Here is a 72,089-nt window from a genome sequence, read left to right on the forward strand (position 1 = left end):
ACCGTCCACTCCTCATGGACAGATTGTGCGCATGATTGCCAACTGCAGCTCCATGGTGCTTTCACCTTCTTAAGTTCTCTCATGATTGTGGCACGTTAAATAAAGTCCATTAACTCCTGGAAATAATGTTTTCTGAGTTTTTCCAATGTATCAAAACCATGTGTATGTGACCAGGTAGTCTGTTTAAACAGTGTCATGCAGCCAACCCCTGCCCCTGCATGCAAGGTTTTTTTGTTTTTCTCTGTCCCTGTGCACATCTTATGCAGCCATTCCTGTGTACTAGATATGCAGCACAATGCAACTCTACGCAAGCCCGGTGTGAGAGGGGCTTTAGAGTAAGGTTGTGATATCTTTGATTCTCGGTCCTTCCTGAGGATCCTTGGGTACAGGATAATTTGTAAGACTGAGATGAGGTATACTACTGGCATTGTGGGGGGAACATCAACTATGATATTCTAGCCATGAATTTTTTTCTGGGCATGATCCAAGGTTCTTAGTGTTGATGCCTCCAGTAGTTAGAGAAGGTCAAGGAGACACACAGACCTGTGGCAGATAGGTTGGAATGGACCAGTTGTCTCCTTTGGTGGTAACCATCCAAGACCCTAGGTGGTTACATGGTATGGCTGATGTAACGACACAATGATACCTGATGTGGTAGTCCTTCTGGCAGGGATATGTTTCTTAGATTTGGAGGTGGATACTGATAAACTTGAATTTTCTATAGAAATAATGTAAAGTGTCAAATACATAACCACAGTTTATGGTGACAAGAAGTAGCCTTCATCTGCCTTAACAGCCACTGGGGTACAAGCCATTACCTCCTCTGCCTGATCAGTCACTGAGGACATCATATTTTAACAGAGCCATCTCATGTTCATGGTTCCTCTTGGTTACCGTCTTTCATGGTTACCATAGTATCCATGGTGCACACTAAGATCCCACCATATTTCACCCCAACAGGCAATCTCCTTCCTGCTTGATCTGTTGTTCAGGTGTCAAAATGTGGATGAGGGGTTGGATCAGAATCTGCAGCTACTGTGTTTACCTGTCTCCTGGAGACAACTCCATTGTCTACCAGTCTCCAGGAGACAGTTGCTATGTTTACCTGTCTCCTTGAGATAGCTCATGTTATTAACCTGTGTCCTGGACACAGCTGCTGCAGCTACCTGTCTCCTGGAGACTGACACAGTCTGAAAATTCTGGACCTCAGTAATCATACTTCTGCAGAAATCAGAGTACTAATATTCACCTTTCATCAAGTATTTTTCCATTTTGGTGATGCTATTCAAGTGTTTTGATGAAATCCTGTTGTATTTTTGTACCATATTTGACAGAAGCAGGTTGCTGTCATGAGTGAATTTAGTGCAGACCAATACTTAGTCCATGAATTAACTGCTTTATTATCATGATGATTGCAGTAAGAGTACATTGATATTTAAGTTGTGTAAGTTATGTTTATGCACACCATTGCCCTCAGATGCTAAAATTCCCCTACTAAATCTCAAAAATAGTGATTTTTCTCAATTTTTTTATACCTTCAATAATTTCCCTATTGTTACAATTGTTGTCATTGCTCATATTATGTCATTTCCATGTGTTGTACAATATATTTAGAACAATCTCAGCTTTCTGATTGTGAAACATATATTTGTCTCGAACACTGTGTGAAAGATAAAAGATTATTTTAGATATTATGAGCACTTACTGGCATGTTTCACTGCAGATGCTACATACAGTATGTACGGATCCCATGTCAGGTGCACAGTGCACCACACCAGTGATGCACCTCTCGTCAGCTCCTCTGTGTTCCATGTGCTCATCACACCACCATCGCCGTGCTGCGTCTGTGAGCACAGTGCTGAAAGTCCATCATGTGTGGGATACACATGTTCATCCTGCTACAGCAAAGTCCTGCTTTGAGGTCAGTGTGCATGAGGGAGCGAGGGGATGAGCGAATCGGTATGAGTGGGTAAATGACAGCACTCGAGCGCACCCGTTCGCCAATATGAGTGCTTTATTTATGATTCTGGTACAGTCTGACAGCAGTCTGTGTCTCCGTACTGTTGTCTGCCAACGGCTGGGCTGTGGTTCTGCAGCTGTGCATGACTCAGTATGGACGGGCTCTAATCACATTCTACGTGGGCATCCGGCAGTCGTACACGGCTGTCCGACTGTCTGTCCCCCTGACTGGGCCTTGAGGTTTTTTTTTTCCTGTTCCGGCTGATTCTGCTTGATTCCTGAACATTCTTGCTATGTGTGACAGGGATCCAAAAGTCCATCCACATATTTGTTCCATCTTCCTAAATAAACCAGCTGTTTGTAATTAGTTCAACTCTTCAGGCAGGTGGATGAGCTAATTACTGTATTGAGAAGCAATACATGGTAGGGCTTTTAAGCTGCATTTACACATAACAATGACAAGTCACGAATGCCACAAAGTATACATTCTTGGCCGCTGCTCATGAATGTGATGATTTGAGGGAGAGGCGTCAGGTGTCCTCAGGAACTGCTGCAACCTCTTATGCCGCGTTCACACTGGGCGTGACGCGAGTGACAGCAGCGAGAGGTTGCCATGTAATCCCTATGGAACGACACATTTTGGTGCCAAGTCACACAGCGCAATGCGATGGACACAAATGAAGTGACGCGAGTGAAGCGATTTTGAGCGATTGGCGCGTTTGTGGTGCGATATTGTGTCGCATCACATCGCGTTGCCCTCCTCCCCAAGTTGAAAAATCTGAACTTTTTCATCTCATCGCGCCGCGATGACCAATCAGGGACTGAATATGTAGTGACGTGGAGATGTCTGGAGTTTGACTGAAGATGTGAACATGTCCTGTATCTGGTAGCAGCCTGTGAGCAGGACTTATGTCTCTTTTGTCCTTTATTTCACAATTATGACAGAGTTTTTGGAGTGAGCAGCAGCCCCGCAGCAGCGGGAGCAGTTTCTTTTTCTTTTTTTTTAAGTGTGCACGCGAGCAAATCGTTCATGGAGATTATTTTACTTATTAACTACACAGATGTATAATAAAGCAAATGGTGACTGGTTACTAAACACAACTATGACAGAGTTTTTTGGGGAAGAGCGAGCTGCAGCCCCACAGCAGGCAGCAGAGTTTCTTACATGTGCGCGCATGAACGGGACAGGAGGTCCTCAAACTGGGTCCCACAGAGGCGGAAGGACCGCTGAAAGCAGCCGTCATCCAGACACAGCTCCTGCAGCAAATAATGATACTCCCCGAACTGGGAATATCTCATGACGTTTGTCAGCTTTCCACAACAACTCGCTCCGTGTGATCAAGGTCAGTCATGTTAACTTGACTGACAACCGGAGCAGGCGAGCAGAATGTAAGCTCCTCCTATTTGATGATGCACCGGGGCGAATTTTCATAGCAAAAGCAGAGCGACACACCGGGTGGTGGCGATGCGTCTGTCGCCACACGACCCCTGCGAATTTGTAGCATCTGATCGCGCCCGGTGTGAATGCAGCATTACCATGCATCACGATTAATGGCACGTGTTGCTGGAGAATTATCAAGAACCATTACACACTGTCAAGAATAATGTTCCGCGCTATTGTGCGGAACAGCGCATCACTACATTCTGTCACGTTGTGAATGAGGCGAATTGTCTCCACACACGCACACACACACACACATTCATCCATCAGCTGCTGAACAGTTCAGATCACTCCAGTTTGCTCGTCAAAATCCACAGCAGAAGAACTTTGTGACTGCATGCTTAGTGGGGCTCTGTGCCATGGAGTGGCGCAGAGAGGAGGAGGAGACTGAGAGAGCCAGATGTGTGGCTCCACGCAGCTCTCATCTCGTGTGTTTTCCTAAACATCAGGCACAGCAGCAGCAGGTGGAACACCTGCAGGAGTGCACTGATGACCATTGGAACAAAACTTTTAGCCGACTTGGCATCACTGTCCTTCTCCAGCATACTGCAGCAATGAAACTGAATGCGGTGCAGCAGGGTTTAATTGTGCGCACGTCCGAGAAGAATGCTGTCATGCTCTATTCAGGATAACCACTCATCAAGACTGATCAACATGCTCAGTTGCGACCAGTGGTGTAGTCTACGTGGAACGCAGGTAGACGCCGTCTACTCACCTAAAAAGACCGGGAATTTCCATCTACACACTTCAAATTGCCCCGGGGAACGTGACGGTGTAAATAAAATGAGCGCTTATTGACTCTAATTTGATTTTCTCCCTTTAAAAGACAGCCATCAGGCGTCCATCAGTGCAGAGTACACCGTATGTGTCCCATCCCCATCCCCCCCCCCCCCCCCGCTCGCTCTGCTAGATAAGAGTTTTAATTGGCCCATAGATAAATGGGGGCTGGGCTACCAGCTAATCAGCGTGAAAGCCACACACAAACAAGAAGAATGCTAGAGAAAGTATCGATGGTGATTATTACCCGAAAAAATGAAAACAGGCCTTGGTTTTAGATTTTTTTTTTTCGAAAACGTCCACCTGCTTCTTCAGGGCAGATTGATGAAGTTTGCACCCTGAGTGGAGGAGATAAACCTGGCGCTGTCTGCATTGCTGGTAAGTGGGCTAGCCTATGACAGCTAGTTTTTTATTTGTTCACTAAGCTAATGGGCCTTTCACACTGAATACGTCAGACGCGTCAAAAAACGGTTTAAAAACCATTATTTTCAATGAGATGCATTGCTTTTTAGATGCGTCAGAAGCGTCACTTCAAAAGCCGAGCTAAACCAACGCTTCTGATGGGAGCGCGCATTGCCGCTTGTCGGCAGGCTGAAGTTCAATCCAATCCAACTTTCGACACTCTGAGCTGTAATGTACCTTTGCATTGTCCAATAGGAACGACGCGTCGGGCCAAAACATGGAAGACTAGTGGCAGAAACCACTGATCTCTACAAAATGGATCTGTGTAGAAACAAACCACTGATCTGTACAAAACGGATTGGTACAGAAACCACTGATCTGTACAAAACAAACGTGTCACAGGACTGCTCATTTATGGAGCAGTTTTCTGAAGAAAAATCCTTGGAAAATGGCTACAAAATCCTTTTGTTGTTGTTTGTTACCTCAGAATTTCTGATTACTGTTAAAAAAGGTTTAGAACACTTGTAATTAAAATAGCTAAATAAATCAATAAATGGTTCTTTAGAAACATTTCATCTGTAAATTAAAACCACCTGTTAACTCAGATTAGATAATTTCTTGTTTAACATAAGGAACCTCGAACATTTATTTTTAGACAAAATAACATGGAAATTTGTACATTTTTTTTTAAGTCTGGTAGATTATTTATATCTCATTTCAACCAGAAAAACAGACACTGTAAATAAATACAAATGTTTATTATAAATGCAACAGGAAATAATTTAACAATGACTGTAGTGATTGTAAAGTAGGATTTCTGTGACATAAACCTCATGATGAATTTTTTAATGGTCATTTGAACTTGTAATTTTGCCAAAATATGTAATTGCCTTTAATGTTGTTATCAGGACAAGACATGAATTTGAGCACAATAAGTGGAGAGCTTCTACCTGTGCAAATGTCTTTGGACTTTGATTTGTGGACATTTTTAATGATCCGTTCATTTATTGTTAAAATATAAAATGAAACAGCTTTTTAAAAAATAATAGAGTTTTGCCGGTAATGTACAGATGTCTCTTGAGCTTGAGTCCCGTTGGCTGTTGGATAGTGTAGTTTTAAAATGACTGGAACTGGTAAGTGGCAAACTCCCAGTCGTTGCATGGTTGTCTTAGTTAGTTAGTTGGTTGTCTTCATACTATACTTTTGTGCCACTGATTTGGCCTACAATGTTTTTGTCATGGGTTGAAAAGGTTTCTGCAAAGTAAAGCATCTACCATATTTTCATTGTTGTATGTGAATTTTCTGGGAGCGAGCTTCTGTCCTTCAGCCTAGCTGCTGTTTTAATGGAACTTAACGTATACTAATACTAGCTTCTTTATACTGGGTAGGTTTCCTTATGGACCACAAAGCCTACATGTTCCAGTCCCCCGTCTGGACCTGATGATGGACTGTCAACTTCAACAGAGATTGTGGTAGGAGGCGTGAGGCTCTGCAGCCAGTGCAGGCTCATGTGTTCTGTTTTGTTTATGCGTCTAAACTGTCCACAAACAACGTGGGGGCCATGCAGATTATATGAAGAGTGAATCTTGCAGCTGCTGAATTTGACAGTACAGGCTCATATCTGATACTAAATAGAGGGAGGAAAAGTGAACTCTTGCAATATACTTAGTTGGGAGGCAATAATCTGCTCCTTATTATTGTTAAGAGAACTTTTCTTTCTTAATAACAAGGAGTCACAGTCACTTTTTTTTTGAGTGACTGTGACTTAAAGTTGTCTTATTTACTGTTAAACAATGCACAGTAGCTTGCATATGATACTTTTGGCTGGATTTAAACATTGTTTATTCCTGGTTTATGACCTGATTAAATTTCTTTGTTAAATTAGGTTTTCAGATGACAAAAAATAAATGTATCTGATCTTTGTATTTTTTAATCACTCTTTTAGATTTAATGTTGTATACTGTATTTTGCTATTGGTGCAAATTACTTACTTACATTCTGACACATTTCTCACATTTATAGTGGCAAATATAGAATATAAATGATCAGATGGAAAGTATAGATCTATTTGTTGTTACAGTGTTAAAAAATGTTAATAACCGGGGTGCAATGCACGGGTTTGATGACGGGCAAAAAACACAGTCTACCCACTTCAAAAATGTAGACTACACCACTGGTTGTGACCTCCACGACATGAAGCGAAGTGAGGGTGGTGCGTGACATTCGTGGAAGATTTTTTGACAGCCAAAAACACGCTCCATGAAAATCACGAATATCACACACCAACACATACTATTAAAAACCTATTCAGATGCGTTAAGTCACATTAAGAATGTCAGGAATGTGTCAAGAATGATGCAAATATGACATTCGTAACACGTCCTGCCTATGTGTAAACGCACCATGACTTTCTGAAGCCACAGTTTTCCACCTCTGTTCATTTCATGTCCCATTCTCATTACGAATTTGTCAAATACAGGCCCTCAGCATCACTGTGCACACAAAAAGAAGATCTCTGGTGCCTGTATGATGATGAGCCCGGATCCGGCTTTTAGCATCATCAAAAATCCTTGTCAGAATTGTGAATGCCACTTAACCCTTGCAATAACACCTTCACAGCTCTCACAATTCCAGTACACACCCACACACACACACACACACACACACACACACACACACACACACACACACACACACACACACACACACACACACACACACACACACACACACACACACACACACACACACACACACACACACACACATGTTCTGTAGTATCTGTGCTTGCTGTTAGACTATAGAATTTATTCTACTTGGCTTCTGCCTCATACAATCAAAGGAGGACTGACTCCAATACGGGTCCAATGACATATCGATGCCCATTGTGTCATCTGTTGCCACGGTGATTAACAGCCCAGAGTTGTTTAGACCAGCAGCCAGAAAGTGTCTCACTCACTTCTCAAAGATGAATCATTAATCTAATGCAGCTCTCAAGCAAAACGCCATCACACTCATTTCTCTGTGATTCAATTGCATCTCTCTCTCTCTCTCTCTCTCTCTCTCTCTCTCTCTCTCTCTCTCTCTCTCTCTCTCTCTCTCTCTCTCTCTCTCTCTCTCTCTCTCTCTCCCTGCTTTTCTTTTCATCCTAACTTCACATTCTTTTACTTACATATTCTATTCATTCAAATGCAGAAGATGTTTAGGAGCAAAGTGAGAAAAAGTTGCTTTTTTTGGATGAGGAAACTAAACAGCATTAAACAGTAAATGCTGCTGACTTGTGGTTTGGTAATGACTGTGTCTGACAGATGAGCAGCTTCTTGGTGAAAATCAATTTAATACTGCACAAAGAAGCACACTGCAAATGTTCACTTTTAATAAATTAGTTATTGTTTTGCCCCATTTTCATCCATATGCTGAACAATTCCCATAAACATTTTGGGTAACTCTTAATGATGCCTGCTGTACCAGTTCATTTTGTTTTATTTTCATTTAGCTGAAGATTTAATCCAGTTCAGTCCTGAATATTTCTCATTTGATTATCATCACCAGGCTCATCAGACTAATATTATTTTCCTTTGAATGAGACAGTGGTCTCCAATTTACCTGCAAAACTCTTTGTCTAAAGCGAACAGTGTCAGAGCAAATACATGCTTTAGGGCTCCTTCACACATAACACGATTGAAGCTTAACTCGCGCACGAAGGAGGAATTGCATGACTTGTGAAAAATCGGAGTGCCTAAAACGCCTCGTACACCTGTCGCCACAACCATTCATGCACATCAGCAACTGAAATACAGCGAGTGTCCTGCAAGTACTCATTCAATCCCCCTCTCGGCAGGTGTTGGCCAAATTCCAGGTGTCACACACGAACATCTAACACCACTCGCTGGACACTTAGAAAAGGTGGGGCTAGTTGCGCTCCTTGTACGAGAGTAGACAGCAGCTGACCACATTCGAGCTGTCTGTGAAAACTGTCAAAGTGCCCCACGATTGTGGCGTAGCCAACCAACACACATGGTGTGCCAGAGTGTCAGCTCTCCCCTCAAGACATGTGGCCTGCATGTGTACCTGTGTGTTTTGCTGCTTGACATCCTTGCTGATCTATGATGGCCTTGCTGCTCATTGGGTGTATGATGTCAGGCTCTTCTTAAGGGCCCCTTCACACATAACATGAATGAAGCAGAATGGTGCACAAAGCAGCATTTGAGTGGAGACTCGTGAAAAATTGGGGCCTCATACAGCAGTCACCATAACCATTCAGGCACAGCATATGCACTCTACATTTGTCAGAGCAGCGCGTGCAGCTGGATGGTTGTCATGTCCATGAAGGAATAGTTGACAGCTGTGGAACACGATGGCATATCCAGCATGTGCCGCTGGAGGTGGATTCACCGGCCAGCAGCAATCCCACGCCACCACAACAGAGATAAAAATAAAACCCCAGCCCGGCTGCATGTCACAGCACCAGCATGCTGTCCGACCAGACAAGCACGTCACGTGACACGCGATCGCAATGTCCACATATTCCATTTATCATGTGACAGCCTCACAGAAAGATGAGCATGGGCAGCTCATTTTCCCCACAGCCTGGAGCTATGAGCACATTTATGTGAGTGCAGTGCTGCACTGAACAAGTGGGCATGTTGCTTGTCAATGATGTGATGTCCGTATTGACATGATCACATGTGCACACACCCACTACAGTTATGCATTTGTCAGAGGACCGTAGTTGACATGTAATCGCGTCATGGGTTAGATGTCATTCAAAATCAAGCAGGGATGGAGCTACCCACGGCCCATGGGCAGTACTGCGTTCCCGCAACTTGAACAGCTCCACATGGCAGGCGCTGCATCAGCGCAAGCTGGGGAACACATAGTCACATGTGCTCCAATCACCCATGTGTAAGACATGGTGCTGCACGCATGTCTGCAAACAATGACGACATGAGGAAAATAAAAACAAACTAGATTACCTTTGGATCACCTCCCAACCACGTCTGAGCACACACAGCGATGAACATTCAGTCAGAGTTCCACCTGACCGCTGCATCATCGCTACACGCAGCTAGTGAAAACATATCGTGCCACTGTGATGTGCGTGTATCGGCATGCTCTCCTCACATCGTACTAAATAAAAAACATAACCTTAGCAACGCATTCACCAGCACCTCAGTGCACACCGGACACCATAAGCCAGGCTGCCCCATGTGAATATATCCATGTCAAGCTTCTACTGAGAATTATGGGGCACCACTTTCATTGTCTTTTGGTGATGTGCCCTTTCCATGGCTTCCGTTTGTGCCGTTAGCTGATGGTGCTAGCACCAGTCAGTGCTATAGTAGACCCTGTGGACTCAGACGGAAGAGGGGGGTCAAGAGCTGGTTTCCAGGTGAGGGTGAGGGTGAGGCCTAACATTAACAATGCCTGACATTGTAAATGTTAGGCATATTTAAGATATTGAGAAGTTAATTATTGACTTTGTTCTTCTTTCTTGAAAGAAAATGTCTCCATGCAAAACAAGTGACCACACAGATATGCACATATCAGAGTCTGTGTAGGACACCATGGCAATATGCACAATATCAACAGCACTTGAACCCAGTTTTATGCTACCTGTTAGGGAAAAAAAACTGCTTTTAGAGACATTTTGGTGAAAAATGATGCTGGTTCTGCTAGTTTCCTATAATACCATGAAGGTAACAATAACTGGAGCACCACATTTGCAGAGTGCAAACATCCTTCAATACTACTTACGAATTCCACAACATTTTACTTTGGAAAAAATTTTCATGGTCAAAGTGCTCTTAGAAGTGTTTTTTCATAAGCTAAATTAGATGTGCTCAAATGTCAGGAGTATGCATTTAGTTCATGCACTTGAATCGAAGTTTTTGGTGTTGTCAGTTTTTTTTTTTTTCAACTTTTTCACTTTATGACTTATTTTTCGGAATATGTATATGTCACAGACCTGAATGAGCGAACCTCTTCAGCATCTAACCATCTCATTTAGGTCCTTCAGACTTTTTTCAGTAAATGCTTCTGGAGAGCATTAGCATGGCTAAAAGCCTTCAGCTTCTGCTTCCGCAGCTTCTGGGGTGCTTCATCCCCTAGGCCCTCCTAAGTATTGCCCTCTTAACCCCTGACACTCTAAGCATTTTTTTTCTAAAATATAGATGTTAATTCATATTGAAACTTTTCAGGTAGTTGACAGTAGGGCTGCACAATATGGCCAAATTATCGTATCTCAATACTAAATATTATATCTCTTTCGATATTATACGATATGACTATGATTTCACACAAAGTGAAGCAGCAGTGAAAATTTAGCATTCTTAAACAAAACAGTAATAATACCACACTCATTTTGCACTGATCATAAGGTTATGATACAATCCCGTCCAAAAGTATTGGAACACTTGGTACTTCACACATTTTAATTTGTAATTTCCATTTCAAATACAAGAAATACAATATATATATATATATATATATATATATATATATATATATATAAAACAAACAAAAAATTCTAAAATGATCTTCCTTAAACTTTATTGCCAGTTTTCTTCAGACAAGTCAGTGGATGGATACATTACCATTTCCAAGTCACTGAATATGTCTTGGACTTTATTTAAATCAATTGTGAAGAAATACAAAATTTTCTTTCACCAAAATATCAAATCTAGGCTTTCATCTCAGATGTACATTTGGGCAAATTTTAGCTGAACTTTCAGGTCTTCTATTTAAGAAAATCCTCCTCTTTACCACTTCACCAGGAAGCTTTATTTTATATTTTTAATTAATTTATATCAAGTTGTAAAGATTTGCTTACAGTTTCAGTTTAAGGGAGATCATTTTAGATGTTTTTTGTACTATGAAGTAGTACGTCTATCAAGTAGGCAGTTCTCAAAATCGAGATATGGCACAATAAGGATGTTACTGAGGGAAGCAATTTATGACAACTTTGAAGACATTATTGCCTTCTGTGGCTGTTAGTGGAGAAACTGTGGTCAGTGCACCATGTCTGTTGCATCAAATGCTGCACAATGTCACGGTGAAGTGAAACAGAGAAGGATTTTTATACAGGAAAACAAAATCGAGACCCAAGACTCCACATACCTTCTGGAAATATCAAGTCTTCCTTTTAAGAAAATCCTTCTCTGTATTTTGCTTTAAAATATCAATGTGCTTTGCTGCATTAATGCTGCCATCACAGAAGTGCAAATTACACTTGCCAAAGGCACTGACACAACCCCATACCATGACAGAGTGAGGGAGGAACAAATGCTGCCTATAATATGCTATCTTTTCTTTTCATCCATTTTTCAACAAGACAATGTAAAAAGTCACATTCTGAACACATTGCAATGGCTGCAGGTACAGAGGATACAGATACTGGACTGGTCTGCTGAACTCGTCAGCAGTATAGAATGTGGGGAGAATTCTGAACCAACAAAATGCAACAATGATCAGTCCGTACTTTTGAACACCTGAAGACGTGTTTGCAGGACGAATGAGACAAAATAATACCTGACATGACATTTTTCAGTATCCTCAATTGTGGTGAGAAGTAATGGCAGGCAGTGGCGGTTGGTGGTGATATTGGGTGAGCAGTCTAACAAATACAGGGAATGCGATAATGTTACAAAATAAACCGGCAAACATGCTGTTGGATGACAAAACGAGCGTCTGCCACCCCCCATGTTGCTAGCACAGGTCTTTTGCCAACCAGGAAGCACACACGGAAAAAACAGAATACAAGTAATCATAGCGATTGATGGTATAGGTCAGTGATTACTTAGTAACGCATTATTCTAATCTAACCACTTTTTTTAGTAACAAGTAATCTAACGCGTTAATCTTTCCAAATCAGTAATCAGATTAAAGTTACTTCTCCAAGTCACTGTGCGTTACTATTATTTTTGCATTATGGGTCGACAGCAGCATTAAACTTGATCTGTGGGCAGGGGGTCGGGGTTCGACTGCACTGGCCACTTTCAGCGAGCTGTGAGCTTTTCATCCGCGGGTTTCTGCAGCAGCTACGACTCGTCCTCACCTCTTAAAGTGTGGTGACAACAGCACACCTTCACTAAGCTTTTTATGCTTTTTTTCCTTTATTTAGAATTCTGAGCTGAGCCGCTCCGTATCTGCTCGCTAGAAACAGCTGATCCTCTGTGACGCGTCAACAACTAACACTATTTTCCACTCAAATGCACCTAAACTCTCTTTCTGAGGACCACATGATGTGAAAATGCAATAAAAATTTCTTACCTGCAAATCTGGTCATTTTTTTCTGCATAAATAAATGTTATCCATTCTTTGTGCTCAAACGTCAAAGCAGGGGCGAATCCAGATTGAATGGGGGTGTGGGGCAATGATGTGCCCCCCCAAACACCCCTAGATTAAAGGTCCAGTTTTGAAGCCGTTTTTTACTACAACTACTAATATTGCTTAAAATAATAAAAATTTCGACAAATAAAATGTTTAGAGATAATTTAAATGTTAGAAAGAATTTAATAGTTATATTTATAAACAATGTAGGTTAGAAATTGCAAGTTTTACTGTTACAGTGCTGTCAACAGTTAAATATGAGGTCAAGAAAGAGGTCTTTATTTTACTTTTTATAAAACAAGTATTTATTTTCATTGAAGTCAAGAAAGGGTGACTATAAAGTGAGTTTTGGCAAAACAAGTATCATTGTCATGTTGAGGTGGCAGAGGGTTGTCGGCAGCTGGGGAAAGTAACTAAAAAGGTAACTAGTAATCTAAGTTACTGTTACAATTGAGTAATCAGTAAAGTAACTAAGTTACTTTTTCAAGGAGTAATCAGTAATTGGATTACTTTTCAAAGTAACTGTGGCAACACTGTAGAGGTCACACTGCAGCAACAGCAGCATCACAGCAGAGATACCAAATTCTGATGTCAAAAATCTTTGTATCTCACTTACTCACTCACTCACTCACAACATTTGACTACTTCTTTCTGTGCATATTAAAAGTTGGCATTCTTTAACAAAAACAAAATATGCAAAAATGATGTAATGACAGGCTAAAGGATCAAAATACTACAATGTCTGAAATATCCCTTCCAGCTGTGTGGATGCAGAAAGGAATGTACTACAAAATGTCTCCCAACTATAACAACTGCCATTGAACACTACAACTGATCCATCAGAACCATTCTCAAGGTACTGAGTCAAACATCATGTCTTCAATAAAACAATTTGATATCCACGGCAAAAACAATGGTCATTACAGAAGAGAGACCCTGTGAAGCATGGGTCAGCCCATACCCTGTGGGCACCCACGCAACAGGCGACACAGTTCCCACAAAAATATATTGCAGGTTCTCTAAACAGCATAGAACAGGCTAAGATATGAGAAATTCAGTCTACACTTCCATTCTACCTCTCCAGAAGGTGCGCTTTGTCCTGCTTGATATTGTCTGCATTAAATAGTATAACCTACAGGTACGGTGCAAATCTGTAGTTTGTACCAGCGTCTGTCGTTTATAAAATGTACATTAAATAGGAAAACCATTGATCATTCAATTGGAGAACCATTATCCACTGTTTGTCTTTGTCTTCTCATGGTGTTCTCCTCCTCCTCAAAATCCATCTGTTGTTGTCTTTTTCATCTGGTAATTGTTATCATTTCTGAGGCTTTTATGGTATTTTTTTTCTTGCCAAAACAAAGTTTTGCAAGATATGTTAGTCAGTATGTATTTTTTTTTCTTTTTTCTTTGTAATCATTGAATTTTTCATCTTTAACTCGCTCTGGAGCACACAGTTTAATCGCAGACTCTTGCAACTTCACATATAGCAGCCCTAGCACGGTACCTTTCAGCACACAAAAGGATCAAGCAAAAGGTCAAAGATCAAGGTCACAGCAAGTTCAAACACTAAATTCAATTAAACAACTTTCCTAAATTAGGTCAAACTTCAGATTAGTCAAACATGTCATGTAATGGATCCAGAAAATAGCAAACATTTTAAGTTATGATGTCATTTTATGACATCATCCTGAAAAAAACATGCAAAATTTAGATTTTTTCAGGGTTTCAAAAAAAACATGTAAATCAGCATTGCAGACTCTTTTAAGTTCACATACAGCAGTCGGTGACACCTTTCAGCACATGAAAGATGTCAAGTTCACAGGAAGTTCAAACACTTAATTCAACTAAACAACTTTGCTGGTCGCAATTTTTTAAATTTTACCTCAAAATTTGGCATGAAAATGTAATTGGCCTTGCCCATAAGCCATTGCCTGGGATAAGCCACTGACACCTTGTCCTTCAGGGTTTACCTTGAGGTCAAAGGTGAGCTAAAGTAGGTCAAATTTCAGATTTGCATAAAACATGTCGTTTAATGCACCAAATTAAAGGGCTTGATGAGAGATGTTTTAAGTTATGATGGCATTTGATGACATCATCACGACAAGACTTGCAAAATTAAAAATTTTTTAATGTATGACAAAGCATGTAAATCATTGCAGACTCTCATATGTTCACATATAACAGTCCTATGGAGATACCTTTCACCACGCAAAGGGGTCAAGGTCAAAGGTCAAGGTCGCAGGAAAGTCAAACACTAAAATCACCAAAACAACTTTCTTGGTCACAATTTGTGCTTTTTTGGCTCCAAATTTGACATGAACATCGCAAATGGCCTTGCCCATCAGTCCCTCTTCATGTTGGTCGTTCCTCATAGTAGTCTCTCTTGCTCATCTTTTGGCAACATAACTGTCACCCTCAGGGTGACATTTTTCATTTGTTTTTTGCTTGTTATCTTGCCAAAACAAAATTAGGTCAAACTTCAGATTACAGTAAAACATGTCATTGTAATGCACCAAATTAAAGGGGTTGATTAGAGGATCCAGAATATAGCAAAGGTTTTAAGTTATGACATTATTTGATGACGTCATCACAAAGATTTGCAAAATTTCGATTTTTGTGTAAAATCACATGTAGCAGTCATACAGACATACCTTTCAGCACACCAAAGGGTCATTGTCAAGGTCACAGGGACATCAAACACTAAAATCACCAAAAAAAAACCTTTGGTGGTTGCAATTTGTGTTTTTTGTGCCTCCAAATTTGGCATGAATATAGTTATTCCCTTGCCCATCAGTCCCTCTTCATGGTGGTCGTTCCTCATGGTAGTCTCTTTTGTTGACCTTTTGGCAAGATAGTTTTCATTTTTTTTGTTTGTTTGTTTTTTTGTTTGTAATCATTGCATTTTTCACCTTTAACTCATTCTGCAGCACACAGTTTACATCACAGACTCTGGCAACTGCACATATAGCAGCCCTATCAAGATACCTTTCAGCACACAAAAGGATCAAGGTCACAGGAAGGCCAAACACTATATTCAACAAAACAACTTTCCCGGTTGCAATTTTTGAAATTTTGCCTCCAAATTTGGTATGAATATAGTGATTGCCCTTGCCCATAAGCAATTACCTGGGATAAGAAATCGACCTGGACCTTCAAGGTTTAGCTTGTGGTCAAATGTGATAAATTTCAGATTTCAGTAAAACATGTCATGTAATACAGCAAACCAAAGGGCTTGATGAGAGGATCCAAAATCTATCAGTTTTAAGTTATGATGTCATTTGATGATGTCATCATGAAAAAAATCTTACAAAATTTAAATTATATTAAGGGTGTGAAAACGTGTAATTCATCATTGCAAAGTCTTTGTAAGATGCCGCCTGAGGGATCGATGGTCACAGGCATTCAATGTTGGTTTTCGGCCTTGCTGCTTATGTGTAGAAAGTTCTCCTCGCCCCATCTTTACTTGTGAATGGCTGAGACTTTTGGGAATGCTCCTTTTATACCCAATCATGACACTCACCTGTTTCCATTTAACCTGTTCACCTGTGGAATGCCCAAAACAGGTGTTCTTTGACCATTCATCACCTTTCCCAGTCTTTTGATGCCACTGTCCCAGCTTTTGTGAAACGTGTTGCAGGCATCCATTTCAAAGCAAATATTTATACAAAAACAATGAAGTTTATCGGTTTGAACATTAATTATCTTGTCTTTGTGGTATATTCGATTGAATATAGGTTGAAGAGGATTTGCAAATCATTGTATTCTGTTATTTGGATTGATCTGGTTCAGCAGCATTTATGCAATTTAAATGAGTTTGTCTGCATTATGTGTATTTTAATCTGGTGGGTTACAATATTATAGCATCTATTGTTTATGACTTATGTTAACATCTATCTGTCTATTGATACTACGGGTGAGTTCATATGAAATAGAAAGTAATTGAATCACTTTTTTTCCCTTTCCCTTTCCATCACAGCTTTTTCAGTTTTGGGGTTGCACATGGTACAGGCCTAGACTTATGCAAGCTTAGGAAATGAGCCAATGCTTTGGAATGTGCTGACTGCATGACCGATTGAATCACACAATTATATGCACTACTAGATGCACATGAAATGTCCAGGGGCTTCATGTATAAAGGCTGCATACACACAAAAACATGGCATACATCCTTCATGCTAATGTTCAGATGTATCAAAAGTGAAATGACTGTGGAATTTTGTGATGCACCACACTCAAGTCATGGCTGGCCTCCGCATATTTCTACAGCTATTGTTCCTCTGCTGATATATAGAGGTGATGCTGGGACATTGTTAATAGTGTGTAAACAAGAAGTCATGAGGGTGATGTGCACATCAGAGACAAACATGTGTATACATAAGTAACACACCTACATGTTTTCAATGATGTGGGTGATGTATAAGTATGTATGTAAGTATGTAATGTATAAGTATGCACAAAGTGATGGAGAAAATAACATTAACAATAGCTCTGCGTTAGCATTGTTAGAGGACCTTGCAATTGGTGCAATCTGATGTGAGTGTGTATTCAGGGAACACAAGGATTTACTTGCAAATGACAATAATTGGCTCATAAGCCAATTTCATTTACCAAGGACACTGTTACTGAAATTGCACGCAAAGCCGTGGCCATAGCCAGGGGTTGTCTGTGCCCACACAGGTGGTGACCATGCTGAGGTTCCTGGCAACAGGGGCATGCCAGCGGGAGCTGGCCAATCAGTCACGTGTGTGCCAGTCAACCTTGAGCCAAGCCATGCCAGCAGTGTAGGATGGAATCATCTGAATGTCATCCAGGTGCTGTTGTGGCTGGGGTGCCTGGCGTGCCTGGCTGGCTTTTGTTTGTCTTCTGTTTTCTGTCTTCTGTTTTTCCTTCCAGGTGGCATGCGATCAGGACTGAGTGACTGTGTGGCTGAGTTATTAGGACCTCACCCTGATCACCTGAGGCTGGTCATGTGCAGCTCGTCAGGACTCACAGCTGTGGTGCATCTTTATGGATTGGGGCATGGTTGCATTTAAGTCTGGAGTACACAGTGTGTATTGGCCAGAGACCCGACCTTGTGACCAGACGGGTGAGATCGTCGTCTAGAGAGCCATCTCATCATCATGGATGCAGAGACCGTACCAGGTTTGATGCCATGGTCTGTGAAAGAGGAGGGGGTGAGGTCTCATGCTCGTCAGCACACTTCCTGAGGTACTTTAGGTTTTGTGACTAACATGAGTACAGTCAGTAGATGTGGTGTCCCTCACACCTTATTATATTGAGCTGTTATGTTAGTCGTTTAATCAGCTTCCACTGCAGTGGAGAATTGAACTGGGTGTTCCATGCCTGCAGGGTGGGAAGCTGATTGGTAATTAAGCCAGGAAGTGTTTGCTGTTTATGTACACCTTTGAGTGGTCTCTCTGTGTGTGGAGTGGTGGACTCACATGATGGTTTCTTCTTTCACAGACTTGGTTGGTCGCGGCCACCTGGGGGGTGTCGGCGGGGTCCTTGGGTCCGAACTGTTCTGGCTCCGGACCGTTTGTGCTGCTGGGAGCGCACCGTTATTCCACCTCGCCAGACCGCGCACTCATTTGTTATTATTTAGCACTCACTGTTATGTTATTAAATTCTGTTATCCTTTGAACCGTGCTCTGCTTATTTTATACTGGGTCCTACTTCAAACGCTGGTCAGTTCTCCGCCCGCGTCCGACACATAACAGGTACATCACATTCCAACATTAAAGCGCAATTTGCAGTGAGAGCCGGTGTTCCTAATGTAATTGGGGCTATTGAATGCACACATATTACATAATGCACCATCACACGATGAAATTGTTTTTGTTAACAAGAAACTTTTTCATTCCATCAGTGTTCAAATCATATGTGATGTGAAAATGCATCTAAGTAACAACATGGCTAGGTGGCCAGGTTCAACATGATTCATTCATCCTGACTAACAGTATAGTTGGGACAGCCCAGTCTCACGCTTTTTTTCATGCTCTCATCAAGAAATGACTGACATTTCTATGATGCATTTTTTTTTGTTTTACTATTTCTAAACCTAATCCCTTCTCCTAACCCTAACATAACTATCTCCTTTCCCCTAACCATAACGCCCTCAGACGCCCGTCTTCATGTTACCCCGCATTTCGTACCACTGTCTGGCACATGCGCAATGAGTAACTCATTTATTCATGGAATTATTCCGAATAAAACCACTGGCAGTGCATTTGGGCATGTTCACATTCAAATACGTTTTTTTGTTATTATAATAATAATAATAATTATTTTTTTGTTTGTTTCTTGATGGTGAAATTAGAACTTCTTAACAATCCCCTGATTATCTCCCTGTGTTCAGTATTTGTCATTAAATGCGTGTGCATAGTTGCGATGTCACACACTGTCAGCCGCGGCACATTCAGTGTGTGTGTGCTGCTCCCGCTTCATGTTTATTCCAGTTGACGGTACGAAATACAATATCTCTGCGTATCTCCACTTGGTTAAATTTCTTTTCTTACCGTGATCATTTTGGACAGAGAGGGGAATCCCCAGGGCCTATTAAAATACATTTGCATATTTAAATAGGGACATGAACAGGGAGGAGTTTGGTACTTCTGCATGTGCACTCAATTCTATGTTCCTTGGGATGTACAATAGGAATGTACTTGGATCAGTGCGTATGCACACTTTGATACATCTTAATTTTTTTGTGTGTATGCCAGTTTCTGTGTTTTGGCGTGCACCATGTTTCAGTAGGAAATCCACGCAAATCTTTGTACATGAGGCCCCTGATGAGGACAAGACAGAGCATTAGTCATGTGTGGCAGCATAGAAATGTTAATTTGAAAACAAATCAGTTGCAAAAACAGGATATAAATTGCGTTAATAGGCACAAAGAGGTACCTTTTGCCAACAGGCCTGTCTATATTTCAAGTTTAACCAGTAAGGAGAAGCATACAGTGCAATACTTTTTTCAGTACCCAGCCTTAGTTCTGCCGCTATTTGTGCAATTTTGAGTTGTGTATTTATACTATGTATTTATTGCTCATGTCTTCATCTCCTGGGATTTCCTTCTCAAGCGGAGGTAACAGAGGGGTGTTCAGGCTGTTGTTTCATATGCCAATCAAAAGGAGCCGGAGGTAGTCAGAGTGTACCACACTGCAGCTTACTCACATGTCCTTTACTGTGACTGGAATAAAGCTAATTATGACACAAAGAGAAATCGAGTGCAAGAATGAAGAACAAAAACTGTGACATTTAGACTGCCAAACAAGTAAAAGAAGAACAGAAGTGAACTCAGAGAGAGACTTCAGAGAGTTTACTGCAAAAAATAAAACAATGCTGAAATAAAATACAACCTCAAATAACAGTTGGGAAGATATGAAAAATGTAAATTTAAAAAACAAAAGCATCATTGTTGTAAGCAGTACCTCTTAGCAGTACCTTTCAGCCCCTTCTTCCGTTGAAGGTGTGAGATGTCTGATCTGGAACTGATAAACAGGCCCATGTGTTGTAACGGTGAAACCACAATATTAAACATTTTTCAGCTTTGAACTGTGTACCTGAGACAATACAATTAAACAAGATGCTTATTCTGGAAAAAAGTGGCATGTTTGAAATTTCTTTGTGAATCAGGATTCACAGCAAGGAGTGCCTGGAGCTGGGAAGGATGAAGGCTGCTTGAATGATGAGTTGAGTATGATCACTTGCAGTATTTTTTACTTAGTGCACAAATGCAGATTCAGGGTGGCAGCTGTGGTGACCACTCTGAATGATGTTGAATCAATATATTTGAGTTTTACCAAACTTGATCATCTACAGCAAATACAATAAAAACTAGGACTGCAAGCAGTCATATACGGGCCCTCGTGCTGCGTGACTACTTACCCAGGCCAATGCATCCCCTTGTGACTAGATGTGGGCAGGTGTATGCAGGGGCCAACCCTCATCACACAGTTCAGGTTTCAAGCAAATCAGACAATGCATGAAGGAGTTATGACAAGTTGATTGTTCATACACTAGGCGACGCTCAGTGCACAGTCAGGGGGGCCAGGTGTGTTAAGGGGCTGACCCTCATTACACATGTGAAGTTCCAAGTCAATGAGGTAATGCGTGAACGAGTTATGACATGTTGATTGGTCATCCACTAGGGGGCACTCAGAGCTCAAATAGAGGGGTCAGGTGCGTACTGGGCAGACAGTCATTACACAGTTCAAGTTTCAAGTCAATCAGGTAATGCATGAAGGAGTTATGACAAGCTGATGGTTCATCCACTAGGGGGCGCTCAGTGCACAAAGAGAGGGGCCGGGTGTGTTCAGGGATTAACTTTCATCACAAAATGTGAAGTTTCAAGTCAATTAGGCAAAGCATGAAGGAGTTATCATGATTTGATGTTCCATGGCAAAGGTTCAACATGGCGGCACCATAGCGGCCACACCCTTCAACATAGAGAAAAGCTTTCAATAACTTTTTATCAGTATCGTCTCTGGGTGAGCTGAAAGAAATTTGGAGTGCAGTGGACAAAATCTCTAGGAGGAGTTCGTTCAAATATAACATGTGGAAATCATGCCAAATTTACATGAACATTCAAAATGGCTGACTTCCTGTTTGGAGTAGACCAATGGTGCAAGAGACTTTTTTGTACATCAATGTAAGTCACACGTGTACCAATTTTCATCTCCCTACTCCAAAAAAAAAAAAAAAAAAAACAATGGGGAGGGGTTTTTGAAAGTTGCAAGGGGGCGCTATTGAGGCATTTTGCCCGCCCATGGGCGATGCCCCTATGAATTGTAAGACCTTGTCATGCTTGACCTATATATCAATTTTCATGATGATATGACTGTTGGGAAAGTGTAGGTACACGGACCCACAACAGGGGGCGCAAATGAACGGACAATGGAGTAGGTCAAATAACAACACTTTACTGTTGTGAATGTGCACAACAAATACAACAGATTACAACAATAGACAAGAGTCAATTCACAAAGGTGTCGTGTGGGCAGGCTCGAAGATAGGAGACGCCTGTCCAAAGCAGAACCGGAACCACACGATTTCCTCCGCCACCAGACCCCGGGAATACTGGAGCCGCCAAGTCCCGAACTCCCAGGTGGCCACTGCCTCCGCGTGTAGGACCTGGTACTGCTGGCGAGGAACAAAAAGCAATTAAATGAGGGCGCGTTTGCACCCAGGAATCCGTACGGCAGGAAAGCTACCTCCACCTCTCGTTGGAAAAGTAGTCCACAATACAACTGTCAAACAGTCAGCTGAGGTACGTTACCTTCCAGGTAGAACGATATTTCGGCAAAGAGGTGGAGATGACGTCTTGCTGATATACCGATGCTGATCCGATGAGTGGTGACAGCTGTCATAGGTGATGAGTGTCAGCTGTCACCCCGGCTGCTCCTGTGAGGCGGCAGCGCCCTCTGGTGCCTGGAGCCCGCACTCCAGGCAGGGTGCCCTCTGGTGGTGGTGGGCCAGCAGTACCTCCTCTTCAGCAGCCCACACAACAGGACCCCCCCCCCTCAACGGGCACCTCCTGGCGCCCGACCAGGCTTGTCCGGGTGGCGGCGGTAGAAATCGGCCAGGACGGCCGGGTCCAGGATGAAGCTCCTCTTCACCCAGGAGCGTTCTTCAGGTCCGTACCCCTCCCAGTCCACCAAATACTGGAAGCCCCGGCCCATCCTACGGACATCTAAGAGCCGGCGCACAGTCCAAGCCGGCTCGCCATCGATGATCCGGGCAGGAGGTGGTGCCGGACCCGGAGTACAGAGGGGTGAGGTGTGATGGGGCTTGATCCGGGACACGTGGAAAACGGGATGGATCCGCAGTGAGGCCGGAAGCTGAAGCCTCACTCCGGCTGGAGTGAGTACCTTGATGATCTTAAACGGACCGATATACCGGTCCTGCAGTTTAGGGGAGTCCACTTGAAGGGGAATGTCCTTAGTAGACAACCACACTGGCTGCCCTGGCCGGTACGTAGGGGCCGGGGTCCGCCGACGGTCTGCATGGGCCTTCGTTCTCATCCGGGCCCTCAGCAAGGCAGAACGGGCGGCACGCCACACCCGACGGCACTTCCGTAGGTGGGCCTGGACCGAGGGCACACCGACCTCTCCCTCAACCACCGGAAACAAAGGAGGTTGGTACCCCAGACACACCTCGAAAGGGGAGAGGCCGGTGGCTGACAACACCTGGCTGTTATGGGCATACTCGATCCAGGCCAGATGGGTACTCCAGGCCACCGGGTGCGCAGCTGTCACGCAACGCAGGGCCTGCTCCACCTCCTGATTGGCCCGTTCTGCTTGCCCGTTGGTCTGGGGATGATAACCGGATGAGAGACTCACCGTGGCCCCCAGTTCCCGGCAGAAGCTCCTCCAGACTTGCGAGGAGAACTGGGGACCGCGATCGGAGACTATGTCTGTTGGGATCCCATGCAGCCGGACGACGTGGTGGACCAGGAGGTCCGCTGTCTCCTGGGCCGTCGGGAGCATCGGGAGGGCCACGAAGTGGGCCGCCTTGGAGAATCGGTCCACTATTGTGAGGATGGTGGTGTTGCCCTGGGACGGCGGGAGGCCCGTGACAAAATCCAGGCCGATGTGGGACCAGGGGCGATGGGGCACGGGCAGCGGCTGGAGCAGTCCCGAAGCCCTGCGATGGTCAGCCTTGCCCCTGGCGCAGGTGGTGCAGGCCTGGATATAATCCCGGACGTCGGCCTCTAGGGATGCCCACCAGAAGCGCTGCCGGACAACTGCCACGGTTCTTCGCACCCCTGGATGACAGGAGAGCTTAGAGCCGTGACAGAAGTCCAGGACTGCAGCCCTAGCTTCTGGTGGGACGTAGAGTCTGTTCTTCGGCCCAGTTCTGGGGTCCGGGCTTCGTGCCAGAGCCTCCCGGATGGTTCTCTCTACGTCTCAGGTAAGGGTGGCCACGATAGTGGACTCCGGGATGATGGGTTCCGGTGGATCCGACAACTCCGCTTTGACTTCATCTTCATGTACCCGGGACAAGGCATCCGATCTCTGGTTTTTGGTCCCGGGACGGTAGGTGATCCGGAAGTCAAAACGGCCGAAGAACAGTGACCAGCGGGCTTGCCTGGGGTTCAGCCGCTTGGCGGTCCTGATATACTCCAGGTTCCGGTGGTCAGTGAAAACCGTGAATGGCACGGACGTTCCCTCCAACAGATGTCTCCACTCTTCAAGAGCCTCTTTCACCGCAAGGAGTTCTCGATTGCCGACGTCATAGTTCTGTTCGGCTGGGGTCAACCTGGGGGAAAAATAGGCACACGGGTGAAGGACCTTATCGGTCTTCCCGCTCTGGGAAAGCACAGCTCCTATCCCTGAGTCCGAGGCATCCACTTCAACCACTAACTGGCGACTAGGATCGGGCTGCACCAGAACGGGTGCAGATGAGAAGCGCCGTTTCAACTCCTTGAACGCGGCATCGCAACGATCCGTCCAGGTGAAGGGGACTTTTGGTGAGGTCAGGGCTGTCAGGGGGCTAACTACCTGACTGTAGCCCTTAATGAACCTCCTGTAAAAATTAGCAAAGCCGAGGAACTGCTGCAGCTTCCTACGGCTGGTGGGTTGGGGCCAGTCTCTCACCGCCGCGACCTTGGCCGGATCAGGAGCGACCGAGTTAGGGGAGATGATAAACCCCAGGAAGGACAAAGAAGTGCGGTGAAACTCGCACTTCTCGCCCTTCACAAACAGCCGGTTCTCTAACAACCGCTGCAGGACCTGACGTACATGCCGGACATGGGTCTCAGGATCCGGAGAAAAGATGAGTATGTCATCCAGATATACGAAGACGAATCGGTGCAGGAAATCCCGCAAGACATCATTAACCAATGCTTGGAACGTCGCGGGGGCGTTTGTAAGACCGAACGGCATGACCAGGTACTCAAAGTGACCTAACGGGGTGTTAAATGCCGTCTTCCACTCGTCTCCCTTCCGGATCTGAACCAGGTGATACGCATTCCTAAGATCGAGCTTGGTGAACATTTGGGCTCCATGCAGGGGCGTGAACACTGAATCCAACAAGGGCAATGGGTATCGGTTACGAACCGTGATTTCGTTCAGCCCCCTGTAATAAATGCATGGACGTAGTCCGCCATCCTTTTTTCCCACAAAAAAGAAACCTGCACCCATCGGGGAAGTGGTATTCCGGATCAACCCGGCAGCTAAAGAGTCCCGGATGTAGGTCTCCATTGATTCGCGCTCAGGTCGTGAGAGGTTGTACAACCTGCTGGACGGGAACTCAACGCCTGGAACCAAATCAATGGCACAATCGTACGGACGGTGGGGGGGAAGGGTGAGCGCCAGATCCTTACTGAACACATCCACAAGGTCATGGTACTCCACCGGCACCGTCCCTAGATTGGGCGGGACTCTGACCTCCTCCTTAGCCTGGGAACCGGGAGGAACCGAGGACCTAAACATACCCGATGGCAGGTCTCGCTCCACTGAACCACTACCCCGGACGGCCAATCGATCCGGGGATTGTGTTTTAACATCCAGGGGAACCCTAAAATCACACGGGAGGTAGCAGGAGTCACAAAAAACTCGATCTCCTCCCGGTGATTTCCTGAGTTACTGGTGGTGTCTTATGTGTGATTGGAGGGAGTAGGGAGCCATCTAGTGCCCGCACCTGCACAGGCGAGGTAAGCGCCACCAGAGGGAGCCCTATCTCCCTGGCTCATCTGCTGTCTAACAGATTCCCTTCAGAGCCCGTGTCCACCAGTGCTGGGGCCTTCAGGGTTAAATCCTCATAAAGGATTGTAACTGGGAGTCGTGTGGCAATGTGGGTGTGTCCCACGTGAATGTCTCGGCCCACCCCTAGCCCAGTTTCTAGGGGCGGGCATTGGTGTTTAACCGCTCGGGGCAGTCTCTTACCTGATGCTCTATCGAGCCACAAACAAAACACGCTCCGCGGGCCAGCCTCCTCTGTCTATCTGGTGCCCTAAATGTGGCCCTGCTTGTGTCCATAGCTTCGTCAGCAGGGGGAGCTGTAACCACACGGAGCGTAGGGGCCGTGGAGCGTGGGGAGGGCAGAACGCGGTCGGAACCGGAAGGGAGAGGGACGGCGCGTGCCCGGCCACGCCCTTCGTCTCCTTCCCGACGGCGTTCTTCTAACCGATTGTCTAATCGTATTACGAGATCAATAAGCCCATCTAAATCCCGTGGTTCGTCCTTAGCCACCAGGTGCTCCTTTAGAACCAACGACAGTCCGTTTACAAAGGCGGCGCGGAGGGCAGTGCTATTCCAGCTGGACCTCGCAGCCGCGATGCGGAAGTCGACTGCATAGGCAGCTGCGCTCCGGCGCCCCGTCTCATTGACAGCAGCACGGCTGAAGCGGTCTCTCCTCTATTTGGGTGATCGAACACTGTTCTGAACTCCCTCACAAACCCATCATATGTCTGAAGGAGCCGTGAATTCTGCTCCCAGAGCGCTGTAGCCCAAGCGCGTGCCTCACCGCGAAGCAGGTTTATTACATAAGCTATGTTGCTGGCATCAGTCGCGTACATGACAGGACGTTGTGCGAAGACGAGCGAACACTGCATAAGGAAGTCCGCGCACATCTCCACACAACCTCCGTACGGCTCTGGAGGGCTTATGTATGCTTCCGGGGAAGGTGGGAGGGGTCGTTGAATGACCTGTGGAACGTCACTGTTACGCACAGGGTCGACAGGAGGGAGAGCCGCAGCAGCGCCCTGAGGGCACGCTTCCACCTGCGCGGCGAGAGCCTCCACCCTGCGGTTAAGGAGGACGTTCTGCTCGGTCATTAAATCCAACCGAGCCGTGAAAGCGGTGAGGATCCGCTGCAACTCACCAATCATTCCTCCTGCGGACGCCTGTGCGCCCTGTTCTTCCATTGGCCGTTCAACAGCCGGTTGACGCCCCTCGGGATCCATGACGGTGGCCGAGATATCCTGTTGGGAAAGTGTAGGTACACGGACCCACAACAGGGGGCGCAAATGAACGGACAATGGAGTAGGTCAAATAACAACACTTTACTGTTGTGAATGTGCACAACAAATACAACAGATTACAACAATAGACAAGAGTCAATTCACAAAGGTGTCGTGTGGGCAGGCTCGAAGATAGGAGACGCCTGTCCAAAGCAGAACCGGAACCACACGATTTCCTCCGCCACCAGACCCCGGGAATACTGGAGCCGCCAAGTCCCGAACTCCCAGGTGGCCACTGCCTCCGCGTGTAGGACCTGGTACTGCTGGCGAGGAACAAAAAGCAATTAAATGAGGGCGCGTTTGCACCCAGGAATCCGTACGGCAGGAAAGCTACCTCCACCTCTCGTTGGAAAAGTAGTCCACAATACAACTGTCAAACAGTCAGCTGAGGTACGTTACCTTCCAGGTAGAACGATATCTCGGCAAAGAGGTGGAGATGACGTCTTGCTGATATACCGATGCTGATCCGATGAGTGGTGACAGCTGTCATAGGTGATGAGTGTCAGCTGTCACCCCAGCTGCTCCTGTGAGGCGGCAGCGCCCTCTGGTGCCTGGAGCCCGCACTCCAGGCAGGGTGCCCTCTGGTGGTGGTGGGCCAGCAGTACCTCCTCTTCAGCGGCCCACACAACAATGACAAAATTAAAGCTGTCAAAAGGGAGAACGTAATTTCATGATGAAGGGGTGATATTCAGCATGCTGCCACACAGACGCCGTTATTCGTAACTTCATGGCGATCATCGCCTACATTCACCAACTTGTTCGGCATGTTTTAGAAGTGGAATGAAGTTGATGGGATGGGGTTACGTGACATCAGTACCTGTTAAAGTAAAAATAGGACATTTCCTGTTACTACTGGGGGCACTATGCGTTAGGTGGGAAGCAGTGGTGTAGTCTACGTGGAACGCAGGTAGACGCCGTCTACTCACCTAAAATGAGCGGGAATTTCTGTCTACCCACTTCAAATTGCCCCGGGGAACGTGACGGTGTAAATAAAATAAGCGCTTATTGACTGTAATTTTATTTTTTCCCTTTAAAAGACAGCGATCAGGCGTCCATCACTGCAGAGTGCACCGTATGTCGCACCCCCGCTCGCTCTGCTAGATAAGAATTTTAATTGGCTCATAGAGAGATGGGGCGGGGCTACCAGCTAATCAGCGCGAAAGCCGCACACAAACAAGAAGAATGCTGGAAGTATCGATGGTGATTATTACCCGAAAAAATGAAAACAGGCCTCGGTTTTAGATTTTTTTTTTTTTTTTTCCAATACTGTTGTATACTGTATTTTGCAATTGGTGCAAATTACTTACTTACATTCTGACACATTTCTCACATTTATAGTGGCAAATATAGAATATAAATGATCAGATGGAAAGTATAGATCTATTTGTTGTTATGGTGTTAAAAATGTTAAAAACCAGGGGCGCAATGCACGGGTTTGATGACGGGCAAAAAACACAGTCTACCCACTTCAAAAATGTAGACTACACCACTGGTGGGAAGTTAATATATGCTGACGTTCAGGGTGGAGCCCTCATCATGTCCAGCAAGTTTGAAGGATCTGCGATTAAGTCTGTGGGCATGACAGCCATTCGAAGTGAAACGGCGTGCTACGAAACTCTCGCCAAAGTTTGACGAACCCTAGCAGCCACGCCTTTTGACCTAATTACATTCTTTTGATAACTTTTGATCACCATGAGGTCATGATGATGTTGACCAAATTTGAAGACGATTGGATGAAATCCCTAGGATGAGTTTGTTCAAATGTAAGTAGGGGAAATGGCCAAAAGTGGCAAAAATTACCTCAAAATCGAAAATTAAAATCAAAATGGCAGACTTCCTGTCGACATTTCACCATGACGTTAACAGACTTTTTTGTGCGTCCCAGCATGGTAAATATGTGTACTGAATTTTGTGAGGCTACGTCGAAAAAACCCAAATGCGGAGGGTTTTTGGAAAATTTTTAGGGGGCGCTATTTCACTGCAACCATGTGCGAGACCCCGCAAAATATTGAATTTTGGATCTGGCCGGATGACTGTGCAAAGTTTGGTGAGTTTTTGAGCATGGGAAAAGGCCAAAATTTGGATTTCAAAAGTGAGAATAATAAGTAACAAATTTTCACTTTTGTCTTGTTCCTGGGTTAAAACCATAATTTCCCATTTCTTCACAACCAATCAAAAGAGAAAAGAGTGGTCTTGACCTCCAAACTTTGCTTTTGTGGCCAGGACAATGAAAATGCAAATTAACCAGTTTTCACTGAGTGGTCACTACTAATTTCTGGAAAAGTTAAGTCCATTTGTCAGAGTTGTGGTCATCATATTTTCTTTTTGTGATCATGTCAAAAGGGTTCAAACATCATTTCAAACATCATATAATGTTGACAAAGCAATTATATTTATGAAAACCTTCTTCATTTGTATAGAATGAGCAAGAACGTTCAAGAACAGGAGAGTAATTTACTGAGGTTTGAAGAATCTCCTTTGTTAATGAATATTTCACGCTTTAATCAAAGAAAATTAAATAACCTTGTGGAACATTCCAGGAATGTGTAGAATACCAAAGAATGTTCTAGAATCTTTGAGAAAACCAACAAGAATCTCATGGAACTTTCTATAAAATACCAAAAATCTGCAGAACAGTGAATAATGTTCTAGAATCTTCTGGAATTTTCCATAATGGTTGACAAACAAGTTCAGGAATATTCATGAGAGATCAAGAAGATTCCAGAATGCCATCATGAAAGACTGAGAAAGTTCTGGGGTGTTACTTGACAAATATTTAAACAGGGGTTCATAGGCCAGCATTCAGTCAAGCTCAGACTACCTGAGAAGATACACCAGAAGAAGAGAGATGGCATCAAGAGGCTGCAATCATTCTCCATATAAATTCTGCTACATCTGTGGCCAGTTCATCAAGAAAAGAGCAAATGAGTTTTCTGTGACAGCATCCAGCAAAATCTGTGAAGCCTACAAAGCTTATTTTGGAATGCCAGTTGGAGATCAAGATAAGAACTGGGCACCCACTTATGTTGTGAATATTGCAAGAAAACACTTGAAGGTGGGAAAGTTATGTTTTGTTGAAAAAGCCAAAATCTTGTATTGTAAATATTGAATGGTCAGTCATTAAATAAATATTTTCACTCTTTTTGCAGGATGATACAGAGGGGAAAAGAGAGCAGTGAAGTTTGCTGTTCCAAGAATATGGCGTGAACCCACTGACCACTCAACCAACTGCTACTTCTGCATGGTGGATCCTTCCAAACACCAAAGTGGGAAGAATGCACCTGCTATTCCTTATCCTGACATTCCATCTTCCATTGCACCAGTGCCACATAGTGCTGAGAGTCCTGTACCTTCACCTCCAGAAAGAAAACAACCATCAGAAGAAGAAAGCACTGAATCAGAGGATGGGGAGACCAGTGAAGTGGACTGTGACATTACAGCTACAGTTTGTGAGAGGAATCCTTACTTCCCAAGTCAAGGAGATCTGAATGACCTCATCAGAGATCTTGGTTTGACAAAGTCAAATGCTGAGCTTTTGATCTCAAGGCTGAAGGAGTGTGGCTTGTTGGATGAATGTGTGCAATTAACAAGCCAAAGAAAACATCACCAACTTTTCTCTAGTTTGTGCTATTGTTGTGACATTTCAGGACTGTTTAAAGCAATTGGAATAGCATGTAATCCAAATGAGTGGAGACTCTTCATTGATAGCTCATCCAGAAGCCTGAAGGCTGTGCTACTCACAATGGAAACAAGTATCCATCACTTCCATTCTTCTTCTTACTTATAAGGTTTTGAATAATCAGGTCCCATCTTATCTTAGGGACCTCATAGTACCATATTACCCCATTAGAGCGCTTCGCTCTCAGACTGCGGGCTTACTTGTAGTTCCTAGGGTTTGTAAGAGTAGAATGGGAGGCAGAGCCTTCAGCTTTCAGGCTCCTCTCCTGTGGAACCAGCTCCCAATTCAGATCAGGGAGACAGATACCCTCTCTACTTTTAAGATTAGGCTTAAAACTTTCCTTTTCGCTAAGGCTTATAGTTAGGGCTGGATCGGGTGACCCTGGACCATCCCTTGGTTATGTTGCTTTAGACGTAGACTGTGTTTCATAATTATTGTATGGCCTTGCCTTGCAATGTGGAGCGCCTTGGGGCAACTGTTTGTTGTGATTTGGCGCTATACAAGAAAAAAGTTGATTGGTTGATTGACTTCCTTTGGCACATTCAGTGCATCTCAAGGAAGATTGCAACAGTGTCAAATATCTGCTGGGAGGTCATTGGGGACTTCAAAATGGTGACATTTTTGATGGGACTCCAGAGAGGTTTCACCAAGTTTCCCTGTTTTCTCTGCCTTTGGGACAGTAGAGACAGGGCAGCACATTATCACCGGAAGCAATGGCCTGAAAGGACTGAATTCTCAGTTGGAAGCCGTAACATTAAACATGAGCCACTGGTGGATCCTCACAAGGTTTTGTTCCCTCCTCTCTCAAAAGTGAAAGCTGGTGTTTTCATTGGACCACAAGTCAAGAAAATCAGAGTGCCCTGAATTTCCAAAGAAACTGACAGCAAAGGAACAGGAGGCACGGAAAACTTTTGTTGAAGTTGTGCATGGGTTTCTGGGCATTCACAAGGCTGACAATTATGTGGAACTGGTTGACGCTTTGGTGAGAAACTGTGGCCAAATGGGCTGTAAGATGTCACTGATGTCACACTCTGGATGCTCACCTTGACAATTCAAGGACAACATGGGGGCATATTCAGAAGAACATGGGGAGTGCTTCCACCAAGACATAATGGACTTTGAACACAGATATCAGGGATCTTACAATAAAAACATGATGGGGGACTACATTTGGGGTCTGATAAGGGAAACTGATTCGTTGCACATTCGCAAATCAGGGAAAACTGTTCATTTTTAACTTTGTAAAATTGTTTTCAAATTTCTGAAAATAAACCTTGCTGCAGTTATGTTCTGTATTTTACTTTTATTGTGAAAAAGTCAGAAAATTGTCAAAAATAGCTGTTTTGAGGGGATAAAATTGCTGTGCGGCCCCCAAAAAAAGTTTGACATGAAAAATGGGCTTTTCTATTGTTTTGCAATAAATTGAGTTGGACAAAAACACTTATTTGTCAGGAACAAAAATCGTGTTACACAGTGAATAGTAATAATAATAATAAAACAGCGCAATTACAATAGGGTCCTCGCAGTACATTGCCCTACTTGGGCCCTAATGATATGCTATGCGGTGATTTTGAGTGAATTCACAAAATGTACATTCATCAATAGGTTTGTGTGAACATCCACAGCAAAAGTGGTGTTGATCCGTGATGTTGTTTTTGAGTTAATACATAAAATATGGTGTTCAAAATGGCCGTCAGCAGCCATTTTGGTGGTGAACCAAGGACCTGGTGTTCAATAGATGTCTTTCTCTATCCAGCAAAGACCTAACATGGAGATTTCTGTTATTATTTACAATTCTGAAAAGAAATTCAAAATGGCTACCATCTGGGTTGGGTGATGGCTCTGTATTTCGATTGGTGTCTTCCTCTACCCAACCCAGACCTGTCACACCTATAGCAGTTCTTCACTTATCATGCGGAAATGAAATGTTTAAGGAACAAACAAACAGACAATATCCCTCCAACCTGATGGGGTAATGGTTAAAAACTACCAAAACATATATATAAAAAAGTAAAATAAACAGTGATCCTTACATTTGCTTTGACTTTTTTCATTGTATTGACATTTAAAAAACCAAGATATTTCATGCTTTCTGTGGTCAAAGAATGGATGTACATTAAAAAAAAATGTTAAAAAGTTAAGTTCATACTGTCTTCAGTGAAAATGAATTCAGTGGCTGCTGGATTTTATTTTATTTTTTTCTCCCTTTTCCATATTATCATCATCACAACTTACCTATTACCTCACAGTGAGAGAGTGCCAGGTTCTTTCTCTGTGGAGTTCCTCCCTGTGGTTGCATAAGTTCTGGGTTCTCGGGCTTCCATTCACATGTGGGTTAAGTGGATTGTGTCTTTAAATTGTCTGTATGTGGCAGTGTAAACATTTATTTATTTATTTATTTTTGTCATCTTTGTGATAGCCACCTTGACACTTGCAGAAATTTGATCTCCATACTGACACACAATTTTGCTTGCCAATGAGTAAACTCATAGTAAACTGCTGTAAACTGTGCGCACTGTGTGCAGCTGCGTGCCAGTGCACAAAGAAAATGTGTGAACTCGTCATGAACATTGCACAACCTACTCGAAAACAGAGTGTCAATGTGCGCAAGGCATCTGAACCAAGATTATGAAAAGATAATAAACATAACACATACATTATCTAACTCATAAGAAGGAATGAAAATGCAACTGTTTTACCAGTCCATTACTATACATATATATATAAATAACTGCCTGTGAGACAAGATTCCCCACCACTCGACGCACATGAGACAAAATTTAGCTGTCGCTAATTTCTCTGTGATTGTGGGAGCGATGAGAGAATGCTTTCATCAGCCAACTTCTGAGAGCAAATGCATCATCTGCTACGAAATGATATGGCACAGGCTGTATTTTATATAGTGTGGTGTCAAGCAGGACAAAGCAGGACGCATTGGCATGACGAATTATGCAGCTGTGCAAGGATCAAATCTGTGGGAGTGTCGAGGTGGTTTTAAAACCCAGTCACACGACACTTAACGGAGGGCAACAAAGGCCTGACGAAACAAGAAATCTGGACTTTCGTTGACTTTTGTTGGCATCATTTAACCCTCGTGCAGCTTCATCCCTGCAGCTGGCACTTCATCAGGAATATGAAAGTTTGAACGAAGGGCAACGAAAACCTCAATTCGCCTGTGTCTCGTTTTGCTGTCGTTCTTGACGTTTTTTAATCGTTTGTTTAGTTTTTGTAACGTCATTGTTTAATTTGACTTTGAAATGTAATCCAAAAGTAATCAGATTACAAGTAATCCAAATGTATGTACATACATACATGTAATCTACATGTATTCTTTCAAAGTAATCCTACCCAACCTTGGTCGTGGGATCGCTTCCCGCTCTTTCTGTGTGAAGTTTGCATGTTCTCCCATGTATGCATGGGTTTACTCCCACAATAATAAAAAAATCCAAAACAAAACAAACAACAAAAAAAAAACATGTTCATTTAGAGTCTGCTCCTTTCTCTGCCCCTGAGCAAGGCAGCATCTCTACATCTTGAGTTGGTCCCCAGGCACCAGACTGTGGCTGCCCACTGCTCCTTTTGGTTGGATTGTGTCTAACTAAAATTAAGATGGGTTAAATACAGAGGACAATTTTTGTTGTATGTATGTACATATGTACAATGACAATAAAGGCTCTAGTCTATTCAGTACATGAATGGCATCAAGCTGTATGCCAAGGGTGAGCAAGACATTGACTCCCTGATCTACCTCACCAGGATCTACAGCGAGGATATCAAGATATCATTCAGATTGGATAAATGTGTTTGAATGGTGGTGGAGAGAGGGCTTGTGATCCAGACTGAGCAGGGTGGAGTTGCCAGAAGGCAGGATAGCAGACATACAGGACAGCTACAAGTACCTGGGAATTCATCAAGCCAAATGGAACCACGGTGAAGGTGCAAGGTCAGCCACAAAAAAAAAAAAAAAAAAACCTCCAGAAGGTAAGACAGAGGCTGATAAGGCAGCTCAAAAGTAAGATTATGATCTGAGCCATCAATACATATGCCCTACCAGTCATCAGATACCCAGATGGAATAATAAGTTGGCCACATGAGGAGATAGAAGTCACTGACGTCAAGACACAAAAAGTCCTCACAATGCAAGGATGTTTACACCCAAAGTCCACACCTTGAGTCTCTAAGAGCAACAGAAGGAGAGTGGGCAAGGATTTGTGAATATCAGAGCCACAATCCAGGATGAGATGAGGAACAACCGTGAAAACATCAGGAACATGCCCCCTGCAAGATCAGCTGCTTCAAGAACGCCTCAGACAACTGAAAACAGACATGATAAGGAACAGGAGGAGATATCCAGCTCAGTCGCATGCTTATTTTTGTGCTCTTGTCACAAACTGAGTCACATTTTTGTGACCTGGTTTTTTTATATTACTATTTGTAACCCTACCCCTTCACCTAACCCTACCCATAACCTAACCCTCTCCCTACCCCTAACCATAACACCCACAGACCCCCACATCACCCCACATTTCCTGCTCCCATCATGAAATTAATTTGTGCTCCCGTCACAATAATGTGGTGCTTCTCATGATGGTATCATGAACCATAGATTATTTCACTTTTCACGATGCCATCATGAAATGGCGTGAGATTGGGTTGAGATATCATGGAAGAACAAGTCCCTCCATCCCTCCATGGGGTGCACCATCAAGAGATTGAGGAAGTGGCTGTCATCAAGAAGAGGTAACACTGGCTAGAAAAAGGCTGACCTAAGAGCCTGGTCACAGGGCACACAACGATAGCTGAAGGCAGGAACAAGTCACAAAATCACAAATCGCAGAGAAAAGGTGGATGAATGAGCCTGCACTTCTCCCATCACCGAAAAGCCTGTGAGTCCAGAGCGCATAAAGGAAAGAAACAAAACCGAAACTAACAAAAGAAAATCTAAGCGAACGGTGACCTTGATGCTTTAAAACAAAATCAAAACGAAACATTCATGATGATGACGTGACTTGACAGCGAGTATGAGACCATGCGCCAGCCTGCGCTCGTGTCTACTGCAGGTGCTGGATCTCGTCTTGACAACAGGTTTGTCTTCACAACAACAATGTGTACACATGCACATTCCGACTGTTTGTGGCTGGAACATGCGTAAATAGGTAAAGTAGTTGATAAAACAATCTTGAAGCTATTGTTTCTGTATGACAATGTTGCTTTTCATCCCACACATGGAGGAGTCATGTTCAGCTCATCTGAGCTTCAGTTATTGATCCGTTCAGGTATAGTCAATGTTTGTGCAAGCCGTCGGACTGTTGGACGCTAACGGTAAGGGAACTACGCAAACGATGAGGAACCATCAAGACAGAAAGCAAAACGGAATATGGATGAATTGAGGTTATTGTCAGGATTCAGTCACACTTTTCAACAGTTTGAAAATTCTGACGAAGCGCCAGCTACAGGAACTAAGCTGGATGACGTTAAACGATGTCTCCAACAGTCAACGTAAATCCAGATTTCTTGTTTCATTTTGGCTTTGGTGTCCTTCATTAATACTGTGTGACCAGGGCTTAAAAGACAGCATAGAGGCTGTGATCATGGCAGCACGAAAACAAGCCCTAAGCACCAGATCGATACAGGCAGGAATGTACCACAGCTGACAGGACCCAAGTTACAGGCTGTGCAAATGTGTCCCACAGACAGTCCAGCACATAGTGTCGGTGCAAGATGCAAGCTGGGACAGCGGACACTGAGAGGCACAACTAAATATTAGGTCACATATGGATTCAAAGTCCCCAAATCCCGATGGGAGATGCCACCAAGGGTGATTAACAACAACATGGCTAAGGTCCTGTTTGGACTTCAAATTCCAGATAGACAAGCAGATGGTGGCCAACCAACTAGACATATATAGTAGTGGTTGATAAGGGAAAGAAGACCCCATTTGTGATTGACGTGACCAAACCCTCAGACTCCCAGGCTTCTGGTAGAGGACCTGAGCTTGAGGAACACACATACCACCCTCTCCAGCGGTGGTGAGAAGGAGATTGATCGATCTATCTATCTACCTGCCTATCTACCTGTCAAGGACCTGGAACCAAAAAAGGCTGGACACAAATGCAAGATTCATTGAGGTGCTTAGTGTGTAAAACCAAGAGGGTAGCATTTTACATTATAGCACGGTAATGATATGGTAATATTAGGGTAATATGTGGTAATAAAAGGAATAATATGGAAATTGTATAGTAATGTAAAGTGCTACCAAAAAGAATTTTACTGAAGAAGTAGGCAAAGGTTGGTACACAGGTAGGCAAGCCAAATTCAGCGACAAATGAAGACACAAGGAACAACAAACTGGCACAGGCATGGGGCAAAACAGAGAGTTTAAATAACAGGAGTGATTCAGACAAATGAGATACATGTATGAGAGGACAACAAAGAGGCCATGGTAAACAAAAGGACTAGACATACGCAGATCCCAACCACCATGTGTCATCAGACAAACACCAAGCAGACCAAAACCTCTCTTTCTCTCTCGGTTGTCCGTCACTGATGACGATGATGCTGTGCAGGCTCATTGAGACAGGTTGAGATGGTGTCTCTGCATGTGGCTATGGAGATCAATGTGTGACAGACAGTGCCTGCTACACACATGGTTTGGTGTCGACGGTCGTTAGCGGCCTGGTCATAGGTCTTGTCAAAGTGTGTAGCTGTCGCATTGCAGGTAGAACACCACGTGTTTTGGTCAGCTGCTAGGTGCTCTAAGTTCTCAGGGGGATTAGCCAATTTTTTGAGTGTAGATTTGATGTTGTCCTTGAATTACTTTTTCTGGCCACGCATGGAGTGGCTGCCTTCAGTAAGCTGGTCATAAAAAAATTTTTTTGAGAGGCAATAGGTTGGCAGGCATCCTGATTACATAGCCTATCCATCTTAACTGCTGTTGGAAAAGCGCAGACTCCATGGATGACATGGATTATTCATCCCATTTGTGTTGCAGTGCATTTAGAGTGAGTAAGTAGAGTAAGTCCCTTTTCTGTTGTTTGTAAATTAATACAATATAAAATGACAAGGATCTATTTTAGCCATTATACAACTACGTGCAGTATAAAACAAATAATGAATGTTTTTACATTTTTTTTCAATAGAACAAATATTTAATTCGGTGGAAGCTGGAACAAACCATTCAACTCAGCTTTGCCTCGTTGAATGGTTTGTTCCAGCTCTCATCTCATAAAATATTCATACCATTGAACTCATAAACAATCATTATTTGTATATCCTTCAATGTCAAAGCATAACGGCTTTCAGATCTGCAAGGTAAACTGGATAAATAAATCAGAACCAGACCAATAAGAGTTTTGTAAACCAGTCATCCAATGTGTATATCGCTTTACATTTGAAGAAGGCATGTCAATGTCAGCATTAGCATACAACTCACACACAAGTTCATTGTAGAGTTGTTTTGTTATGAGGTTTTTTTTTGTTATTGTTGAATTGTATGCCGAATAAATTCATTAATTCATTCATTCAATTTTAGGAAGCAGGCTCCTGACATTTAAATGTAAAATGCCAAGGCCAGATCTTGCTCTGAAACTATCAGGAGTATCAATATTTTTCAGAGAGGACAAGTGACCTGGATTAGGCTTAACATTGCCAGACAAAAGAAGAAGAAAAACATTTCCTCTTTACATTAAAAATTGAGTCCTTGCATACTGGAGATTCCCAGTTCAATGAGTGAATTTTCTGTGTGTATAAAACTCCCCAGCAAGACAGATATTTTATTTAATCCTTATTTAACCAGCTTAGTCCCACTGAGCTCGAGATCTCTTTTGCAATGAGACGTGGACATTATAAAGTTTCCAATCCACCTCACCTGCATGTCTTTAAATGTGGGAGGAAACAAGAGCATCTGGAGGAAACCAACGCAAACATGAGGACAACATGCAAACTCCACACAAAAAGGCCACAGGTGGGAATCAAACCCATGACCTTCTTGCTGTGAGGCAACAGTGCTAACCACTAACCACCAAGCTGCCCTATAAACCCATATGCACATATACATATGCTCACCGGGGTTTTAGCCCTGAGATAGAATTATTTAGAGAACTTAGAGCAGGCCGAGGGGCCTGTAAGACACCAAGATATACACATTAAGGAAAGAAGATTAACTTGATTTAATCCCAACAGATACCAGGACAACAGTGGATGTAAAGGAACATTGTTAATGGTCGATAATAACCAGGTATAAGTCCCTGACCTGGAGAAATCCAAAGATGGATGGTGGACGAGTTGATGCACCCCACCGCCACAGTTCAGCAGTATCGATCCTCACAAAACACATGAGAATACAAGAGATACAAGAATTTGCTTCATTTTTTACTGTCTGTGAAATATATCGATGGAAACAATTTTTAAAAAAGCACAAAGACTTTCGGAGCACAGCTAATGGCTGTGTTTTAGTCCACCCCCGGTGACCAGCGGCCGACAGTGTCCCATCACTGATGGCCAGCAAACACCAGCATCCGGTAGGCTCTCAGGGTCCTGCAGCTAGTGTTGAACGGGCTCCAGCAGCTAACGGGGTCCAGCGGCTAACAGGCTCCGGCGGCTAACAAGCTAGGGATCTCCAGCATCCAGCAAGCTTATATGCTCACCAATTCTGCAGCTTGGTGAGTGTACAGGTGATGGACTCAAAAAAAGAAAATGGGCTGTGAATGAAAAGAGATTTATTTACAATAAATAAATAACTGAAAGAGCTGTGCTGAGGATGCCTGCAGAGCCAAGACAGGGCCCGCTTGTAGCGGTGGAAATCCGGGAGCTGCAGTGCACACCGAGCCAGGAGAGTGAGAGAGTGTGAGAATGAGCTAGAATCCTGGATAATGGGACTGGAACCGGAGCCAGGTGGGATGCACAGAGCTGAGGATGAGAAATGTTCTTGGAGGACGAGGAGAACAGAAGGTTAGTGAATGCACACGTAACACTGGGAGCCTTTAACAACAGACAGTTCATGTTATGTTTAAGGCAGGAATGCTCACAGTTCAGGAAATAAAGTTCACTGTTCAGGAAATGTTCACAGTTCATGAATTGTCCACAGAGGTAAGCAGCAACACATCTTATGATGCAGTTCAAATTAAGCTTGACTTGACTTCAGAAAGGACTTCGAAAGTTCTTAGTAGTTCTGTATAACAGTTCATGGAGTTTTTGCAAACAGTTCTTGGTTATGCACAGTCACAAACAGGAGCAGGGTGAGAGCATAATATCACAACCTCAGAGTCATGCAGGAACTTAGCTAACAAGGGAGAGCAGCGTGCTCTGAGGGTGAGAGCAGGAGCGAGTTCCAAAGTGACGTGGTGCTGAAAGTGGGAGCCAGGAGCAGTGCAGCATGGAAGCCACACAGGAAGGCATCTGAAAACATCAAAAGATCAATGAGCTCTAGTACAGAAAATAGAGGTGCCGGTTTACCTTGAGAAGAGCTGCAGGAAGCTCAGATATAATAACGCGCAGAAGCGTCCCTGTAGACGAGGTAATGAATCAGTATTCTGCAGTCATTCAGCAATCAAGATTCTGGCAGTTCAAGGTCTCAGTAGATGCTGGCGTAAGATTCTAGCTGTGACTCAGCCCAAAGCCAGGGTTTTAGTAACCCGCTCCTGATCAGGAGCTCATGAGCGTCAGGTGCGAGTCGATGATGAGGTGTTAGTCGGCTCTGCAGTGAGCCACCTGGAGGGAAAACAGACAAACAACACACAAGAGGAGACAGAAGGGGAAGGGGAGAGAGGCAGACAAAGGCTGGCCACAACACTGTAGGCTTTATTATTTTGTTATTTATTTGAATATATTTTGCCAATTTTGAGAACATTGGGGAAGTTCCCACAGTCTGTTCACATGAAGAATAGCAGGATAATAAGAGCTAAGCACTTTGTGTGCAAAGGTGTCATTCTTCTTCAGCTGCGAGTGGCCACTTCAGTGAGATACCATTGAGTGTATGTAAACATCCTTTGTCTGTCACATATAGGTTTTCTGTCTCTGCCATGACTGCACATTAGATCAGTTTCATTCATCTAGGGTTCAGTTTTCAGCTTTTACAACCTTCTGGTTCCTAATATGCAAGGTATATTGTCATAGATATCAAGGTGTATTCCAAGCATTCAACAAAAATATAAACGCAACACTTTTGGTTTTGCTCCCATTTTGTATGAGATGAACTCAAAGATCTAAAACTTTTTCCACATACACAATATCACCATTTCCCTCAAATATTGTTCACAAACCAGTCTAAATCTGTGATAGTGAGCACTTCTCCTTTGCTGAGATAATCCATCCCACCTCACAGGTGTGCCATATCAAGATGCTGATTAGACACCATGATTAGTGCACAGGTGTGCCTTAGACTGTCCACAATAAAAGGCCACTCTGAAAGGTGCAGTTTTGTTTTATTGGGGGGGATACCAGTCAGTATCTGGTGTGACCACCATTTGCTTCATGCAGTGCAACACATCTCCTTTGCATAGAGTTGATCAGGTTGTCAATTGTGGCCTGTGGAATGTTGGTCCACTCCTCTTCAATGGCTGTGCGAAGTTGCTGGATATTGGCAGGAACTGGTACACGCTGTCGTATACGCCGGTCCAGAGCATCCCAAACATGCTCAATGGGTGACATGTCCGGTGAGTATGCCGGCCATGCAAGAACTGGGACATTTTCAGCTTCCAAGAATTGTGTACAGATCCTTGCAACATGGGGCCGTGCATTATCCTGCTGCAACATGAGGTGATGTTCTTGTATGTATGGCACAACAATGGGCCTCAGGATCTTGTCACAGTATCTCTGTGCATTCAAAATGCCATCAATAAAATGCACCTGTGTTCTTCGTCCATAACAGACGCCTGCCCATACCATAACCCCACCGCCACCATGGGCCACTCGATCCACAACATTGACATCAGAAAACCACTCACCCACATGATACCACACACGCTGTCTGCCATCTACCCTGAACAGTGTGAACCGGGATTCATCCTTGAAGAGAACACCTCTCCAACGTGCCAAACGCCAGTGAATGTGAGCATTTGCCCACTCAAGTCGGTTACGACGATGAACTGGAGTCAGGTCGAGACCCCGATGAGGACGACGAGCATGAGATGAGCTTCCCTGAGACGGTTTCTGACAGTCTGTGCAGAAATTCTTTGGTTATACAAACCGATTGTTTCAGCAGCTGTCCAAGTGGCTGGTCTCAGACGATCTTGGAGGTGAACATGCTGGATGTGGAGGTCCTGGGCTGGTGTGGTTACACGTGGTCTGCGGTTGTGAGGCTGGTTGGATGTACTGCCAAATTCTCTGAAACACCTTTGGAGACGGTTTATGGTAGAGAAATGAACATTCAATACACGAGCAACAGCTCTGGTTGACATTCCTGCTGTCAGCATGCCAATTGCACGCTCCCTCAAATCTTGCGACATCTGTGGCATTGTGCTGTGTGATAAAACTGCACCTTTTAGAGTGGCCTTTTATTGTGGGCAGTCTAAGGCACACCTGTGCACTAATCATGGTGTCTAATCAGCATCTTGATATGGCACACCTGTGAGGTGGAATGGATTATCTCAGCAAAGGAGAAGTGTTCACTATCACAGATTTAGACTGGTTTGTGAACAATATTTGAGGTAAATGGTGATATTGTGTATGTGGAAAAAGTTTTAGATCTTTGAGTTCATCTCATACAAAATGGGAGCAAAACCAAAAGTGTTGCGTTTATATTTTTGTTGAGTCTATATATATATCTTGCAGCATATACCAAAAGCGATGTACTGACCCCACTGCTGTTATGCCTAAGCCTCAACGTCCTCAGCCAAGTCACCACATACAGTGGCTCTATGGGTACTGATTCAGTAGTGGAGTAACCATCAGCAAACTCCATGGTGGCTTGGGCAGCATGGTGGCTTAGTGGTTAGCACTGGTGCCTCACTACAAGAAGGTCGTGGGATCGCTTCCTGCTCTTTCTGTGTGAAGTTTGCATGTTCTCACATGTCTGCATGGGTTTACTCCAACAGTAATAAAAACAAAACAAAACAAAAAAACATGTTGATTTATATTCTGCTGCTTTCTCTGTTCCTGAGCAAGGCAGTGTCTCTACATCTTGAGTTGGTCCCCAGGCACCAGACTGTGGCTGCCCACTGCTCCTTTTGGTTGTATTGTGCTGTAAAATCATTTGACGTGATTTTTTTTTCGCTACACTGAGGAAATACACAGTCCTTTTTTTGGTAGTACACGTGCACACAAGCGCCTTTCCATTTGTGTGAGCGCGCACTGCACACCTCATACCTCACACACGCTAACACAAGCTGGGCAGTGCTTAGCTTTAAAACAAACATGGCAGAGTTTGTCTTGCTGATGGATGATGGTTTGATGCACAGCATGGTGGACGTCAGAATTATTTTTTTGACTCCTATTTAAAGGTCGTGTTGGATTGTTGATGTCAAAGTAGCAATGTTTCTGTGGAGAAAGAGGGACTCATCGACAGGCAGACATACTACAGACTGTACCCGGGGGACGCCACTCCATGCATCTATGGACTGCCCAAAATCCACAAACAGGACATGCCACTCAGGCCTATTGTATGTAGCACAGATTCCATCACATACAATTTGGCCAAGCACCTCAAGTGGATTTTGGCTCCTCTAGTGGGTAACTCAGACCACCATGTGGAGAACACACAAGATTTTGTGAACAAGATCAAGGACCTGCAGCTGGAGGCAGATGAAACTATGGTGTAATTTGATTTGACATCATTATTCACCTGCATCCCCACCACTGAGGCCATCTCAGCTGTGAGGCAGAGACTGCTGGAGGATGTGTGTCTACTTGAAAGGACCAAACTCACACCAGACCACATCTGTCAACTCTTGGAGATCTGTCCTAACACCACGTATTTCCTGTTTAGGGGGAATTACTACAGGCAGATCCATGGTTGTGCGATGGGGTCTCCGGTATCCCCCATTGTGGCCAATCTGTACATGGAGCAAGTGGAGAAGACAGCCTTGACGTCTTTCACGGGCATCTCTCCCAGTCACTGGTTCAGATATGTCGATGACACATGGGTTAAAATCAAGCAACAGGAGGTCGAAGACTTTACAGAACACATCAACTCGGTGGATTCCAATATCAAGTTCACATGTGAGGATGCCAGAAACAACCATTTAGCCTTCTTGGACTGTGATGTTACGACTGGAGAGAACAGGCAGCTCCAGACAGGGGTTTACAGAAAACCCACTCACACTGACCAATATCTGCTCTTTGGCTCAAACCACCCCCTTGAACACAAGCTCGGGATGATCAGGACTCTTCAACACAGAGCCCTACAGGTGCCCACAACTGCAGAGGGAAGGGCTAAAGAACAACAACTTGTACGGAAAGCCCTCACAGTATATGGGTACCCACGATGGTCCCTGGACAAAGTGCAGAAGTCCCAGAAAACAAAGAGACCAGATAGACAGGAGATGGAGACAAGAAGAAGAGGCGTGTCTCTCCCTTATTTAGCAGGAGTAGGGGAAAAACTACAGAGGATCTTCAGACAGCACAAAATCCCAGTTTACTTTAAACCGGTTAACACCTTGAGACAGAAATTAGCTCACCCTAAGGACAGGATCCCTAGTTACAAACAGAGCAATGTAGTGTATTCTATCAGATGTCAGGAAAACTGTAATGAACACTACATAGGTGAGACTAAGCAACCTTTACACAAAAGGCTATACCAGCACCGCAGAGAGGGCGCCAGTGGACCTCAGTCTGCAGTTCATCTCCACCTGAAAGACACTAACCACACGTTTGAGGACAAGGAAGTTAAAATCTTAGCCAGAGAGAAGAAATGGTTTGAGAGAGGTGTCAAGGAAGCATTCTTTGTAAAACAGTTGAAACCCAGCCTTAACCGGGGAGGGGGTCTCAGACATGCTTTGTCCCCTGTTTACAATGGGGTACTCAGGTCAAAGCAGTTTCAGTCTTTTGTTCATGGTAATGAGTCTTTCACGTCATCAGGAGAGTCGTCAAGGGAGCCATCAGGAGAGACTTCCGTCCCATCATTAGGAGGAACAGCTGCCCTGTCATTAGGAGGGTGCTAACTAGAGCACAATAGGTGCTAATTAGAGCTATTGTTTAGTCACTAGCCTGTAGCAGTTGGCCTCTCGGTAGGAGGGGTCTGGTTAGGTTAAAAACGCCAGCTTTTGGTGGCTTCTGTTTTATTTTTCTCTACAAGAGTCAAGACGGAAGGTGGTGGTGGAGCTGCAGCCAACTCTGGCAACAGGTCCAGAGACTACGCTGGCTGTTTGGATGCGGAGCGCTCCGGCAGCCCGCAAGGATAGACTTCTGCAGCACCACAGGGTCTCGGTAACCGCAGCCGCAGAGCTCCATGGCCACTGAGAGAGGTTTCTATCTTTTTAATGACTTGGATTGTCTGCGGGTCCCACATCCATACCCCGCAATGGTAACACCACAGTCAGTGTGAGCGAGGGGTAATCCTGTCTGCTGTTAGTGAAATCACATAGTGGAGTTGGTGGTTACGATGAAACCTGCACCCTCTTTGTGCTTTCTGGAGTGAGGTTGACATCTATGCACCTGGATAAAGGACTGTAGACAACTGGTTGAAGCACACATATGCACAACATCACTGTCATCCACTAAAGGCAAGACAGTTGCAGTTGTCAGGAGCTTCCGAGCTCTTAAGGAAAAACATGACTTGTTTCTATAAAGGAAGCCTAGCATTACCCTTAATTTGGAGATCAATTGTTGAAGATGAACTTTAAAAGAAAGCTCCATATCAATACTTAATCCCAAATACTTGTAAATGCTAACTCTTGAAGGAATATATCCTAAATGTGCTTAAATATGCATTAACCATTTGTGCTTTTTTTCCCCATTCAGAATCATCATAATATTATTTATCTTTTACTGAGCCAAGAATATATTGTTACATATACGAGGTCTGTTAGAAAAGTAACGGACCTTTTTATTTTTTGCAAAAACTAAATGGATTTGAATCATGTGCGCTTGCATCAGCCAAGCTTGAACCTTTGTGCGCATGTGTGAGTTTTTCACGCCTTGCGTCATTCGCCTGTGGGCAGGCTTTGAGTGAGCATTGGTCCTCCCTGCTCGTCGGATTTATATTGTCAGGAAAATGTCTGAACGATTGGAGCAGCGCTGCATCAATTTTTTTTAGAAACTGTGAGAGACAGCCAGGTGGAAACCATTCGGAAAATTCAGATGGCTTTCGGTGAACATTCTATGGGCATCACAAGGATTAAGGACCATTACAACCGGATTAAAGACGGCCCACAGCGGCTGAGGGCGCACTGCGCTCCGAGTGGCCGTTGACAGGCTGAAATGACCATATCATTTCCAAAGTGAAGGCTGTGTTGTTCTGGGACGTCGTGTAACCCAGAGAAATTGAGGAAGAGGTGGGCATAGCCATTTTTAGGCACATTCCACTGTTAAAGGAGATTTTGTAATGAAAGACGTGCGGCGGAATTCGCGCATCAGGACGAAGCCGCAATGGTGGAGAACAAAAGCAAGTCTGTGATGGAAGTCTCACGGGACATGTTGACATGCCCAGCTCTCCACAATTTGTCGGATACTCACTCGACTAAAAAGCCACCAGAAGCCGTCTGAATCTTATGAATGCTGGAAGACATGTCCACAGGCGAATGACGCAACCGACAGGCGTGAAAAAACTCACGCATGTGCAGGAAGGTTCAAGCTTGGCTGATGCAAGCACACATGATTCAAATCCATATAGTTTTTGCAAAAAATAAAAAGGTCCGTTACTTTTCTAACAGACCTCGTATGAGTGTGTTCTAATGTTTGGAAGTGATCATTTATATATTAATAGAGCCTGTTGCTGTTGAAGAATATATTATTCATATTTTTATAGGGATGAATATTTATCAATGCTTATTAAACATGTAATCAATAGCTAAGGTTAGTTACATGATATCTATATGTTCAAATACTTTTGAAATATATGTTTGTATGCTTTTGAATTGTGTATTGTGTGTACCAAATTAAAGGTATGTTATGTTTATGATTACATTTGCTTTTGTTTTAAGATTTGCTTATGCTTCAAGTATTAGTTTAGCTGTTATAAAGATGATTTACTTATACATATAATCATTTTCAAAGTGTTACAAATGTGATGTGTCCCTTTTTCAGTGAAGCCCAGAAAGATACATTAAGAAACATCCACATGTTGCAAACAGCATATGGAACAGGATGCCAGTACTGACCACAAACAGTTAAGGAGACTAAGCTTGATATATGGGTATGATTAGACTTGTTTGTTAGAATATTGTGCAATTTTGAGATGTGCTAATATTCTTGTGGTATAACCGCATGATGAGACTTGCTGACAGTTTTTTCAGTTTGCAGTTTTCTGGCCCAAAACAATTTCCTATCAGTTTAGGCACAGGTGTCGCTTTAGCAGAAAGAGAAAGCAAGTGGGCAGGACCAATGCCATGAAGAAGAGGGATGAAGACCACTCAGATGAAGGACAACGCCTAAGATTAGCATGAATCATTGTATTAGCATAGGAAGACAGAGGAATATAAAAACAGAGCCCAGCCCACTGTTTGGGGTTCCTCTTTGCTGAGAGCTTGCTGGAACACCAGATGCCTGGTTGGAAGCTCTCAGCTCCTGGGACCCTCAGAACATCTGGGTATGATCTCACGCATTCTGTAAAAGTTGCATTCTGTTAAACTCTGTGACATTTAAATTCTGTTTAATACATCTCTGGGTGGTAAACTAGCCCTCAGAGTACTTATGTTCAAACTTAAATAACTGGTCAAAACCTTCTTTCAAATCAACGGACATGCGGGATAAGAGAGACAGGGGAGAGCGAGGTCACTGGAGACCCCTGAATTATCCCAATACTAGCTCAAGAGTTTTGATTAATGGTATATTCTCAAAGGAAACAGGTGACTTTGAAAAAACATTATTTTGGATTTTTTTAGCATTCTAGAGCAGTTTGAATTTATTCAGATGTCACTGCACTACGTCAAAAGCCAGACTACAAAAATTCAAATGCCTGTGTAATTGTTTGACCAATAGATTACAGTGTCATCTGCATAAAGATGATACAGGGCATTTGACAGGTTTGCACACAGATCAGTTATATAAATTGTGAACAAAATAGGTCCTTAAACCTTGAGTAGCACCTTTTGTGCCCTCAAGGAAGGTGGAACTAACACTAGTCATCTGAATGCACTATGCCCTACTTGTCAAATAATCAGCAAACCAAGAGACAGTGTGTGTGGAGATATAATGTTTATAGAGAGTTTCCAACAAGAGACTGTGATCCAAAGGATAAAATGCCTTCAAAAGATCAAGAAAGAGTGCAACACAAAACCTTTTAGAATCCAATGCCTCAAACATATCTCGTAAAACTTTTTAAAAAGCAGTAATAGTGCTATGTTATTTCTTAAAACCAGACTGAAGAAGGCTTAAAATATTGATTCTATTGGAAAACATCCTTCAATTGATCACAGACCAACTTTTCAAATACTTTAGCCAAAATACATAAATGTGAGAATTTCACAATGTAATTTCACATTTGATGGTTCGCCTCCTTTTAGCAAAGGCACGACACTTTAGAAAGTATGTTTGTGCATAGGCTCAAATTTTAAACAGTTTCTACAAAATCACTGTTGAAGAAAAAAAAAAACCAAGTGCCCTACTTTCACAAAGTGTTCATTAAAGTTATTTAACACAGCACATTTATCAGTCAGATTTGCAGAATCATTGACCAGGAAATTAGTTCACTGGAAAACACTGCACCAGAAGCAGATCTCACAGCCTTACAAAACGTCTTACGATCTTTTACATTTTCGCTGATTTTGGATAATTAAAAATCAGATTTAGCCTTCTTAAATAAGAAGGAACATTTGTTACTGAGGTGACAAAAAGTTATCCAGTCAGCCTGTTTTCATATTTTGTGCCTTGTACCAGACATGGTCTCTTTCTTTTAAAAATCTTCCAATTTCAGTGGAAAACCAAGGATTATTCCACCCCTTTATTGTAAATTTACCCAATGGAGCATGCGTATTAATTAGCTTCAATTCATCATAAAAAAAATCCACCATAAAAAAAAAAATAAAAATTGCCAGGCCAACTCAATATCAGCAAAGAGAGATATTCAGTTCCACTCAAAAACTGACAGATCATAGAAGAATGCCTGCTCATAAAAAAATATTTAAAATTTCTTTTAAATAATATCTGTGGTTTAGTTGTGGGGAGTTTGGCATTCCTGACCACTGCAGTCACACAGTGGTCACTCAAATCGTTCCCAAACACCCCAATATCAGAATACTTGTGGGGATCATTTCTTATTATTAAGTTGAGGAGCGATGAGGCATGTTTGATAATGGGCCGTGTTGGACTGTCTATTATCTGAATCAGATTCACTGAGTCACAGATTTTAGGGCCCTGTCCCACTGGGGAGAGGATTAATTGCGCATGAATTGAGTATACAATTTGCAGGTGTTCATTGTCGTCCGCAACAAAAATGGCCAAAAATAACAAATGTCCCAGTATGAATTACGGATATATTAATAATATATGGCGAATATATAACACATGTAGTGAGGAAACTGATCCGACACATTGAGATTATCACAGCAGTATTACGGGTGTATTATGAATGCATCGCGCACGTGTTGCGCGTGCACGGCATCTGCATTGCGGTCATAAAATAAGCTCACTCGGGCCTTTCGGCATCACTATTCACACCAACAATACAGCCTCTGGAGCATTTGCTGGACTTGGACAAGTTGATCACAGAGTGTTGTCAACAGTTAACACAGAGGGTTAACTGTTCATGAGTTTGGAGAGCGGGGGGGGGGGGGGGGAGCCGCTCGGGGTGTGAGACAGTGATTTTTATTTTTATTTTTTTTTTGAGAGCGTCACAGAAAACAGACTTCAGCGTGAGTTGTGGCTATAAACAGCAACTCTTCCTTTTGTTGGTGTTAAATAAAAGTCCTGGATTGCAGCAGCTATTACGTCTTTGTGGATTTACACAGCCGGACCGGCACTGACTGGCAGGTATGTCGCTTTCTGCCACATATAGTACTTTGGGTTTACGTGACTTGTTTGTTATGCATTCAGAGATTGTCCGCAAATCAGCTGCAAAGCAGATGTAATAAAAACACTTTATTCGTGGCCAATTTGTATGCATTTGCTACAACATATTTCAGTTTGTGATGTGGACATGATGGGCACGCAATATATCTGTTTTACACACTGTCCCAGTCCACTGCCAAGCCGCAAATCCCCGTCACTTGCAGATATCAGCGGTTAACGGCAGATATACAGCGCATAGAGTATGTATTGTGTATGAATTGAGTATGTATGGAGTATGTAAGGCAGATGTCATCTGCATCCAGATTTTTGAACAGCTCAAAAATCCTGGCTGCGGACATGCGTGCCTCTGTGGATGATCACGGACGTGTTCGGAAGACGACCGACTCATACAGGCATGTTACATGGATATTGCAAATGTTTGGCAAATAGGGGCCAATTTTGTACGCAATCCATACGCAAATCCTCCTAAACGCCAGTGGGACAGGGCCCTTAGACTATCTGAGGCTGAAGACAACCAATAAAGGTTTAGGTGTTGTGGGCTGCCTGGTCTGTTTTCCTGCTGCTGCACAGGTGGCGCACCTCAAGCTGATCGACACACCTGTTCCACATTTCATCAGCATCTGTATGAACCCTGGCTTTGCACTCGCATCCTCGCCAGAAACTCTGCAAATGGTAAGCCTAGCCCCTTTGCTTATACTTGCATATCTTTGTCTCTTGGTGTTTCCACACACCAGCCTGAAGAGCTGCAGCTTATCACTGAAGCAACCTGATTGCTATCAAGACTCCCAGAGCTCCCAGGCTCCACACCAGGCAAGCTAAGTGTTCACTGAAAACTGCCTGGAATAATCATATGAACTGAACTGTGAACTTTTCCTGATAAGAACCACTAGAAGAAGCTGAACTGAACCATTCAGTCTAATTGCCTGCATATCTGGACCAGCTGTGACAGTTGTCTCTGATTGACTGTGAAAACCACTTCAGTGACTGGCTCAGCACTCACCCGTCTGTGTATCTTTCTCAGCTTCGTCGACAGCTTGCAGGTGGCCACCTGGCTCCGGATCCAACCACTGGGACTGAAGTCGTCTGGACTGCGGACTCCCTGGTTCCACCGTTGAGTGGGCCGATCTCCACTCGGCTAGGCAGCCTAGTTTATTTTGCACATTCTGTACTCTGTCATATTCCGAGCAATAAATCCGTGTTAACTGCTCATTCCTGCTTCTGGGTTCGTCTTCCACTCACATACGAACCATAACATTAGGCCCCTTACTAACACAAGCTCACCAAAGTTTAGTCCTGATATACAATTATTTAGAAAACGTAGAGCCTCGCAGCAGACTGAAGGAGGCCGATAGTGGCCCATAACTGTGAGGGACTGTCTCTGCTGAAATTCAAGTTTCAATGCCAGAAATTCAAACTGTTTATGAATAGAAACAGAGGAAAGGAGCATTACATTAAACTTTTTTTATATTAATGGCTTTGTCTTTCCTGGGATGATCACAACAGAAAATATTACAACCGTTAATAGCAATATCATTTTCCAAGACTGATTTTCTCAACCAGGTTTGGAACAATACGAGGATATCGGGTTCCATTGCTTGTACCCAAATCCATACTAAATCAATTGTTTCTGGATTAAACATCGAACATATGCTAGGGCTGCTGCGGTGCCAGTATGGCTGAAGACACTCCAAGAGAAATTCACTCCCTGGAGCAACAGGTTATTGATTTGACTGTCATTCAATTCCAAAAAAAGATAATAAGTCTAAACCAATTATTATCCAGTTTGCAAAGAAAAAATTTAAGAATGAATTGTTAAGGCAATCAAAAAAGTTCAGAGGAAGTGAGGTGTATGTGAACGATCATTTCACGAAGAAAAATTCTAATGAAGTTGGGACGTTGTGTAAAATGTAAATAAAAACAGAATATAATGATTTGCAAATTTTTTTCAACCTATATTTAATTGAATACACCACAAAGACAAGATATTTACTGTTCAAACTGATAAACTTTATTGTTTTTGTGCAAAATATTTGCTCATTTTGAAATGGATGCCTGCAACACGTTTCAAAAAAGCTGGGACAGTGGTATGTTTACCACTGTGTTACATCAACTTTCCTTCTAACAACACTCAGTAAGGGAACTGAGGACACTAATTGTTGAAGCTTTGTAGGTGGAATTCTTTCCCATTCTTGCTTGATGTACTTCAGTTGTTCAACATTCCGGGGTGTCCTTTGTCGTATTTTGCACTTCATAATGCGCCACACATTTTCAGTGGGCGACAGGTCTGGACTGCAGGCAGGCCAGTCTAGTACCCGCACTCTTACTATGAAGCCACTTTGTTGTAACGTGCAGAATGTGGCTTGGTATTGTCTTGCTGAAATAAGCAGGGATGACCCTGAAAAAGATGTTGCTTGGATGGCAGCATGTAAGTAAGACCCTTCGGCTGCTCCCTTGTTTTGTACTCGGGGTCGCCACAGCAAATCCGAGGTGGATCTGCATGTTGAATTGGCACAGGTTTTACGCCGGATGCCCTTCCTGATGCAACTCCACATTACATGGAGAAATGTGGCAGGGGTGGGATTTGCCACACCAAAACCAAGTGCACTAACCACTTGGCCACCACCCCTGCCTGCTTGGATGACAGCATGTGTTGCTCCAAAACCTCGATGTACCTTTCAGCATTGATGGTACCATCACAGATGTGTAAGGTGTCCATGTCATGAGCACTAACACACCCCATACCATCACAGATGTGTAAGTTGCACATGCCATAGGCATTAACACACCCTCATACCATCACAGATGCTGGCTTTTGAACTTTGCACTGGTAACAATCTGGATGGTCTTTTCCCTCTATTGTCCAGAGGACACAACGTCCATGATTTCCAAAAAACAATTTGAAATGTGGACTCATCAGACCACAGCACACTTTTCCACTTTGCGTCTGTCCATTTCAAATGACCTCTGACCCAGAGAAGGTGGCAGCATTTCTGGATGTTGTTGATGTATGGCTTTCACTTTGCATGGTAGAGTTTTAACTTGAACTTGTAGATGTAGCGACAAACTGTGTTAACTGACAATGGTTTTCAGAAGTGTTCCTGAGCCCATGCAGTAAGATCCTTTACACAATGATGTTGATTTTTAATGCAGTGCCGCCTGAGGGAGCAAAGGTCACGGGCATTCAATGTTGGTTTTTGGCCTTGCCACTTACGTGTAGAAAGTTCTCCAGATTCTCTGAATCTTCTGATTCTATTATGGACTGTAGATGACAGAATCCCCAAATTCATTGTTTTAAACTGTTGGACTATTTTTTTTCACATAGTTGTTCACAAAGTGGTGATCCTCACCCCATTTTTGCTTGTGAACAGCTGAGCCTTTTGAGGATGCTCCTTTTATACCCAATCATGACACTCACCTGTTTTCAATTAACCTGTTCACCTGTGAAATGTTCCAAACAGGTGTTCTTTGAGCATTCATCAACTTTCCCATTCTTTTGTCGCCCCGTCCCAATTTTTTTTTAAATGTGTTGCAGGCATCCATTTCAAAATGAGCAAATATTTGCACAAAAACATCTATCAGTTTGAACATTAAATATCTTGTCTTTGTGGTGTATTCAGTTGAATATAGGTTGAAGAGGATTTGCAAATTATTATATTCTATTTTTAATTTACATTTCACACAATGTCCCAACTTCATTGGAAGTGGGGTTGTAAATGGATCTCCAGAGGAAGCAAAAATTATGATGATAAGAGAGCTCTCGGATTTGGTTAATTTTAAGTGACAGCTTCTGAAGGAGAAAAATGCTCATTATTGGTTCTTTTCTTTTATTTGGAGTGATTCTGTTATGATTGTTGTTTTGTTTTGTCTGTTTTATGGGACAAATCTTGCGAAAACGTACATATCACGTATATATATTTATATCAAGCAGCTAGACTTTGTTTCGCCACATTTTTGGTTTGTGAATTATAACTTCTTTTTTATGTCAACTGATTCTTTATAATTTACTCCTGCACAGGAGCTCAATTTAAAAAAAATTGATTACACTGAACATAGATTTCACAATGCTGAATATAATATTGACCCGGATTGTTTTTTTCTTAAAAACCATTGCAATTATTTTTGTTGTGTGTTGGGGGGTTTGGCTGGATGTTTTTGTGTTGTTTTCTTTTCATTGCTCTCCAGGTGGTATGCAAACTGGTTTTTTGTCTGTGGAGAAGGTGCTGGCAGAAGAATCCTTCACCCTCATCAACATTATTGGCTGCACTTGTGGAGGATGTTCATGTGCAGGCCTAATGACTCGCAGCACCTGTGGATGATGCTCACGTGCAGACTTAAAGACTTTCAGCTGAAGCAGATAATGAGATGGCGTTCTGCATTTAAGCCATGAGTGGTTCAAGCAGAATTGCCGGGAACTCGACCTTGTGACGTTCGTTTGTGAGACGCTGAGGACCGCGCCTGGGTTTGACACATCGTGCCTGTGAAGGAGGACGGGTGAGGGACACATGCTGTCAGCACACATCAATCAATCAATCAACTTTTTTCTTATATAGCGCCAAATCACAACAAACAGTTGCCCCAAGGCGCTCCACATTGCAAGGCAAGGCGATACAATAATTATGAAAAACCCCAACGGTCAAAACGACCCCCTATGAGCAAGCACTTGGCCACAGTGGGAAGGAAAAACTCCCTTTTAACAGGAAGAAACCTCCAGCAGAACCAGGCTCAGGGAGGGGCAGTCTTCTGCTGAGACTGGTTGGGGCTGAGGGAAAGAACCAGGAAAAAGAGATCGATCACTAATGATTAAATGCAGAGTGATGCATACGGAGCAAAAAGAGAAAGAAACAGTGCATCATGGGAACCCCCCCACAGTCTACGTCTAAAGCAACATAACCAAGGGATGGTCCAGGGTCACCCGATCCAGCCCTAACTATAAGCCTTTGTTATGTGTCGACGCGGGTTGAGGAGCGGACCTGCGTCAGACAGAACCCAGCGCTAAAAATAACCAGAAAGCGGTTCCAAAACAAAACAATTTATTTTTTACCCTCTTTGGTGCATAACAATGTGTACAAACTAAACAGCGTCTTTCTGGTGGAGTGACTGTTAGCACGCTCTCCAGCGCCCGTAAGGATCAAAGCCCGGCGCTCCTGGACCCACTACCACCGCCAAACACCCCCAGGTGGACACGACAAACTGACTCTCTGTGAAGCAAAGAAGAGGTGAGGTAAGTCAGCAGTTACAACAATATCTTTCAAAAGACACACGCTATCAGCAACACATTCAGGTCTATATCTTTTTTTAACTTTATGCAAATGAGCAGCTTCTCACAACAAGTGGAGGATCACTTATCCGCACGCCACAGCAGTGAGAAGCAAGCTGCACAATTCTCATCACAATTCAAGTATACTGTGTAACAAAACACCAAGTTACTATCAACAATTAGTCAAACACTTAATCACCTTTGATGTGTGCTGACAGCATGTGTCCTCACCCTTCCTTGCTTCACGGGCTTGATGTGTCAAACCCAGGCTCGGTCCTCAGCATCTCACAAACGAACATCACAAGGTTGAGTTCCCGGCAGTTCTGCTTGAATCACACATGACTTAAATGCAGAACGCCATCCAATTATCTGCTTCAGCTGAAAGTCTTTAAGGTTGCATGTGAGCACCATTCACAGGTGCTGCACATGATGTTGATGAGGGTGAAGGATTCTTCAGCCAGCACCTTCTCCACAGACAAATCAGCTCTCATGCCACCTGGAGAGCAAAGAAAAGAAAAGAACACCAAAATATCCAGCCACACCCCCCAACACACAACAGTACCCCCCCTTTAACGGGAAGCCTCCCGGCGACCGAACAGACCAGGACCGAGAACAGCACCTCCCTCCGGGGTCCTCGTCAGGAAGCAGACAGCACCACGCTCCCAAGGTCCACCACAGACAGCAGGACAGGCACCGCAGCTGGAAGGCCGGCTGGCATCAACAAAAGCCCCAAAACATTCCCCAGTACAAGTCAACACAGAAAAAAACATAAAACCCACCCAAAACCTCCCCAGGGGACCGTCCCATCAAACCCCGGGAAGAAAAGAAAAACTCCCAAACGCAAAAACCCAACACAGCCCCACAAACACAATACAAACGTAAATGCATAAAAGAAAAACAAACAACCCCCCCAGAATGACCTGCAGAGCCCAACCCCCCCAGAAGGCCTTCATCGCCAGTTCCAGGAGGAACAGCCAGAACCATAATCCCACAAAGGTCCCCAGGTGTACATGGAGCAAACGGCGCCCCCCAGAGGACCGTACCATCAACCCCAGGAGGTACCCTCCCCACAACCCCGGAACCCCAGACCCGGTCACACTTGGCTAGTTGGCCCCAAGACAATTCCCCCCCAGAGGACCGTCCCATCAACCCTGGAGGTGGAACCTGGAAGGAAACAGAACAAAATCAAAAATCAACCCCCGGAGGACTACCAAAAACAACCCCGGGGGGATATAAAATGACCGTAAACCCTGTTACCCTCCCCGGCACCCCGAAAGACCCCGGGTCCCTCCCAGAGCCCCTCGGTGGCTCAACTTTGGCGAACGGCTCAAAACATTAAGCCGGAGAAGGGAACAGGAAAAAACTAACCCAGCTCCAACCCCAAGGCGCAGCAGAGAACCGGAAATACGTCCGGTGCCCCAACTCGACCATACCCCAGCCTCTCTGGAGGGGTGGAACTACCGAAATGGCCAACGGCAACAGATCGGCCCACCCCTCCAACTGAGGTAAGTCTCCGCTGCACCACACCCCGGCAACACCAATGACGAACGGTACAAAGGCTCACCGAGGCTGGAGTGGAACCGGGCCCTAACTAAACCAAAAAAAAAAACGCCTCTAACACCCCCCCCCCCCCCCCCAGGTGCAGAGGTCTTCTGAGAATGCTCAGCGTGACCAACCTGCACCACCCCACAACCCACAAGACAAACGGTCTTGGGGCAAGTGAGGTTGGGGTTAGGGATGTAGAGAAATAAAAAAAACAACAAAATAAAACGACCCAACAACCCAAACAGAAAATACCTAAAAACACATAAGAATTAACAATGACGTGAGCCCAGGCGGACTTCTAACTGCCTAACATTCACTCCACCAGATACGCATCTGACTCCCCATACAATTATAACCCCTATTTAAAGAAAACAAAACATTTACCCGTGCTAGATTTTTTTTTTTTTTTTTTAATGTGTGTTATTTTGCCTGTCCCAGAACACTTGGAGATACGTCACCATTATTTCTCTTGACGCTTACATGTCGGGGCAATACAGTAATCTCTGCTCGTCCGAGCTGCATGGGCTCGTCAACAGGAGGAGCCAGAGGTCCCGTCGGAGGAGCTTCAGTGGGGCGAAGAAGAGGCGGCCCGGATCTGTGTCGGGGAAAGCCCCGAGACGAAAAAACCCGCTCTGATGGCCGCCCTCTCTCGCGTCCACGCTCCTTCATCCGATCATCTAGACGAATCACCAACGATATTAGCTCATCTAAATCGTTTGGCTCGTCACGGACTGCCAGCTCGTCTTTTAATGACTCATTTAACCCATCTACAAACATTCCTCGTAAAGCTGCGGCGCTCCAACCTGACTGAGCAGAAACCAGAGAACATTGCATCACCGCACAAGGCTCCGGACGACAAACAATCGGTTCGGACGCCGAATTTCTGGGTGACGGAGTTATCTGCACTAGTATCGATGGTGCCGCAGCTGGAGCAGCAGGAAGCGGAACGGCTTGCGCTGCAAGCTCCGTAACACGGGCGTCTGTTTGTTTAATTTGGTTTGCGAGATGCTGTAATTGCTCCCATATTTTCTCCAAGTGTTCTTGAACTTTTTCGGCAAAAGGAACCGCCTCTGCCGCTGGGTCCATTATGGAATGGCCGGGAACTACTGTTATGTGTCGACGCGGGTTGAGGAGCGGACCTGCGTCAGACGGAACCCAGCGCTAAAAATAACCAGAAAGCGGTTCCAAAACAAAACAATTTATTTTTTACCCTCTTTGGTGCATAACAATGTGTACAAACTAAACAGCGTCTTTCTGGTGGAGTGACTGTTAGCACGCTCTCCAGCGCCCGTAAGGATCAAAGCCCGGCGCTCCTGGACCCACTACCACCGCCAAACACCCCCAGGTGGACACGACAAACTGACTCTCTGTGAAGCAAAGAAGAGGTGAGGTAAGTCAGCAGTTACAACAATATCTTTCAAAAGACACACGCTATCAGCAACACATTCAGGTCTATATCTTTTTTTAACTTTATGCAAATGAGCAGCTTCTCACAACAAGTGGAGGATCACTTATCCGCACGCCACAGCAGTGAGAAGCAAGCTGCACAATTCTCATCACAATTCAAGTATACTGTGTAACAAAACACCAAGTTACTATCAACAATTAGTCAAACACTTAATCACCTTTGATGTGTGCTGACAGCATGTGTCCTCACCCTTCCTTGCTTCACGGGCTTGATGTGTCAAACCCAGGCTCGGTCCTCAGCATCTCACAAACGAACATCACAAGGTTGAGTTCCCGGCAGTTCTGCTTGAATCACACATGACTTAAATGCAGAACGCCATCCAATTATCTGCTTCAGCTGAAAGTCTTTAAGGTTGCATGTGAGCACCATTCACAGGTGCTGCACATGATGTTGATGAGGGTGAAGGATTCTTCAGCCAGCACCTTCTCCACAGACAAATCAGCTCTCATGCCACCTGGAGAGCAAAGAAAAGAAAAGAACACCAAAATATCCAGCCACACCCCCCAACACACAACAGCCTTAGCGAAAAGGAAAGTTTTAAGCCTAATCTTAAAAGTAGAGAGGGTATCTGTCTCCCTGATCTGAATTGGGAGCTGGTTCCACAGGAGAGGAGCCTGAAAGCTGAAGGCTCTGCCTCCCATTCTACTCTTACAAACCCTAGGAACTACAAGTAAGCCCGCAGTCTGAGAGCGAAGCGCTCTAATGGGGTAATATGGTACTACGAGGTCCCTAAGATAAGATGGGACCTGATTATTCAAAACCTTATAAGTAAGAAGAAGAATTTTAAATTCTATTCTAGCATTAACAGGAAGCCAATGAAGGGAGGCCAACACGGGTGAGATATGCTCTCTCCTGCTAGTCCCCGTCAGTACTCTAGCTGCAGCATTCTGAACCAACTGAAGGCTTTTTAGGGAACTTTTAGGACAACCTGATAATAATGAATTACAATAGTCCAGCCTAGAGGAAATAAATGCATGAATTAATTTTTCAGCATCACTCTGAGACAAGACCTTTCTGATTTTAGAGATATTGCGTAAATGCAAAAAGGCAGTCCTACATATTTGTTTAATATGCGCTTTGAATGACATATCCTGATCAAAAATAACTCCAAGATTTCTCACAGTATTACTAGAGATCAGGGAAATGCCATCCAGAGTAACGATCTGGTTAGACACCATGCTTCTAAGATTTGTGGGGCCAAGTACAATAACTTCAGTTTTATCTGAGTTTAAAAGCAGGAAATTAGAGGTCATCCATGTCTTTATGTCTGTAAGACAATCCTGCAGTTTAGCTAATTGGTGTGTATCCTCTGGCTTCATGGATAGATAAAGCTGGGTATCATCTGCGTAACAATGAAAATTTAAGCAATACCGTCTAATAATACTGCCCAAGGGAAGCATGTATAAAGTGAATAAAATTGGTCCTAGCACAGAACCCTGTGGAACTCCATAATTAACTTTAGTCTGTGAAGAAGATTCCCCATTTACATGAACAAACTGTAATCTATTAGACAAATATGATTCAAACCACCGCAGCGCAATGCCTTTAATACCTATGACATGCTCTAATCTCTGTAATAAAATTTTATGGTCAACAGTATCAAAAGCAGCACTGAGGTCCAACAGAACAAGCACAGAGATAAGTCCACTGTCCGAAGCCATAAGAAGATCATTTGTAACCTTCACTAATGCTGTTTCTGTACTATGATGAATTCTAAAACCTGACTGAAACTCTTCAAATAGACCATTCCTCTGCAGGTGATCAGTTAGCTGTTTTACAACTACCCTCTCAAGAATCTTTGAGAGAAAAGGAAGGTTGGAGATTGGCCTATAATTAGCTAAGATAGCTGGGTCAAGTGATGGCTTTTTAAGTAATGGTTTAATTACTGCCACCTTAAAGGCCTGTGGTACATAACCAACTAACAAAGATAGATTGATCATATTTAAGATTGAAGCATTAAATAATGGTAGGACTTCCTTGAGCAGCCTGGCAGGAATGGGGTCTAATAAGCATGTTGATGGTTTGGATGAAGTGGTGAGGTGATTGATTGTCTGAATAAGTGTTAATAGTAATATGGTATTTTGTTACGCAGTATATTTGAACATTGATGAGAATTGTGCAGCTTACGTCTCACGGCCGTGGCGTGCGGACTGATGATCCTCCACCTGTTGTGAGAAGCTGCTCATTTACATAAAGCTTAAATTCAGACCTGAATGTGTTGCTGATAGTGTGTGCCTTTGAAGGATATTAGTTGTAGCTGTTGACTTACCTCACCTCTTCTATCCTTCACAGAGTCAGTTTGTCGTGTCCACCTGGGGGGTGTTTGGCGGTGAATTTGAGTCCAGAAGCGCCGGGCTTCGATCCCTTTGGGCGCTGGAGAGCACGCCGTCCTTCACGCCGCCAAACAAACCATATATTATGTTGTACACAATTATTGCATAGAAAGGGAAATAAATGTTTTGTTTTTGGAACCGCTTTCTGGTTATTTAGCGCTGGGTTCAGTCAGACGCAGGTCCGCTCCTCAACCCGCGTCGGCACATAACAATTTTTCTGAAGAACTATTTAAGAATTTTACTGTGTTAAAAGGGACATTCTCCATTATACATTTCAATAGCAGAAGTCTTTCTATGCACTTGTCAAAAATTCAATTACAAATGCACTTGAAAATAAGCAATATTCTGTACGTTTTTTTAATTTACAGAAAGCATTTGATACTATAGACCATACTGTTCTATTAAATAAACTACAGAGGTATGGTATCACGGGATTGGCACATGATTGGATAACTAGCTATTTATACCATAGGTATCAGTGGTTACATATTAGTGAGACAAACTCTGAATTCATGAAAATTACTTGTGGGGTGCCACAGGGTTCATTTCTGGGGCCGTTGTTGTTTCTTCTATATATTAATGACATATGTCTCATTTCCAAGTCTGTCAGTTGTATTTTGCTTGCTGATGATACAACGTTGTTTTGTAGTGGAGATCATTTGGACATAATATGGACAGACCTTAGACATGATGGAGAAGGAGCTACAGAAGTTTAAACAATGGTTTGATTTAAACAAATTATCACTCCACTTTGGTAAAACAAAGTATCATATTTGGAAACAAGTCCAGGAATTTCTGCTGAAATTTATCATTAAATGATATTGAAATTGAAATCGTAACTGATACTAAATTTCTTGGTGTTGTTATTGATGATAAACCGAGCTGGAAAACACATATTAATTTTGTTAAATCTAAAATGTCAAAAGCTATTGCAATTTTGCATAAAGCACAAGATTTCATTTCCCAACACTCATTAACTATTTTATATCATTCATTGTTTGTTCCATATATGAGCTATTGTCTTGAGGTATGGGGAAATACATATAAAACTAATACTAATCCAATATTTTTGTTGCAAAAGAAAGCTATAAGAATTATCTGTAGCAAATCATATTGCAAGCCAAAGAATACATTGTTTGCCTATTTACATATTCTAAAATTCTGGGACATGGTTGAGTACATCACAATACAAAATATGTATAAAGTTAAAAATAAACTGTTGCCACAAAATGTCCAGGATCTGTTAAAACTGAGGGCATCCAGTTAGAATGTGAGAGGAATTTTATTTTTTGAGAAATTAAGGATCCAAATGACTGCTAAAAGTCAGTGGGTTTCTGTTAAATGTGTTTACATCTGGAATAACTATCCTGACAATATTAAAGTCATTGGTACTTTAATAGGCTTTAAAAGACATTATAAGAATAATAAAATTGCTTGCTATAATTTGTAGACTTAAGTTTACTGATTTTGTTATTGCTTTCGGGATTGTGTGTTGTGCACCATTATTTTTATGGTTGGGGTTTGGGTTTTGTTTATCATGGGTGTGTGTGTGTTTATATGTAGGTATGTATGCATCTTAGACAGATAGATCGATAGATCAATAGATAGATAGATAGATAGACAGATGTGTGTATATATATTTCTTATAGTATAAGGAGTGGGTATTTATAAGCTTTGATTCTGCCTTCACCCTTTCAGACACACGAGTTCATTGTAAAGTTCTTTTGAGCTTTTTTCTTGTTGTTGAATTGCGTGCAGAATAAATTAATTAATTCTTTCATTCAATTTTAGGAAGCAGGCTTCTGACATTTAAATGTAAAATGACAAGGCCAGATCTTGCTCTGAAACTATCAGGCGTATCAGTATTTTTCAGAGAAGGGAAGTGACCTGGATTAGGCTAAACATTGCCAGACAAATGAAGAAGAAAAAAACATTTCCTCTTTACATAAAAACTAAGTCCTTACATAATCAATCAATCAATCAATTGATTGATGTTACAGTTGCCCCAAGGCGCTTTATATTGTAAGGCAAGGCCATACAATAATTATGTAAAACCCCAACAGTCAAAACGACCCCCTGTGAGCAAGCACTTGGCTACAGTGGGAAGGAAAAACTCCCTTTTAACAGGAAGAAACCTCCAGCAGAACCAGGCTCAGGGAGGGGCAGTCTTCTGCTGGGACTGGTTGGGGCTGAGGGAGAGAACCAGGAAAAAGACATGCTGTGGAGGGGAGCAGAGATCGATCACTAATGATTAAATGCAGAGTGGTGCATACAGAGCAAAAAGAGAAAGAAACAATGCATCATGGGAACCCCCCAGCAGTCTACATCTATAGCAGCATAACTAAGGGATGGTTCAGGGTCACCTGATCCAGCCCTAACTATAAGCTTTAGCAAAAAGGAAAGTTTTAAGCCTAATCTTAAAAGTAGAGAGGGTGTCTGTCTCCCTGATCTGAATTGGGAGCTGGTTCCACAGGAGAGGAGCCTGAAAGCTGAAGGCTCTGCCTCCCATTCTACTCTTACAAACCCTAGGAACTACAAGTAAGCCTGCAGTCTGAGAGCGAAGCGCTCTATTGGGGTGATATGGTACTACGAGGTCCCTAAGATAAGATGGGACCTGATTATTCAAACCCTTATAAGTAAGAAGAAGAATTTTAAATTCTATTCTAGAATTAACAGGAAGCCAATGAAGAGAGGCCAATATGGGTGAGATATGCTCTCTCCTTCTAGTCCCCGTCAGTACTCTAGCTGCAGCATTTTGAATTAACTGAAGGCTTTTTAGGGAACTTTTAGGACAACCTGATAATAATGAATTACAATAGTCCAGTCTAGAGGAAATAAATGCATGAATTAGTTTTTCAGCATCACTCTGAGATAAGACCTTTCTGATTTTAGAGATATTGCGTAAGTGCAAAAAAGCAGTCCTACATATTTGTTTAATATGCGCTTTGAATGACATATCCTGATCAAAAATGACTCCAAGATTTCTCACAGTATTACTAGAGGTCAGGGTAATGCCATCCAGAGTAAGGATCTGGTTAGACACCATGTTTCTAAGATTTGTGGGGCCAAGTACAATAACTTCAGTTTTATCTGAGTTTAAAAGCAGGAAATTAGAGGTCATCCATGTCTTTATGTCTGTAAGACAATCCTGCAGTTTAGCTAATTGGTGTGTGTCCTCTGGCTTCATGGATAGATAAAGCTGGGTATCATCTGCGTAACAATGAAAATTTAAGCAATACCGTCTAATAATACTAAGGGAAGCATGTATAAAGTGAATAAAATTGGTCCTAGCACAGAACCTTGTGGAACTCCATAATTAACTTTAGTCTGTGAAGAAGATTCCCCATTTACATGAACAAATTGTAATCTATTAGACAAATATGATTCAAACCACCGCAGCGCAGTGCCTTTAATACCTATGGCATGCTCTAATCTCTGTAATAAAATTTTATGGTCAACAGTATCAAAAGCAGCACTGAGGTCTAACAGAACAAGCACAGAGATGAGTCCACTGTCCGAGGCCATAAGAAGATCATTTGTAACCTTCACTAATGCTGTTTCTGTACTATGATGAATTCTAAAACCTGACTGAAACTCTTCAAATAGACCATTCCTCTGCAGGTGATCAGTTAGCTGTTTTACAACTACCCTTTCAAGAATTTTTGAGAGAAAAGGAAGGTTGGAGATTGGCCTATAATTAGCTAAGATAGCTGGGTCAAGTGATGGCTTTTTAAGTAATGGTTTAATTACTGCCACCTTAAAAGCCTGTGGTACATAGCCAACTAACAAAGATAGATTGATCATATTTAAGATCGAAGCATTAAATAATGGTAGGGCTTCCTTGAGCAGCCTGGTAGGAATGGGGTCTAATAAACATGTTGATGGTTTGGATGAAGTAACTAATGAAAATAACTCAGACAGAACAATCGGAGAGAAAGAGTCTAACCAAATACCGGCATCACTGAAAGCAGCCAAAGATAACGATACGTCTTTGGGATGGTTATGAGTATTTTTTTCTCTAATAGTCAAAATTTTGTTAGCAAAGAAAGTCATGAAGTCATTACTAGTTAAAGTTAATGGAATACTCAGCTCAATAGAGTAATAATGGAGTAATAATAATAATAATGGAGATTCCCAGTTCAATGTGTGAATTTTCTGTGTGTGTAAAACTGCCCAGCAAGACAGATATTAAATTTAATCTTTATTTAACCAGATTAGTCCCCTTGAGATTGAGATCTGTTTTGCAAGGGAGACCTGGACAATTATAAAGTTTCCAGTCCATCTAACATACAAACTCCACACAGAAAGGTCACAGGTGGGAATCAAACCCATAACCTTCTTGCTGTGAGGCAACAGTGCTAACCACTAAGACACCAAGCTGCCCTATAAACCCATATGCACATAGACATATGCTCACCAGGGTTTAGCCCCGAGATAGAATTATTTAGAGAACTTACAGCAGGCCAAGGGGGCCTGTAAGACACCAAGATATACACATTAAGGAAAGAAGATTAACTTGATTTAATCCCGACAGATACCAGGACAACAGTGGATGTGAAGGAACTTTGTATATATATATATATATATATATATATATATATATATATATATATATATATATATATATATACACACACACAGTAGTGTTCAGAATAATAGTAGTGCTCTGTGACTAAAAATATTATTCCAGGTTTTGAGTATATTTCTTATTGTTACATGGGAAACAAGGTACCAGTAGATTCAGTAGATTGTCACAAATCCCGCAAGACCAAGCATTCATGATATGCACTCTTAAGGCTATGAAATTGGGCTGTTAGTAAAAAAAAAGTACAAAAGGGGTGTTCACAATAATAGTAGTGTGGCATTCAGTCAGTGAGTTTGTCAATTTTGTGGAACAAAAAGGTGTGAATCAGGTGTCCTCTATGTAAGGATGAAGCCAGCACCTGTTGAACATGCTTTTCTCTTTGAAAGCCTGAGGAAAATAGGATGTTCTAGACATTGTTCAGAAGAACAGCGTAGTTTGATTAAAAAGTTGATTGGAGAGGGGAAAACTTATACGCTGGTGCAAAAAATTATAGGCTGTTCATCTACAATGATCTCCAATGCTTTGAAATGGACAAAAAAACCACAGACGCATGGAAGAAAATGGAAAACAACCATCAAAATGGATAGAAGAATAACCAGCATGGCAAAGGCTCACCCACTGATCAGCTCCAGGATGATCAAAGACAGTCTGGAGTTACCTGTAAGTGCTGTGACAGTTAGAAGACGTCTGTGTGAAGCTAATTTATTTGCAAGAATCCCCCTGCAAAGTCCCTCTGTTAAATAAAAGATGTGTGCAGAAGAGGTTACAATTTGCCAAAGAACACATCAACTGGCCTAAAGAGAAGTAGAGGAATATTTTGTGGACTGATGAGAGTAAAATTGTTCTTTGTGGGTCCAAGGGCCACAGACAGTTTGTGAGATGACCCCCAAACTCTGAATTCAAGCCACAGTTCACAGTGAAGACAGTGAAGCATGGTGGTGCAAGAATCATGATATGGGCATGTTTCTCCTACTATGGTGTGGGGCCTATATATCGCATACCAGGTATCATGGATCAGTTTGGCTATGTCAAAATACTTGAAGAGGTCATGTTGCCTTATGCTGAAGAGGACATGCCTTTGAAATGGGTGTTTCAACAAGACAATGACCCCAAGCACACTAGTAAATGAGCAAAATCTTGGTTCCAAACCAACAAAATTAATGCCTCGCACATGTGAAGAAATCATGAAAAACTATGGTTATACAACTAAATAATTAATCTTTTTAGTCACATAGCACTACTATTATTCTGAACAATACTATATATATATATATATATATATATATATATATATATATATATATATATATATATATATATATATATATATATATATATATATATATATATATATATATATATATACACATCGTACATACATATACACCCATACATGCATGCCCATATGCACATACACATATACATATGCATATATATAAACATGATTGGGATTGACAGGGACATAGGAACATCTTCTTTACCCTGTATCTAATATAAATGTGAATGGAGGTATATGGGGGGGAATGTCAATGAAAATATGTTCTGATTTATGTTCCTCATAGAAAATGAGCCAAGTCCAATGAATCTTAGTTTGAAAAAAAATTTTCTGTATAATTTTTCCTAAGTTAAAAACTGAAAACAGGTCCTACAGACCCGAAAACGTTATGAGGGTTCAGACCTCACAGTACATCTCTGGGGTAGCCTTCCCCTCACTGCAGGACATTTACCAAACCAGAATCCTATGTAGGACCCACAACCTCATCAGGGACAGTACACACCCCCAACACTCACTCTTCACACTCCTACCATCAGACAGACGCTACAAGAGTCTGAATTCCAGGACTACTAGGCTGGGGAACAGCTTCTACCCACAGGCCATTCAGCTTCTCAATAACTCTCTTACACACTGACCCCTCCACCACCTGAGTGACTGTTATTTCTCTGTCATTCTTCTCCTCATCATTATCACTATCATCCTTTAAGTATTTATAATACTAGCAGTGGCGGCTGGCCCACAGGGGGCACTCGGGCGCTGCCCTCCTAGATGTGGAGAGGAAAAGTCATAATATATATTTAAAAAGTATTATCAATGTCAGTTTTACTTAATAGTATGTGCCTACATGTAATATGAATGATTAAAACAACACTTCCTCCAACTGACTCTCATTCAACAGTGCATTTCCACCGACAGAAGCAGAGAACGTATCGTTCCTCATCTTGGGCGGTCATTCAAGCGCCCTTGAAGTGCAGCGAAATAACCAATTGTATGTTGCTATGGAAAATTAATAAATATTTGGCAAATCAACATTGCCAAAATTAATGGCTTTGGGGCGCTGGAATTTTAGCCCCTGCTACAAAAATGCGGAACGTTAGATTACAGTCAGTGATATACGTGACGCTGCAGCTGCTGCTGTCAGTCAGTCAGGCAGGAAGAGATGATGGTGACGACGACGTTTGGGTTATATTTATTTATTTTTATTTTGTCTCCGTGTGTTTTGCTGGAGTAAGTTGAAGAACTCTTCGGAGGTTTAAAACGGGACAAAACTAATCAAATCAATGACACCAAAGTTTGGCGGGGATCCTTTTGGAGGCACATGGAGGTGCGCACATCAGATCTTTCTCGTGGTTTAATGACAATTGCACATCCCGGTTGGAGGAGAGACGTTTGTCTGACTCCTTATAAACCGTGTCAGGCTTCATTCAAACTGTCAGCGCGCACACGTCACGGAGGCTGCTGATCTGCCTGGATGAAAAGGAGCGCATCCACCTCTTCAGCTCAGGTGAGCTGACGAGCTGCTCGGATTTATTCCCGAATGTTGCTCCTGTTGTGGAAACGAGGTTGAAAATTTAAGATAAAACGAATGAGTGATGTTTTTTTTGGGTTTTTTTTGTTTGTTTTAGGGGGTCAAAGCTGTGATCTTTGTTGGGACAGCAGACCAGTTATAATGGTAATAGGGGAGGCCGGGGCTGTTTGTAACAGTGTTCAAAGCTGCAGCCATGCTGGTATTTTGATTTCACTTTACACGTTATGAGGATCAGTCCACAGAAGTGAAATATTCTTTGGAGTATTCCACACTCTAAAATAAATTATTTGGTCAGTTTAAAAACAAAACAAAACAAAACAAAAGCCTAAAATAGCAATTTGCATGTTTTTTAAAGAAATTCTAACTCAGCCACTGAGTACACACAAGACACTTATAGTAAGACAAACCCAAGTTTAGCAACGCATTTAATTAAGTGGTTTTGTATACTTAATTTGCTTTGTCCTCTACACTGTTAATTAATTTTAACCAATTTAATTTAAAGGTTTTGGTGTTATTAGTTAGTCAAGTTATTTAAGTTTTTCAAGCTTCTTTTTTGCCTCCATTCCACTCAGTAATGTTCATGCAAAATATTACCTTAATTTTCTCTCGCTCTCTCACTCTCACACACACACACACTCTCTCTCTCTCTCTCTCTCTCTCACACACACACACACTGTCTCTCTCACACTCTCACTGTCACACACACACACACACACACACACACACACACACACACACACACACACACACACACACACACACACACACACACACACACACACACACACACACACACACACACTCTCTCTCACTCTCACACACTCTCTCTCTCTCTGAAGGTGGTGTGAACATTGTCATATGTACACAATGTTCTTTTGTCAATTGAAGAATTTTTCCATATTTTGAAAGAGTGTAAATTTGGTGATATTTTCTATTTTGTTAAGGTCAGTGTCATTGTGAACCCCAGGATCTGTTTGTCTGTAGATAATGGCAGTTCAGTACAGTTTGGTGTACTATGTGTGTAATTGGTGTCAAATGGTGAAATGTTCTTTGCTCAAGAACTTGAGTGTTGTATTTGATACTGTTCCTTTCCAAAGTAGAAATGGGGCCTAATATAGCTGTAAATGGTTAACTTTATCTGTAAAACTGCTGATTTTGAGAAGGACATGAAATGATTATTGTGGAATTGTAGTAATTTTCTGACTGTTCACTTGAATGCCTGTACTGGAGAAGGCAAGGGAATCTATTGGCACAGCAGCCCCACCAAGACTGTTTTTCACCAGCCGCCACTGAATACTAGTTCTGTTCACAATTTATGCCTCCATGCACCTTACAACTCCTGCACAGCAAGAATGCTGCTTAAAACTAAACAATACTACACAAAATTGCCAATACTGCATTAACTGCACATTCTCTAAACTGTGCATCCTCTAATAATGTGTATTTATTATTTTACTGCATTTCACAGGGACAACATGCAAACTCCACACAGAAAGGACCACGTGAAAAGTGATTCCAGGACCCTCTTGCTGTGAGGCAACAGTAGTAACCACCATGCTGCTGTGTTTCCTCATTCATGCCATTCAATCATAAATATTTTGTTGATCAGTATATGCATTATCATCCAGCTTTGCTTCTTGGTTGTTAATATATACAAAAAAGAAGCTTATGGTGACATGTTTCCCTTATCCTTGACCTTTGAGCAAACAACTCCAAAATCTAATGACCTCTAGATATTTGTCCAAGTAATGTTCACACAAAGTTTGAAGGACCTCCGTCCTGCCATTGTTGAGTTGTTACAGTTGTCACAGATACTGACAAGCCAGTGTAAAGAATACCGTGCCATTGCTGCTTCACTGATGCGCGGGGTCATAAACATTCAGTCATCTCCATCAAGTGCATTGTCATTTTATATACCTGAATGAAGTATATCTTCTAAACTTTGCTTAAATGCTGAGCTGGGACAGAGCATTTTGCTCAGATTTTCTGTGTTCTCTTCCATCTTTAGTTGTGTGTACCTGTGAGTGTGTAATAACCTATCGTAGTGAAAGTGCTTTATAGCTGAACATGTCATTCTACTGCACTGTTATTGAGACAAATTACTGTACTGTCACTGAAATAGGAGTTTGCTGATCCAAACATGGAGCTAAAATGCTTCTTTCTACAGTAAATGCATTATTGCTGCATTGAAACAAAATTATGTGCCACAAAGCATTATGAGAAAAGACTTTTCTGTACTTTTTTGAAATGGCTGCTGCAGCACAACACAAGTTTACTTCAGCGTTGTTCATAAATTAATCCTACTTTGCTTTCTGTGTGTTTTGGGATTGCAGACAGACGACAGATGATGAATTTCGGTGAGACAGACCGTTGCTTTGGGTCCTGTAATTACATCCTCATCCAGCAGGGGGTGTTGCATCTCCACAGGACACAAGCTGTTGAGGGGCAGAACAGCTTCAGCGTGCACTGGGCTGATTTATTTATGCTTGATGTTGGACTTTTTTGTTTCCGGCACATTATTTGATGAAACGCAGAACTGTTGTTGCTGATGTGTTTTTTTTTTACACTCTAACATGCTGTTTGTTCTTCCAGTGTTATGGTGCATTGTACACGTATAAGAGCCTTTTTCCTGAGCATCCAAGTATTTGTGCGCCTTGCTGTGTTTGACATTCATACAGTTCCACCTGCTCGGTTCCAGCTGGAGTCGCCCAGCAGGACAGACTGAGAGATCAAGGAGCTGATGAGGACACACGAAGCATTACTCCATTTCTCTTTGTGCTTTCATGTTTCACAGCCGGATGGTAGATGTGATCTCACCTGCCTCTTTAGCTGAGTTGAAGGCATTGACATTTAAAACCAAATCATTGTAAACAACTGCAAAATGACCCGAGTGTTTCACAGTCATGCGGCTGAGCAGGTGAAATTCTGCAGTGTTTACAACAAAGGGGAAACTTGAAGAAGCTAATTAAAATTTAGATGGATGAATGCAACTTTATATATGTACAGCAAGTGTTTAATTTCCCCAGATAAATATAAAGAGCTGGGCCTTAATTAGGCATCAGAGGCACAGCAAATTAGACTGACGTCTCCAAGTCATGAGGGCAATGACAAAATGCATCATCACATCAGTGATAACGGTCAGTACAACCTGCATAATATGAATGGCAGCAGAAGTCGGCTATTTAAATTATTTTTCTTATCTCACTTTGACAAAGAGCACAACCCTTCTAGCAGAGATAAGAAGAAAATTAAAATGCTCAGAGTGGTTATGCTTTTTGTCTAATTGCCTGTCTGTTCCATAACAGGTTACCAGCTCACTGTTTAACAGTTATTGTACATATGGGTCTAAAAGTAGAAGTCCACATGAAAGATCTTGAGCAAGCAATCGGCGGTTGCATTTATCTTCCCACAAACACACACACATGATGTCAGCAGTGACATTTGTGTCTCTGGGTCCTCTGCCTTTGGGACTGAGAGATGTCTGATACGACCTTTTCGGATCAAGTAGCTGCATAGACACTTTGCAGAACAAAGGTCCAAACCTTTCTGATCTTGGTGCTTACTGTCTTACCGTCCTCTTTGTCCTTTGGCTGCTTCCACAAGGGGACGCTACAGCTGATCAATAATTTCCATTTCACCCTGTCCTCTGTATATGACTCTGTGACACCAAACACCTGCATGTCTTCCCTCACCACATCCATAAAGTTCCTCTTTGGCCTCCCCCTTCTTCTCCTGACTGGTGGCTCCATCCTCAACATTCTTCTCCTTACATACTCTGGTAGTACCAGCCCTAACCAATTTGATGCCCTAGGCAAGACTTTTAATGCCAAATTAAAAATAATTCATCACATTATTGTGGCAAGCTGCATTCAAAAAACCCAAAGCTTTTGCCTTTGCCTCAAGGTGATATTACTGTTTCAAATGGTAGAGACAATGGTGGCAGTCAGAAAACACACTACACTTTACACTTATGGTCCCCAACTCCCATAATGCAGTACAACAAGTTACAGCCTTAGCGATTGGCCTGGCGATCGCTTAATTATTTTTACTTTACCTTTATCTTCGAACCGTTTTTCCATTCCATTCTCTTTTCTTTTTTTTTCCCTCCCCTGAACACCAGACAGTTTGGGCCGTTTTATGTTGCTGTTATGTCGCAATGACATAACAACCCAGAAAAGCTCATCAGACACTTTAGAGGGGGAGGGGGGCATAACGTTTCACCACACAAATACTTCATATGGAATAACCAAGAAATCTGTTTCAAACATAAAACTTAATTTTTTTAAGAATTGGGTTGACAATGGCATCACATAGGTCAGTCAGCTATTTAATAAAGAAGGTCATCTTTGCTCTTATGTTGAATTTCTAGCTAAGTTCAATATACAAGTGCCTCCAAAAGAATATACTATTGTTTTTGATGACGTTCCATCTGGTGTTAAATCCC

The 72,089-nt window shown here is 42.9% G+C and overlaps 2 long non-coding RNA genes across 2 annotated transcripts; both read left to right on the forward strand.

Moving 5' to 3' along the window:
- Positions 1–7,890: 7,890 nt before the first annotated feature.
- LOC117520293 lies at positions 7,891–29,051 on the forward strand. The gene is made up of 4 exons (XR_004563593.1): positions 7,891–7,902; positions 16,104–16,109; positions 17,180–17,184; positions 28,980–29,051. It is a non-coding gene; the product is annotated as an uncharacterized LOC117520293 (long non-coding RNA).
- Positions 29,052–31,956: 2,905 nt separating this feature from the next.
- LOC117520536 lies at positions 31,957–52,343 on the forward strand. The gene is made up of 4 exons (XR_004563676.1): positions 31,957–32,025; positions 40,234–40,239; positions 42,676–42,678; positions 52,333–52,343. It is a non-coding gene; the product is annotated as an uncharacterized LOC117520536 (long non-coding RNA).
- The last annotated feature ends 19,746 nt before the right edge of the window (positions 52,344–72,089 follow it).

This window comes from Thalassophryne amazonica, chromosome 11 (assembly GCF_902500255.1).
Source record: "Thalassophryne amazonica chromosome 11, fThaAma1.1, whole genome shotgun sequence".
In the NCBI taxonomy this organism is placed as follows: domain Eukaryota; kingdom Metazoa; phylum Chordata; class Actinopteri; order Batrachoidiformes; family Batrachoididae; genus Thalassophryne; species Thalassophryne amazonica.